The 72089-nt window shown below is 37.7% G+C and overlaps 1 protein-coding gene across 1 annotated transcript; it reads right to left on the reverse strand.

Annotated features, from left to right (window-relative positions):
* Window positions 1-8788: 8788 nt before the first annotated feature.
* LOC103698061 (ubiquitin fusion degradation protein 1 homolog) lies at window positions 8789-25592 on the reverse strand. The gene is made up of 10 exons (XM_008780018.4): window positions 25506-25592; window positions 24757-24795; window positions 21909-21986; window positions 17866-17890; window positions 17734-17766; window positions 17430-17551; window positions 17181-17311; window positions 16798-17021; window positions 9324-9577; window positions 8789-9055 (listed from the first exon to the last, which is right to left on the reverse strand). Exons 2-10 carry the CDS (start codon window positions 24757-24759, stop codon window positions 8966-8968), a joined length of 960 nt encoding a protein of 319 aa, XP_008778240.3. The 5' UTR covers window positions 24760-24795; window positions 25506-25592; the 3' UTR covers window positions 8789-8965.
* Window positions 25593-72089: the final 46497 nt, after the last annotated feature.

Consider the following 72089-nt stretch of genomic DNA (forward strand, 5'->3'; position numbering starts at 1 on the left):
TCTGCCACCAAAATCTGCTAAATGATTAATTCTGCTACCATATATAGTTTAGTGCTAGAATGATTTCTTTTGTCGAACATATAAAATTCTCTGGATCGTTTCTCTATAATGGCATGTCTTGGACTTCGACAATCCTCTTAACGTTCAAATCCCAAATCCAGAATAATTCCACCAACTCGAGATATGTACCGCCTGCTTTATTTATTTATTTTTTATTAAACGCATGCATGCATGCAATGGACATTCCAACCTTACAGCTATTATTGTATTCGCTCGTACGACAACAATATTCTTTTCTTTAAGTATCTTATCCCTCTTCTCTCTACCAATCATCAGTATTGTGATCGAAATATCGCTGTCATACTATGAGAATTATTGATCAATTGATCAAATTCCCATGGCCATCTGTTTTTGCTTACCGGATGCGTTGAAGCATTATTGTCCTTTGTCCACCTCCGCATTCATCGTCAGGAGGTCACCATGAAGCGATATCAAATTATTGATCCACTAAAAAAAATTAAATTATTGATGATTAGCCAATCTAGTTGCAAAGCCTCCATACCATGATGCAAGCTTCCACCATCTTGGCTTTGATGTCGATCCGGAGACTTTTCTCTCACTCTGAGAAGGACTACAGTTGGGTCGACATCTATCGCCTGTTGAGGAAGTGTAGTGCATTTCAGACTGTACATTTATATCGAGAGATGAACAGAGCAGCTGATTGAGTCGGCTCTTTTACTGTCCATTATTTCAGAGAAATCCTTTAGACTCGATTTGCATATGTTCCTCCACTGTTGTGCTGTCTTCTTTTTCTTGACTCTGATGACAGTGCTTACACGAGATGAGCATGAGCAGCAGATGTAACAAAGAAAAGAAAAAACTACTGCAATGGAAAGTTGACCGCGCTTTTCATGTTCTAGTTCCTCTTGCAATCGCCAATGGAGGTAAAGAAAAATAATAGTTTGATAGCGGAAAGGAGTTGGCTGGGTGGAAGGAGTAATCTCTTTATTTATTTTAAAGTACCAAAATTGTAATTTGGTTTTCTAAGAAATGAATAACCAATTCAAGTTTCAATCCAAGTACGATAAAGAAGTAAAAATATCAAAATCTTTATTATCCTGTAATCCTTGATGTATAATGAGAATATCCTTACCTGAAATTATTTTTGAGCCAAATTCTAAGAGCACCCACAAATTCTATTATATTAATGAATTTGGAATAAATAGTGTATATATATGTAAATAGATAAAAGTTCTTTGGTGGCATGACTTTAGCCTCGCTTCGTTGCCACTCTGCAGTATGCCTCGACTAGCTAAAAAGAAATAAGATTTTTCTTTTTTTCTTGAATAAAGCCTTATTCTAATGGTAGTGGATGATGGATACAAATATTAAGGCCCTATTTGGGAGAGCTGTTGGCAGTAAAACTGTTGAAAGTAGAGCTGTCTGAAGTAGAGCTTTTATAAAAAGCTGTTTGCTGTTTGGTAACTACATTTCTAAAGTGCTGTGGCACTTTAACATGTGTTTGGTAAATAAACTGAGAAAGTAATTTTGTATGATAAAATTACCATAAAGGACATTGCATAGTATTATACAACAGAGCATAATAAAATATAACATATATTAATACATAATATACGATATAGTATAATATTACTGTAATGTAAAATAATGTTATCATAATATAGTAATATGACATTGCATAGCATATCATAATAGTAATATAATTATTAGAGTAAATTAATTTTCTATAATATAACATAATATTAAATTATTTAAAATAACATATTAATGTATTATGATATAATGTAATATAATATAATATTTATAGTATTATACAATAATAAAGGTATAAAATAATATAATTATTAGTATAAATTAATTTCTCATAATATAACATAATATTAAATTATTTAACATAACATATTAATGTATTATGATATAATATATTATAATATTATATTTATAGGATAATACAATAATAAAGATATAAAATATTATAATTATTAGTGTAAATAATTAATAATGTTGAAATATATTTATTTATTATCTTATTTATTCATTCATTCATTCATTCATTCATTTATATAAATATTTATTTATTTATTTATTCTTTTTTTATTTTTTAAATTTTCTTTTCTTCTCTTTTTTTCTTTCCTTTTCTTCTTTTTTTTCCTTTTCTTTTTCTTTTCTTTTTTTCTTCTCTTCTCCTCCTTCCTTCCTCTCCCCCGTTCTCCTTTCTTCTCCTCCCGCACAGCTAGCGGCGCCGGAAGGAGGCCAGGCCGCCACGACCGCGGGAGGGGGCCGGGCCATGGCTGGCGGCGGCCGCGGGAGAGGGCCGGGACGTGGCCGGCAGCGGCCGTGGCTGGCCCACTGGGAAGTCCTCTCCTCCCGCAAGGCCGACAGCGCCGGGCCGAGCCGTGGTGGACGCGGGAGGGGGGCGGGTCGTGACCGCCAGCGGCCGCAGGAAGGGGGAGGGCACCCCCTTCTTCTTCCTGTTCTTCGGCCCCTCCCCACCGTGGGACCTCCTTCTTCGGCACCGCCCCTTTCCGTGACGGGGACATCATGGCCGGCGGCGGCTGCGGGAAAGGGATGACCACCCGTCTTCCTCTTCTTCGGCGCCTCCCCGCCATGGAGGCGGGGGAGAGGGAGGGGGTGCAACGGCGGGGCAGAGGGAGAGGGTGCGGCGGCGGGGGAGAGGGAGTGGGGTTGGGTGGGAGAGGAAGAGACGGTGAGAGAGAGGTTTTTGGGAGGAATTTTTTTTTTTAAATGGAGGTATTTTGGTCAAAAATACAGCTTTCCGAAAAAGCTGAAAACAACATTTTCGGAAAGCTTCAAATTGGAGCTTCCTCCCAAAAGCTGTTTTCAACTTCCCGCAAAAGCTGAAACAGCTTTTCGGAAAATTTACCAAACACCATTTTTTAGCTAAAAGTATTTTTGGAGGGCCAGAAAATGCTTTTTGGCTCTCCAAAAGCTTCCCCAAATAGGGCCTAAGTTATACACAACTTGATAAAATGATAAAACTTATCAAGAGAAAGGAATGTTTGATGGGCATTTCTGATCTCAGTATTTAAGGCCTTGAGTATTTTTGAAATAATTATTATTTTTTCAGTATAAAAGCTGTTGTTAAAACTCTATTTTCTTACAGTGCTCCCTCATCCTGTAGAGTTGGACAACATTATCTAAGGGCTTTGAAGGCCAAATAATCAGCTCATACTTCCATGGTTTGCTCAATGGATCTATGGTAAGCAAAATCCCAAGTCACACAAATGAGACTTATCTCAAGGTCTGATCAGTTTCTACAAATAATAACTAATAATTATTGATGGTTGAAAATTATTCTTTGATTTAAACTGAGAACATATTTTTCGTAATGATTTCGAAACATACAATCTCCATTGCTCTTTTCTCGATAATTGAATCTATATCTACATTAATTTATATATAAAAAAGTTTTAATTCAATTAGGAATGTATCATCTATAAGAAAAAAGTGGTTATCCTTTTTTTTTTCTAGACCATCCAGTGAGGTCAAAAAATATTTCGACTAATTTATTAATTTATTATTTTAATAATAAATTTATCTGGATCAATACATAATATTTTTGTAGTATTTTTTGATTAGTTTTTATATTAGAAGGTTTGGAAATAATATTACTTACCAAACTTTTTTTTTTATTTTTTTATTAGAATTGATTTTTATTTGTATATTTTTATTCTATATTCTATCGAACTTATTTATTGCCTTGTAAACAATGAGATTGAAGGCATCATTCCAGTTGAGGACAAGAAGGTACCCCACTTGGGGGAGACAGAGCGTGCAAGATTGGAAGACCACGCGCCCACCAAATAACCGGGGTCCGGTCAGTGATTTTAGAGATGCCATCCAGCTGCAGCAACGAATGGCGTAGAAATCCAGCCATGCATGATCATGCGTAGGCAAGGACACAAACTTGCTGTGGAAAGCAACAATTCGACATGATTTCTGGTCTGAACCGATGTACAATTTAATGTTCCTATCTTGTTAGATATCTTACCTAAATCAAATCTTTTGGCCAATCCAGCTCGTATCTTCTAAAATTTTATATAAATTTTAACCTAAATCTCAGCCCATGAACATCTTGATCTGCCAAAAAAAAAAAAAATTCTATAAAAATATTTATTTTATTCCTATAGGATCAGATTGAGAGGTGTCGTATTAATATGCGTGCAGAAAATTCAGTCCAATTCTACTGAATTATCCAAATAAGCTCTTAATGATTCCTTAAAGCTTATGCATGAATTATTGGATTTATGACTATTGACATATATCGTTTGATTTTTGGCCAATCAGGTTGGAAACTTGGTACCTTGTTCAAATAAATCTTGTGCCATGGATAACCAAGTAGTTCACTTAAGATCAGAAAGAGCCAGTAGGAGGGAAGGCTATGCTAGGTCTCCAGTAAGTTCCATGAGTAATTTGCCCTTGCTTGACTCTTGATCTTCCATTTGCTTAAGTTATGCTCATCTTACAAAAATTTTAGTTATGACTTTAGGCTTGTAATATTTTTAGTAAGAAACTCAGCTAGATCAATGATCTTTCTAATATATTGCAGGTGCCAAATTTGAGCACCTGTTTAAATATCCTACATGTAACTTAATCTCAATCGATGAGTTGGATTTGGATCATGTTCATGCACAATGTGAATCCATATCAACATAAAAGCAAAGCAGCACAAAATGTTTTAAGAAAGCACAAAGAGTATAGGTGGCTTGTGGATACTTGAGAAGGAGATAATTTTGGGAAGGAAGAATACTAATTATCAAGAAGAGCAAAATTTGAAGAGATGGGGAACTGTGACAGCCACCAGGATAGATTAATATTTCATAATATTTTAAAATTTTAGAATTACAGTAACGTCTATATAAATATTTTCCCAATAATGCTAAACCTCAAGTTTAGTTTGGATTCCAAGTAGGGCCCAAATAGGCGAGGTATCCAGTCCTAGCCCAGGGATATCTGCAAACAAGCAAGTTTATGGGCTGGATTTCTTATCCCAAATGCTTTATCCAAGCCAAACTAATTGAAGATCAATAGTTCTATGGGTATCCATGAACCTGGGATATTATCCAATTTATCCCACCTGATTTAAGGAAATGGCAAGAACACCATCATTAACAAAAAGAAAAGTAGTAAAAAAGAGCTGGGGCGTGTTTATCTTTTACCAAAAAGTAAGCACAATATTCTCTGCTGTAATGAGGTGCGATATAATTATGACTTATGAGATGGGGATAAGAGCAATTTATCCAAACGCAACTGAGGCTTATCCTGGAATTAATTGGCTGCGTGGAGAATCTAAAAAGTGGCACCACTTCAAAACCATGCTTTAAGAACTTATAATCCAAGCCCTATATCTAATTATGTAAAATATAAAATTAACACCAAACAACTGCAGTATACTAATTTGGTCACCTTTTGTCTCTGAAATAATATTAAAATTCAGTGGAGAGATACGACGTATCAATTGCAGAACACAAGGAGAACTTTCAGGGGACTTAATCCCATGAGGCTTTCCATAGTCATATTATCTATGTCCCTGATTTTTTTCTTATCATAGTCCACCCTGTTATTTAGAATCCTCAAAATCTTTTAAATGACTAAATGATCACGAATCCCCTCGTTTTTTTAAACAATGTAATCTGATATGGAGAACAATTGAACGCAGTAGTCTTTCATTTTTAGGGTTCTAAACTCAGCTCTAGGTGCATAAAGATTTTTTTTGCCTGACATTTTTGGCCACCTTGAGAATTTCCTTCAATAGAGAACTTTCTTTTATTATATTTTTATTATCAATTTTTTCTTCTCCACTATTTGATGTGATGCAATTCCTCCATCCACACATAAGAGAGTACCTAGTAGTCGAATGGATTGACCTTATTGCATTGTTATTCTTCTTGCTGAACTCAAGTGGTTGCACTAGGACCATCTCATTGGTATATATCAACCAATCAAAAAGTGACACATGTCATGAAGAAGTGGAGTTTTATTTGAATGCAAATTTTTGGGCTGGTCTAGATAAGAAAAATTCGGATCTTTTCTCGAATCAAGGACTCTAGAATCCGAGTTCATCGAAAGAACAACTTTTCGTTTATAAAAGAAGGCCCAACACTTAAATAAGGTATCGGCTGGAAAATTCAATTACTGCCTATAAAAGAGTGTTGCATGACTAAGGAGCCAATCCAGTGAGCTTTTTTTGTGTGTGTGCGCGTGTGAGCAGGACAACAGATGTATTGTGAACCAACAGTGCGTTGATCGCATTGAAGCCTTTTGATCTGTCAATCGGGTTTTAGATAGCAACAGTAAGTAATGTTTGTCAATGTCTAATCTACACAAATTTAGAAGTGCATATAGATATCTTAAACTACATTGTTTGCTAATGTCAACACTATTATACATTATTGAATTATTATGACATCATGACATTTATAAATTTGAATCATGTATTCATTATTTTCTCAAATTTTAAGTATATATATGTTTCTAATACATGTGTGCATTTTAGAAATAAAGGAAAAAATATAAATACTAATGGTGCCAATGAGGCTGATAATTGGCTAACCAGATGTTAACCCAACCTAAAACATTTGGGTTTTAAATTTAAACTTAAAATATTTATCAGGTAATGTAGGTTAGGAGGTGACAGCGTGACTTCGAAGCAACATTGATGCCTTGCTATACCTTACTAGATATAATAAAGAGATAAGAAATAAGAATTAAATCCTAAAACTATAAGGATAACTTATGGATATATCTTACTACTGAAAATCTAACAATATAACAATGATGTTTTCCAGGATTTACTAGGGTCTATTCCAAAATCCACCAAATCTTGCACATAATTCACTATTTAGAAAATGAATATCTGAGTAAACATGCACTCAAGGGGCAAAAGCTTTAACTAATTGTTCTTTGAGTTCATGCTTTAGGTTTTGTACATTGATAATGACGAATGGGTGCCCCTAGAATTGGGCGAGAAGTCAAATTAGATCAAAAGATAAGACTTCTAGGACATGATCTCCTGCAATAGCAGCATTTTGGACAAAAACACATTGGATGTCAGTTATTTTGCCATCCAAAATTGGTTTGGAAACTACGATTAGATGACTTTATGATCAACTAGGATTCAAACAAGGTCCGGCGATAGGTTTTCAGTATCTAAACTAGTCGAACAGCATGGTTATTGCCATTTTTGGCTGGACTACATTGACACTAATTTAGTAGTTTAGCCATAACTTCTTTATTCAAGCTTTAATTGAGATGGCTCAATAGAATTTGACAAGAAAATCCAAACTTGGATGCAGTGGTAGTTTTTAGCTGACAAGCTCTAGGCTGCTACTAAGTTTGCAAGTGGATTAAATATTGGCCTATTTCATAAAATTTATTTCTATTGGAAACTTGTGAGTCAAGTGTCACATTTCTATACTCTCTGTAATTGGACTATAAATAGTATGTAGGTCACCCAAGGGTATGCTAATAGAGAAGAGTGTAGGCATAACCTTTAGTCCTATTTTGGAACAATTTTCGATGCATCCATAACATCTCCTCCATCCTTCAGCAGTCTCTCCACTTTTGTGACGGTTCTCTGACCCCTTGTACCAAAGGCATGGTGGAGAGATAGAATTTGATGTGAAGGACTAGGATCGCGTGGTGCTTTTTCTCTAGTAGTTCCACCATGGTTTAGTTGCTGGTCAAGTCTTCAGGTGGTGCTGTGCTAGAAAGAGCTTTGGATGCCTTTGTTGAATTGAATTTAAATATTTTAAATTTTTTCTTCAAATTCAAAATTTGAATTCAAATTCTAGATCAACGGGCTTTCTGATTTTTTTGGCTGCGTCTGCTTTGACTTGGTCAATGGCTAAGTGTTAAGCATCCACGCGCAAGCAAGGAAGCAAACATGAAAAGATCTTCAAAAAAAGCAGGTTAAGACAAGTGTCATACATCCAAAAAAGAAAAAAGTATGAGCGGCCAAGATGTAACAAGCTACAGGATCAAAAAAGTACAAGAAGACATGTCATCAATCCGTGAGAGGAAATTTTGCTTTTTTTGACGCGCCACAATGGGAAGATCAATGAAGACTTATAATTTTGCTGGTCCAAGATATATGAGGACATGTTCTTGTGCTATGGACCATGATTTGTGGAAAGCCAAGGTTTGGCTTAGAGCCAACCTATATGGGTCCCGTACAAGTTTTAAGGGTCAAACCCACCACCTGGATTTGTTTAGCTTTACAGTTAAAAAAATGGATCTCAGAGACATTTTACAAGATCAATTGGAAGGATGTCCCTCGATGAAGCGATGAAGTTATAATCCATGCCTCCATGGCAACTAGTGGTGTTAAAATAATGTTGGAACATGAAGATACACTAGATTAGACAAGCACCTTATGTCAGAGATCACAATGAAGAAATGAGTTTGATCTTATCTTCAAAGTGCACCAATTCTTCTTTAAACAGAAGCTTTATGCAGTGCAAAGTGCATAAGATTAGCAGCACAGACATATCATATTGTAGCTATGCACGCACAGCTATGAATTTTTAAGTTCGAGGGGAGAAAAAAGAGAGATAACAAAAGACATGTACAAAGCTAATGACATTATGGTAGTTTAGTGGGAGTAAGGTCTTTTTTCCAGCAGGTGGGTGCAGTTAGACTATTGGTTCGTTATTAGTTTCTTCCGACTTCCAATGGGAGTAAAGACATTTCATTTCATAGTTTCTCAACTTACATAAAACACTAGTACTCCACGATACATTAGAGCTGAGAAGAAGTGACTATGGGCATTATGGTAGATAACAATCTAAATTAACAAATTTAAGAAAGTCCAAAGGTGTATTATTTCCTTGTCAGTTACAGAGTAACATACCAGAAAATAGTTAAAATATTTTAATGCAGATAAGTTATATTAAACACGAGGAAAACAACAACAATCTGTTGTTCAACCTTTCAATGAGTATTTCTTCCCACTAAATGCCTGGAACTTGGGCTCTTCTTTCTTTCCTGGCTCTTCCGTCTTTTCTTTCAAGCCCTGCAAAGATAAGGAAACACACTGCGTTTAATAGAAGATTTGATACAAGAGTTCCTAAACTATCAACAAAGAGGTCCATTCAGATTTATTATAAAAGCAAATTGGTTTTAAGGATAGCCTGAGCATGTCTGGTGCTACACATGGTCAATAGAATTATGTTATGATTCCCATGGTGGGAAAGATGAGAGATTTGAAGCTATCCATATCTTAGAAACAGGAGCAGGGAGTTAGATCGACAATGGTACATTAATATGAACATGGTGCGCACCTGTGCTTCTTTTGAGGCACGATTTGCATTTGAACCAAAGACAAGCTTTCCCATAGTCCGATGGGATGAACTGCTCTCAAAAGTGGATGCTTTTAAGTTCTTCCCACCATCGGTCATTTCAGATTGTCTTCCCTTTGCTGGGGGAGAAACAGTTGGAGCTTGATGCTTTGAAGGTTTGCCATCCAGTCGTCTCCCGAAGCCAGTAAATGGGGTGAATTTTGGTTCAACTTCAGCTTCAGCTTGAGCATCCTGAACTGAATTTTTCAAAATAAATCCCATATCAGAAGGGAAAGGTCAATTGAATTTTAGCATGAAAAAAGCAAACACCTGTTACTGTAACTTTCCGGTTAAACATGCAAGCTGAACTACAAGAAAATTATATGTTCTAGAAGAAAAAGGCACAAAAGTAACACTAGGAAAATTGCCCGACAAGAAGGATTCAAATCAGCAATTTCCAGTATTACCAGAACATAAGGAACAAGAAAGGCCTATCTGAATGCTAGAATTCCACATCCCTCCAGAGAGGTTGGAATTATCTGTTCAGAAAGGAGATGAAGTGACGAAGTTTAATAGGTCCGTTGATCACCCAATCCTGATATTTTTTTTCGGGATAATGAAAATCATCCCTTCAGTAGATTCTGATATCCCAAAAAAATCAGAACATGAGTGATCAGTGACCTCAACCTTGTAACTTCCTTTTTCTCTCTCTAACATGGTGATACTCATCCGGAGTCAGATATTACAAGGATGGAAAATCCAAGCATCCAAACAGGCCTGGAACATCACCATGTCATGTGTCAATGTGACTGATATGCACAGAATGTGAATCATAGCTATTACATAGCACTGCAGCATGCAGAAGAAAGATTGTTCCAGATTTGCAGATGGAACTTACTAGTCACTGCAGACCATATTCTCAAGAAAAGCAAGATCTTCAGTCAGCAAGCTAAGCAACATGTTCTATTCAACCACATCAACTAAAATAACCAATAGCATGATAATTCAAAAACATGAAAGTAGTAAATCAGATCTCCATTACGGCTGGAAATGCCCACTGGCCAGATCTTGTATGTATTTGGATTGGGCCTTTAGGCCTTGTGTTTTCATTACCCAAGCCCAGTAAATTCCCATAAACATAATGAGCGAGCTAAAATAAACTTGTTTGTCATAAAAGATAGTTGACTAATGCTGGTCTGAAAAAAATGTGTCCTATAACAAAATGATAAATGCATTACTCCACTAGAAGCAAACACAATAAATGCAAGATTCAAAATGACAATTTCACGTGCATCTTCAACTCGTGGATATATCACAGCTTGGTTTAAAATATCAGTAAGTGGTGTCGCACATAACATAGGTGAGGATAACTAAGGGCTGCAGGATAAAGGGGAATCTATTATATTTAAATTTAGTTGTCAATTTTCTGTATTTTCTTTTATTTCTGGTTTATTTTTAGTTTTCAGTGGGTTAACATGACACAGTAGTTGAGATTAAAAGATCTTAGATCTTTTGACAACTTCATGTGTCTGATTCTGCTGTGGAACTCTTCATGCTGCAACATAACAATAGGTGGTTAGGAATATATTCAATGGCTTGCCGGCCATTCTGTTGAAATCTGGTTTTCCTGTATTAACTGAACTAAGAAGGTGAACTTTCTATAGTAAAGAGGAATCAAATGACTAGAATCTGGCCTAGGGTTCAGAATTTAGGGTTCAACTGGTGGATTGATATCTTAACAAAAATAAATAAAAAATTTGAAGGGACTTTTCAACAAGTGATTTGTGTAAAAGGGGTTGAAACTAGATGGAAGGCCAGTTGTGGATCAATAGACTTTAAGTTTGAGGATTACCAGTTGAAGAAAAGAAGGAAACAAAACCAGATGTGAAAAAGAAAATAACAGAGAAACACTAAATGAAAACGAAGAAAGTACCAAAGAATAAGAGTGAGGAAAGATAATAGAGAAGTGACTTTAGGACCTAAGAATCACACCTAGGGTTTGAAGATCTCGCTTCTCCTTTGCAGAATCACACCACAAGGGAACAAGAAGATGCTTTGTAGATTATCATTCTTTATTAACCAGCCATCTGGCTGATTACATAAAACTCTAATACCCTATTTATAACAAAAAAGGTATGCTAAGAATTTTTCTTTTAATCCCAATACTAACCCTCATGAGGAACACGTTCTTCCCTAATTGAGCCCTTCATATTTTTAAGATTCACCACCATGTTTACCATCAATTCTACTTTGAAATTCCAATTTTCATAGTTCACCTTTAAATAAAACATGTGTCAAAATTGAACTTTCCAATGATTTAAACATCAAGTGCTATTTCAAAACCCTAGTAGTTCTCCTTCCACGGACTGTCTTACATCAGTATCCACATCCACTGATGCAACAACAACCAACTCATACAAGCGTGCACATACAATAATTACCCAGATAGATTAAAATAAGCTTTGAGATTGTCCAAGAGAGTATGACATGTCAACCTCCAAAAAGCATGACTCATTGTGCCCATGTGGCCGTCTGTAAATTATGATAGAATCACAAGTTACCCCAAAACTCGATAAAATTAAGACCATTGTAGTGATGTTAAACTAGCAAAGTGGCATGTGCGATGCACATGGGAGAAAAAAATATTAATAAAAGAAAACATGCAAAAAAAGGCAAACTACACTTAAATATGAAAATAGAAAACCTAGAAAAGGAATAAAATGGCAAAGTACATAAAAGATAAGCAAGCATAGAACTTAATAGCGAGAATAGCAAGTTTAATTCTAATTTTTTTACATAAATATCCCTCTTAGTCTATTCCTCACCTTCAGGTTGTGGCTGATGGTCTAATTGGTAATATTGCTATAAGTGCATTGGGTTGGATCAAAGATTTGCCTAATCTTGATGCAACCCACTTAAATTTGGATCCAATAACTTATCCGATCCAATTGTCTTCTAAATTGAGATGGGTCAAACTGGGTTGACAATTTTATTTATTGGAACCAATGGAAAAAATAGGTTGGATTGTGTTTATCCAAATCCAAACACAACCCTATATTCTTGGGGGTGAGGTGGGGCAGGGGCGGCTCAATACATTCTGGGGCCTAAGACGAATCCAATGAACGAGGCCACTTTTTTTAAATAATAATTTTTTTAATAAATATAAAATACTTAAAAAAATATATAAAAATAGATAGCTATCAAGTACATATTTCAACAAAGATACATGAATCTAACAGAGATAGACAAGAAGCTTTTTCAATTTAATATAATTCTTGAATGGAAGCACATAAAAGTAATTACTCCAAATGAAGGGCCATGAAACTGATTAAATAACTAAGATAATGCTTGGCAATACTGTTTACCATGTCAAGCAAGAGCCGAATAGGAAAAGGTCATCCCACGGCACTTCATGGTCAAGGTAAAGAAAAACTGAAGGAACCTCTCTATAAGAGAAAGTAGGGTCATTATGGAAAATTCACTCCATCTAATTAATAAAAGTCCCATCCCACCATCTCCCCTTCAAGTGAGTACCCAAGCGGCAACTGCAACATCACAGCACAGCAGCCATTCAACCCCCTCCCTCCTTTTCTCTCTCTACCACCCAAGAGGGGAGAAGAAACAGAGAGGAGAAAACTAAAAGAATCTCCACCCTCCAAGAAGTCCATCTCCAATCCCCCTATCTTTCTTCCGGATGGCCTAGCTGGATCAGGAGTAATGTGAGGGAAGGAAAACCAAGACCAAAACCAAAAAAGAGAAGGGATGAAAGATAAGAGTGGCTTCAGGCGTCTATCAAGCCAACCAAATCCCTCCTCTCTCTCTCTCCCCCCACCCAAACCAAAACTATCGTCCCCAACTTCCCAAATTGCCCCTCTGCAGGCCAGGAAACTCTCCACCCCCCTTCCATCAAGGGGGAAGACTCGTAGCCAGCTCCAGATCTTAGTTTTATATGGGGCCTTTGCTTCCTTTTGGTCAGCAGCCTCCCGGGGGCCTTCCACGGTCGCCTAAGGCCTCGGGCCGGCCCTGAGGTGGGGTAAGGTTCAGGTTAGGGTAAATTTCAGGAAGTCTCTCTCTTTCTATATGTAAAGATAGAGAAATCTATCACCAATTCATTGAGAGAATAAAGAGGGAGGTAGAGAGTTTTCTTCACCAACAGATTTGGATCTTGCTAGGTTGGGGTTTGGACTAGATCTTAGGGAGACACAAATCCCAATCCATTTGCAGCCTAGTACTACAATTAGTATCCTAAATATCAAAAATGTCTTTCCTTTTTAGAAAAGGGCTTAAATCCCAATCCATTTGCAGCCTAGTACTACAATTAGTATCCTAAATATCAAAAATGTCTTTCCTTTTTAGAAAAGGGGTTTGGTTGCCCGGCAGCACCAAACGGTACACCCCTGTACCGTTCCGTGCCGGCCCCGTACCAACACAATAGAGGAAGCAAGGGAGAGGGCGAACGGGAAAGAAGACAAGAGAGAAAAGGGGGAGAGAGAAGAAGGCTGGCGACCCGCGTGGAGGAGGCGAAGGAGGGCTCCATGGTCGGGTCCCTGTTTCGTTCGAAACAAGGGTTGAACCCCATTTTTATTTTTGTGATATACCGACTTTACTTAAAAGTCGCAAAAATAAAAAAGGTCCCCTGTTTCGTTGAGCCTCCTTCGTGCGGCTCGTCGGCGTCCACCTCCATCTCTCTTCCTTCCTCTCACTCTCCTTCCCTCCCTCGCTCGCTCTCTTTTCCTCTCTTTTCTTCTCCCCCTGCAGCAACAGATTTCGTTTCTGTTGCAAGAACCATCCCGATCCATTGCCGGGGCAACTCGGTACGACCCGAACCACCCGGTTCGGAACAATTCCACCGACCCTGATGATAAGATTCCTAATCTAATTTGAATTTGAATGGAAACAAAGAGGTCTTATTACAGGCATTGGACACTTTATGATGTAAGTGCCAAGTGATGGTATGCGATGATCTCACCATAGCTGAATTTAATAACATGCATAAAGTGTTGATAGAGTGTCTGAGTGACCTTAGTGTGTATATATCAACAAAAAAAAAAACTAAGTTTCCACATAATATGCATTACTCACACTATTGAACCAAAAATCTAATCTTGTTGAACGATACTTATTAGAGCTTTTTATGATGAAGCACCCTCGTGTCTAAGTGGTACGAGATAATAATACCAAAAAAAATATTGTCCCCAGGTAATACTGTTAGTTCTCACACCATCATTTCTCTTTGTGAAAACCACGAGATCTACAAAGGCTATTGGAAACTTAAAAGGCACGTGGCAATGTAATGGTGATGCAAGTTGATTCTCAAGGGATACATTCTTTTTATAAATTTTCAAGATTCTTTCCAAATAAAAGCATTTTAGTGGTCCTTAATAAAGATTTAGTGGTTCTTGCCAAGAAGGTAGCTTACAAAGGAAGCAAGTTCTGGCTCCTAGGGGGTTATTAAGTGGTGACATAGTGGACTGAAAAGAAAGTCTATTTTTTTCCCTCCTCTTCTGATGGGTACTTGTTATAGGTAGAATCCGATATTCTTCAGAAAGGAGACATTTTAAGAATATGAAAAATAATAGCTTTCTTTCTTTTCTCATTTCAGAAAAATGATTTTAAATCTATTCTGTGAAGCTGTGTTTTGTGCATGCATTGATAAGAAGTTCTCCTCGAGGTAGATATCCAAGCTAAAAGCTGTATTATCCCACTATGATGTAATTTTACTCATTTAATCCTCTTTAACCTTCTTTCCATAAGCGTCATTTACTTGAGAGCGCTAAGCACAAACCCCACCAATAAAGTATAAAAGGAACTAAAAAATAAATGAGTACTACACCACCTCTATCAAACTCTTCAAGAAAAAATATTCTTTGAAGTCCCAGATTGTGTTTCACAACTGATATCTTAAAAAATAAAGTTACACAGTGCCAGTTAACTTAAGTTTGAAAAGTCTATTTATCAGTGTATGGAAATCCTTTTTTGTTTTGAAGGGTATCGGTGTATGTAAATCAAACAAGGAAAAAGAAAAAAGAAAAAAGATGCAAATTCTGCTTCACATGTAAAAATGCAAGGCCTGTCCTTATGTTCCTCATAGCAAGTGGTGTAAAGTACTCAGAAACCATTTGAGATAATCATCTACGCATCACTAAAAGAAAGTTTTACATTGATGAGAAGATGACTTTTACATTTTTACAAGCACAGGAAATTAAGGAAAACTACAATTTTATGATAATATTATTGCTCCCTATATAATTTACTTACGAAAGTCCTTGGATTTGTCAATCATTTGCTGACCAATGAATGCTTCACCATGCAAAATTAGTGAACCAGAATATTCATTTCTTTTCTTTGTATGGTTTGTTTTATATCAATTCTACATGAAGATTCTTTAGGGTGTCAAATCTTCCATAGTCCTACATGGCATAATAAAGACAATCCACTAGCTGACACATTTCTAGAATGTCTCTTTGAATTGGGTCTAAAAGATGGAAAAGATGTTTCACCTACTTCTTCCAAAAGTTTCAGCCTTGCCAGCTTATTGCCCAAGGATTTAGAGTCACAAGTTATAGTCTCATTTTATTTTTTTCAAGTCATGGGTTTTCTTTCCCTTTTATCTTAACTAACACCTGAGCACATGCAATGCATGCTTTAGAAAAATATAATAGAAATATTTAAGTTATAATATATGAATTATTAATAAATAAAACTAAATAACAATAAGATTTTTCTTTATATATTTGCACTTTCTGTACTTTTCTATATTTATCTACTCTCACAAATAAAGTAAATAAATAATTCCTTATACATCAAAGCCAGTATTTCTAATTTTTTCTAATATGTACTCTCATAAATTTAATTTTGGTATTTTCTCTATTTGTTTCCAACATGATTTTAAATAATTTATTTTACTTATTTATTCTCACAAAATGGCGGTAAGAAATTAACAAAGAGAGGACTTTTTTAGTATGGTCTCATTAAAAAGGAAATATTTCAGTACATTTTCCCTATTTGTCTATAGTTGGTATTTTTTATTCTCTCTTAGTTGCTTTTTATCACTTTTTTTTTGTTATGACCCTTTTGTTAATTGTTTATTGCTATAATTGCAACTAGGTAAAATTTCTAAATTCATGTCAAATCGGGATTTTAATTTTGTTTCCTTATTTGTTTATAACCAGGATTTTATATAGGCATCTAGAAAAGGGGAAGAATATTTTTGGGATCAAACAATGATAGATGGATTTGGAAGGAACTAGCAGGGATGATGATAATACAACATGTAGGCCTTGATCTAATAAGATGGAAAGTTAGATGTGTTTATAATTTATAAGTATAATCCTTTAAGCCAAAGAGTTTAAAATATGTCATGTTTTCTACAGATAAAGTGAAAATGTAAAAAATGCTCTAGTGCATTACATTCACAACAAACTATGGCTTCAAATATGAAGATTGAAAAAATAGAAACGACAACCAGAATGAGAACCTGGAAACGGTGCTTTGCCCGTAGGAAAAGAACGTTGTGGTCGTTCAGGTTCTTTATAGTCAAGTGGAGGTGCAAAATCAACTTCACAGTCTGTTTCAATGATACTGATTGCAGAAGAGGGCTTTGTTTCGACAATATCTATGTAATATTTCTTATTATTATACGCTACCATGATGCTGTCACCTGTGGTTAAGCAGGAGAAATTCCTTAGTGTTGTTTCCAAGCTGCCAATGTGATGCAAAGGATATGTTAGTATCTTTACAAATAATGAGTAATATTAGCAAACAACATTTTTTAATGCAATAAATTCATTAAAAATGACATGGGGATGAAAGCAAGAGGTGTGGGAACAAATATTAAAACAATATCAAAAAATTACTAACATGGCTTTGGGATTTGAGATATCTAAAAAGTCTTTTGTGTGAGGCTGCAGCTTGACATATGTTCCCTTAGGGAGGGTAGCATTTTTGACGCTCACAGTATCTCCCTCTTGCAAAAGTAAATTTTGCATCATCTGGAAAAAAAGAGATAAAACAAAGTATAAGGCCTTATTTGCTCATAAACTACAATCAGGAAAGTTAAAAAAAAAATAGAAGCAAATTAGTAAAAAAAATACTCTCGACAAGACCTACCCAATATGGCATGTAGATCATGCCTTCTTCTGCAATGAATTCCAGCACACCACAATGTGAAACTCGCTCGGTGGCAGCATTCCGCAGTTCAAATAACATCGGATAATCAATGTGTAAAGATGCTGCATAGTAAAACAGAAGTAGGATATGGTCACAGACTCACAGGTATAGCACATGAATTGTCCACACAAAAAAAAGGAAACCAGGACATCTTATTGAACATAATCACAAGTACTTATTATGGAAGAATATCAGGAATAATATAAGCAAAGAAAGATTAATCATACACATAGGCTTGACTCACCAAGACGATCAAGGGCAGAGGGAGGCATTATAACTGTAAAAACACAAACCATGCTGAGTCATCAAGGTTAAGGGAGTTAAAAAAAGGAATTCCAATGATGATACCAATAAATAACACTCATAGAAGGCATACTTTTATCACCACTTTCCAGCTGCGGCTGCACAGACAAAGAAACTACAATTATGACAGATTCCAGCTACAAAATATTAGCTAACATGAAATAATTGTCATGTTCCGTTAAAACCAATTGTAAACAAATTAGGTAAAATTTCTACATTTAGCCATGATGCTTCAAAAGCTGACTCCATAAAGTGAAATTTGAATATACAAGAAACCACAACCTAATGACTTCAAAAAGAGCAGTGCCATTAGTCTGTAGATTGAGAGGAGCACCGACTTGTGAAAATTATAGTGCACATGACAGTTTTATAATTTTGGATACTTGAATTTAACATTTGCAAATAATTGTTGCATTTATTAAACATGGGGAAAGAAAATCCCTTATATAAAATGCAAAGTCTCAAGGTGGGGACTGAACCGGCAACCTATGACTCTCTCCTTGTAGCTCCATGTGAGACTAATTACATACCCGTTTTTATAGTACATAGTTGTCTTCCTCCTTGATCTTCTTTAAACATGTCTAAAATGAGAGAAAAAATGAGGCTATTTGGTTGTTTTTGAGTTTTTTTTATAAAAAAAAAGAATAGATAATCATGATAACTGACATTTTGTAAAAGAAGTATTAGAAAAATAGGGAGAGATTGCTCTATGGATAAAACTCATTTTCCAATTTTTGTGACCTATTTGTTGTTACAGAACAGGTCTTATTAAAAGCTACCAAACAAATATTTCCAAAAAAAAACTCATTCATGTAGCTGATTCCGACCAGTTTGGGATTGAGATATAGTTGAGACAAGTTGCATCTCTTCAATGTTGTAGATCATTAACAATGTGGATCGCCATTTTGGAAAGCCTATGGTTGATTTTGCACTGAGTACATTGAAGCCTCAATGCACTTGAGAATAACCAAACTTGTCTACTTCATAACTGTATATGAATATGAGGTTGGTAAGTCAACAGGTCAACCCTCCCACCGAAATTGACCTATCATACCATTATTCTTTTAAAAATCAGTTGCTTTGACTGCTATAGCAATTTCAACCTGAAACCTCATTTGCTAAGCATCATAGTGGCAGATATCATGCCTGGGTATGAGGCGGCCAATATATCGAGTTGTGTTAAGGGTATAAAGCAAGTGATCTCTTCCATAGCAGGCTGATCAATTTCCAAATAGATAATTTGGACACCTCTAGTTCTGATGCTCAAGAAACAGACCACCTATAAGTAGTAGATAATGACTGATCAATAAGATAGTCAATCAGCAATTTGTCATTTTTTGTATAGACTCTAGTGGAGTCCATTATTTATTGATGATGATCTTTTTCCTTAGTGACTATATTATATGATTGTGGACAACTTTCTTCTATGGTTGATGCTCTGTGATTGTGGACATCTTTATTCTATGGATCAAGGTACACAGTACCAGAACCAGCATCCGTGCCGACAGGCCGGCATTAAGGAATGGTACACCCTCATGTTGTGCCATTCCAGCATAAACTAACAGAAAAATTAGCAAGGGAGGAAGAAAAGGAGAGAGAAAGGAGAAGAGAGAGGGAGGGAGGGAGTGGGAGAGAAAGGGAGGGAGAGCGTGGCGGAGAGAGGCGAAGGGAGGGGGTAGGGAGAAGGAAAGAGAAGAAGAAAGAGAGAGAGGGAGGCAGGGAGAGGGCAAGGGCAACAGTGAGCAGCAACCACTGAAATAGGATCAAAGGAGGGGGGAGAGAGGGCTTTCTCTCCTTCATACGTCAGAACAGGAGCGAAGCCCTTGTTTTGAAAGAAAATAGGGGCTTCGGCCCCTTTTCTATTTTTTTGATTTCTTTAAGTGAAGTCGGCAGCAGCTGCCGACTTCACTTAAAAACTTTCAAAAAAAAATAGTGAAGTCGATAGTGGTTGCTCACTTCACTTTAAAAAATTAATAAAATAAAAAAAGGGACCAAAGCTCCTGTTTTCTTTTGAAACAAGGGCTCCACCCCTGTTCCAACGCACAATGGAGAAAAGGCTTCGAAAGCCCCCTCTCCCCCTCCCTCGGCCATGTTCCAACAGTCGCCATTCACCACCGCCCTCTCCCTCTCTCTCCCCCTACCTCTCTCTCTCTCTCTCTCTCTTTTTCTCTCTTTTCTTCTCTCTCTCCCCATCCCTCGCGGTTTCTCGATATCATTGCCGGAACTGTCTCGGTCCACTGCCAGTACGGCTCAGTATGCCCCAAGCCGGACGGTTTAAAACAGTTCTACCCTCATTGCTATAGATGATATTATGTGATTGTGTACATTTTTATCTTAGAGTGACATTACCATATTTGATGGATGATAATATTTCTCGTCATATTATGGACCTTTATATTTTATGGATTTTGACATGATATCATGATGTTGGATGATGTTTTATTGCTTCACACTTAATATTTTTTTCATTATTTTGCATAAAAAATAAAGTAGTAACTTTTAATACTTAGCAAGAAAATATTAAAATGTTTTAGCAGCTCGCTTTGGGTACACAGCAACCAACCACTATAGCGCTGAACCCCCTTGACAGCCAAATGCCCGTTACCCATTTTTTAATACATTGCATGCTAGTGTCTTGGGCTTTTCTACGTCAACTGCTTAATGTTAGGCATGACAAGTACCAAAAAGAAAATAACTCTTTTAAAAATAGGCAAATATAATTTAAGAAAATAAATACAAACAATTTTAGGGCAATCCCAATGTATCCCAATGTACATCATCATTCTTTAGAAAAGAGAACTGCCAAAACCAAGAATATGGTCTATAAAATTCACTAACATGAATGTCTAAAGTAAAATGGTGAAGTGTTTTTGGACTTCATTGATGGAAAGAGAAAGCTAAGGAGTACTAGTTAGAACAAGAGCTCTAATGATTTGACTTGCACAATATGTGGTCAGCAAAACATAAAAAGGGGTTACTTGTAGTTTTTTAGGAGGCCAACACATACTTTGATTCTTTCGCTACTACTTAGTGACTTCTCTATCAACTTGCTATCAATTTCCTAATCCCTTGATATCTGATTGGCACCAATTAGGCCACTGATACTTGAATTATGGGCATCATCTAAAAATATAATAATGTCATCCTTGTAAAAGGTAATAACTAACAGAAATCCATGAAGTGATATATCGCAATGGCCCTCATTAGTCTTGTCGAAGACACTCCAAGAACTTTCCTACACGCTCAGGCAAAGCGAGAAAGCCCAGGAATGCGTCAATAGTCCCCAAGCAAGGGGACTTTGCTAAGGCAATACCTAGGCAAGCACCTGGGATGAAGTGAGAGGCATTTAAGTAGTGCCACTCTGATGTCCTGCAGTATTCTTCCTATCCCTGTTAGAGCTTCATGAGCTTTAACTTGCAAGCTATTTTGTCAGTGCTTATAAATAAAGGGCTAATTTAGAATGTTCAATGATTTTTCTTGCGTTGTATTGTTTAGAAACATCAAAGATGTTTTGTGCGGTTGTATTTTGCTATCATATTTGAATTTTGAAACTATTAAAGGATGTCCAGTGGTTATTTTTGCTGATTTTTGTTTAAAAACATGAAATGGGAAGTGGCATTTCAATGTGATGTTTTCAAATATATTAAACACCATGTAGAATGCTCAAGACAATTATGATTTTTAATGTTGAAACTTGGATAACTAAGCTTATAATGCTTGTATTGCATTCATAAACAAAAAATATATATTTCTAATGCATTTATTGAGCTTTTAATAAATTTGAGTGTTCTTTCCTCAGGTAAGCACCTATTTGGTGCCTAGTTACTCAAGTGATATCAGGGTCCTATTGCCTTAAGGGAGCTCTTTGCTTTTGACAACCTTGGCCCTCATCCTAATGAGGTGGTTCAGGATGAAATGGGCAATACTTGTACTTTAGTCAATTATTTGACAAACTAGATTATATAGGTCCTAACAATCAATCACAATGCATTAACTGAATATCATGAAAAATATTAGGGGAAAAAAGAAGGAACTTAGCAAACATAATATCTAGATTTGTCTAGTAAGTGCAAGATAAAGAGAACCATGTCTTAGTGTGAGAATAGAATTTCAAACCTTATCAATAAAAGATGCAGGGTAACAGCGGTATGTCTGCTCAAAAGAATTTCCATGATAACCAAATCCATCAAAAAACTGATACCAGAATTAAAAAAAAACAACAGAGTTAAAGACATATACTGGAAGAATTAAGCAACCACGAAGATGTGCCAATAAAAGAATGATAAATGAAAATGGAAATCAACTTCTCATCCCAAGATCATCTCAAGCCAATGCACCAAAGCACAAACTAAGCAAAAAATGAATGGAGGAGGAGAGGGGGACAATTAGTAAAGTAGTCAATAGCAACGATATGGCAAACAGCATCTAGATTATTTATGTCTGCTAAATGGATAATCTAATCACAAAGATCACTAAATTTAATGGACATCACTAGTGACAACATTTTTGAATTTAATACTATCAGAGAACACTGTTTGCCATCTATATAAGACATGTTTTTGATGGAATCAGGCATCATAAATTACTGACTTAAGAAAAGGATAAAAAGCAGGAAACGATATTAGTGTAGAAATGGCATGAAGGCCAGCATGGTTGCCCGCATTCAGTATCAGAGTCTAACCCTTGTCTATAAAACAGGACGTACCTGAGAAAATTCCTTTGCCACCCCTGAGACAGTTACAGACATACCTTATTCAACAAATTCCTATTGTAGTAGTTGCAGCTTGTGGTAGACAATTTCCACTTCTAACGTGTAGAATATCAGAATGTTTTCCTCATTATAGCCCTAACAACATGGCTAACCTATCTAGTTGGGTAACAGGATTAGAACAAAGAAAGTAAATGAAACTATTATCATATGAGAGGCTGCATCTCAAATTCTGGGTTAACTGCATTAAGAAGAACAGCATACTCTTTTATTTTTTCACTCAAGCATGTAGCAAGATAAATTTGTGCATACACATTTCTTTTTCTCTCAATGTTTATCTCTCCTCTTTCAAAATTCCCATCACTGTCCTTTTAGTTTCAAATTTTCACAGGCCAATTCTTTTTTTAAATTGTTTACTCTATTTTCTGACAGAAATATTCTAACTTCCCTGTCAATTTACACTCAGTCTTCAATGATTTTCAAGCATCTAAGCATTTATATTTCAGATCTAATGTTATAGAAGCTCGCTCAAGCTAACCATATGTAGGAAACTTAAATTGGTATAGAAAACCTTGTTTAGTATCCTCTTACGCTTCTCTTCTTGACTTTCTCACCTCATATCACACACATTATAATCATAATCAATTTATCATTGTTGAAACTACGAATAAAATCCAATGTAGATAGCACATAATATTAAGCCCTCAAGATTATTCATCAACTTCAAGTGCTTCCAACCACTTTTGATTTCAACCTAAACTTTGTAAGGGTAAATTGCAGGTAGGGTAAACATAGGTTACTCAGGTGTCATTTACAATGGTGTGCAGTGACAAAAAGATACAGGTAACCATAATCAATTCCTAGAATAGGAATCGCATGCATGGTTGAAAACACACTGTCAAGAGACATTAAAATAGTTTGGGTGCATAGGACAAATTATTATATTATCTTATATTTTGTCCTCTGGATATTCTTTATTAGGACAAATGTGGGATAGTGTCATTGTGGAGAAATGATGCAGTCCATATTACAAATATATTTTGCAGATGCAAATAGGTTGTGAATAGGCATAAAGATCACTCCCTGCAGCCCTTCAGTCAATAAATTGACCAATGGTGGGCTGAGATCATGGGACACGCCATCTACAGAGGAATGTGAGAGTCTCATCCTGCTGCAATGAATCCGTTAGGTGAACAAAAACCCAATATCATCTAACAACCTAATTCATCACTGATTGAAGTAGTTGTCATGTCTAGTTTTTACAATAGGGTTTTTAGGGGTAAGATTGAAACAAAGGTAAGCCTCTTATTTACAATACAATGGCTTTCTGTTTTCTTTATTATGCTGTTGTAGGATGCCCAGGTGAGATGGTACAGATGTCCAAAGCAACTGTTATAAGTGCCCGATTTTATTGTTGCAATGTCGTAAATAAAGAGCTCTGTAAGGACTCAAAGGTTGCTACCAAGCCAATTTAACTGAGGCTTTAAACAACCCTATGGTCAGTCATCATACAACATATTTGCCTTCAGGTCCTCCAATGCTGCATTGCTAGTCAATCTCTAAATGGCCCTGCATAAAGAGACCTAAATGCAAATTAACAGGATCACCACTCATGAAGTTTTAATTGTAGAAAGTTCATCGTAATGTTGTTTTTCACATGGTTTACAACTTAGATGCAAGCAAGGTATGCCGTACCGGCCCGAACCAGACAGTACGAGACGTACCATACCATACTGGTTTGATATCGATACTCGATACAGTTGGCGTACCGACACTCGGTATGCCAAAAAAATTTCGTACCGTACCATACCGACACTGTGCTAGTATGGCACCGGTATGAAGTCTGGTACCGAGACGGCGAACTTTGGATGCAAGCATTGTGAAGATCAAGATCATACTGTAAAATTGTAGAGGGTGGATCAGAATTTTAGATTCTTTTTTGACATATTATCACATTGCTACTAAATATAGGCATTGGCAGCATCTTTATGTAAACATATAAAACATATTATGACATTACCCATAGGGTGAGAAATGCAAACCCATTCATCTTTTGAAAAACAACAACAGATTGAAGAGGATGGAAAAGGCACAACATTTAACAAACAAATGATCATAGATGTAACAGATAGTGCTTGAATTTCAGATTCTGCATAAGATGATAATTTGGGCTCAACTAGGATAGCAATGAAATATATTGAAAACCAAAATGCTACTAAAACGTTTGATTTTGAAAGTTAAGGCCATGTTGCATACCATTTTGCTTAGATCCAAGTGCTTGACTCCTCAGACCTCCTAAAAGAAGGCAACAAAACAGAATAATGAACAACATTACTCCAGGACTAAAACTGTACAGCAAATCTCACATAAAAAACTAAGAATCAAAAGTAAGACACTAAAAATTCAAATTGTAGTATAAATCCAGACTTTCGTAAGTAACCTGTAACTGTGTTTAGGGAAGACCAATTATTTATATAGTATGATAACATGTTATATACAATCTGTACAGCTACCAAGACTCGCAAGCAGTCTAATTGTCAAATTACCTAAACCAACCAACAACTAACCCAACTCAAGCCTAATCTACAATCACAACCAAATACTTGTCTTTGCATTGCACCATAGTTGTCAAATAGTTCAGGCAACCCTCAGTGATGGACCCTCCTATAGCCTCGCAATAGCCCAGTCAATTAAGCAACCATCCAGGCAACATAATTTTTACAACATTTATCAAATAATTTTTATATCATCATATATCTCAGTTATTGATCTTTATATTACATTAAAACTTGCATATAAGCAGCATACTCCAACCAATTTTGGTTCTTTTACCATATAAAACCATATTGCTTGTAGAATCAAAACAAATCATGAACAAAAGCAAAACGATCGAGGAATAACCAATTTAGCCCGAACAAGTCATGCATAAACCGTAACGATTCTGTGTCAAACGCTAAAAACGAGCGAAAGAATTGAGAAAACCTAACAAGAAAAGAGACATCTACCGCGTGTTCTTCCTCTGGAATCGTGTTCACCGACGAAAGCCCTCGGAGAGCAGAGGTAAGAAATAGAGGCGAGAAGGCTTTTTTTTTGGCTAAAATAGAGGCGAGAATCAGAAGAAGGCGTCGGATGTACGCTCATCGGAGGGCTGAGAAGGCGTGATCGTTGGGGCGGTGGAGATGAACGGTGGATCAGCTGTCGGTGGGTTCCACCACATAGTCGATCCACGCTGCGATCCGAGTAGGCCGCGAGGTGCCACGTCATCTGACGTCGTGGGATCTGACTTGTGTGCGGATCAGCTGGATGACGTGAAACACGAGACGGTGAAGCTAGGGAATAGGGTAACGCCAAATAAAGGAGAGGGGGGAAGAAGCGAAAACCCCTCATCAATTACTGCATATATGATCCATTGATAGGAATATTGGTCCATCAAATGCTTTTTAAACATGGTGTATGCTATGATCTGTATATGCCATATAACATGTCAATAATTGGTAATGATTAATGAACCAAGGGTTACCGATCAGTTATTGATCTAATATATTATCTTTTATATGATTAATTATATATTATAATATTATTAAAACTTGCATCCTCCTCAATAAAGTATCAAAATTAGATAACCCAAGGTAACAATTAACATATGACCCAACTATAATACTATAAAATCTATTACAATTTTATTTATTTGATCTAAACTTATAGAATATAAGTTTACAACTGTCAAAAGTTATTGTTAACAAGAATAATGTTACAAGTATACAACAGTAGTAAGAGTAGAAATGTTAATAGTATTGACTACTGAAGATATACAAAAAGAACGCAAAGCATTGTTTCTTCTTTCTACCGTATAATGCAATGAAAAAAAGTCTCAAGAATAGAGATCAAAAAGTATAAAACATAGCAGCATATTTCTAACAACTATATTGAATAGAGCAAAAAAATTTACAAAAAAAGGAGAAAACTGAAAGCAGGCATGTTTTTGATTAAGAAAAAGAGGGTATGATGGAGAGCATTCAAAGATCTTTCACAGATATGGAGGGGAAAAGAAAAGAAAAAAAAAGTTCCCAACTAGTTTAGAGGCTTGGACCAATCTTGTTCATGAGGAATAGCAAAAGAACTAAAGAGGCAAAAAAAAGAAGAAAAAGAGAGGAAGGGAGACAACTTGACTCACTCAACCTCAATTAGATTAGTAGTGTGATTGACCTCGTCGGCTTGCCACCATCTACCAAGATCGAGCGAAGAGGTAGGCGAAGCGAGTTCCCTCTTGTACCTAGGTCGGATGAGGGCACAAAACATAGTAATATTGGGAAAAAAAATTATGGGACAATTCTGAACTATAGAGAAAACCCAACAACAAAAGTTTAACAATATTCCAAATAAGAATAAATCAATCAAAGGCAAACCAAATGAGTAACGCAACTAGATCGAGCAGAGCGATCCAAGAACAAAAGTCGATGGAAGAATAGATACTTGGGAGGGAACAAGAATCGAGATTGCGTCAAGACGCTATAGACAAGTCCAAAGGAATAGGAGAATATGGGTAGCATATGAGATAAGGGAATAATGATGCAGCGAGAAGTGTGGGATTAAGAATCACAAGCGCTGAATCCGAAGAACAGGATTTCAGTTCAAGGGAGAAGCTGTGAATCCCAAGCAAACTCTGTTTTGCTTATTCAAATAGAGCATGAAACAGGTTCTAAAATTCAGAAAACCAAAATAGAGTTTTCTGGTTCTTTCTTTCATTCCAATGACAGCTCAAAAATAACATCAAGAAAAAGAACTCAAGACGTTTAGCAATGCCTTATATAGGCTATGCATACCCTAACCCTTGAACCAAACAAATAGAACTCCTACTCCAACTGGGATTGAACCAAAATTCAGAATTAAAACTAATCAAACCTGACCCAACCTAAAACAGAAACAAAGCAAACATGGAAACTAATCTTGACTTAATTCAGAATCAAAACATAACAAAGACTCTAGACTTGACTCAACAAATTTCAGAGGCAAACAAATAGTGATCCAAGTCTTCCTTGGGCGTTCTCTTGATCCAGTACTCCCAGCTGCAGATTCATTCACGATCACAACCTATCCCGCATCAGGAGTTATTAACTCCAACTCCATCGCTATCTACTCCTAATTTTATGGGATCCTCCACGTCCAAACGCTCTAGCTTAGCAAGATCTCCTGTGTCCAAATGCTCCTCCATGTCCAAATGCTCCAACCCAGTGAGATCTTTCGGTTCTGCATCAAGTTTCCTTTCATTCGAACAATCATCATTGATTCTCTGTTTCAGCAATGATTGATTCCCTATTTCAGTGATGATTTTCTATCATGTATCAGTCCCCTCCACTTGAAAATAACTCGCCCTCGAGTTAATATTTGGATATAGCTGTTTCTCAATCAATTCATCCACTAGAAGTCCAGCAGTAGAGTCATCATTGTACTGACCAAGCTAGGAAGAGGATGGGTACAAAATCCGGTTTATCACCCTAAAGTCTTTCAGTACTAGTTGTGGGGTAGGGGTGTCTTCTCTTTTGTCGACCAACACCATGATCTCGTTAGTCTTCTTGAGATCTTCCACAAATTGATCTTCTGGTACAATGAGAAAAGACTTCCCCTCCACTTTAGAAGCTTCGGGGTAGATCTTTCGTTCATTAGCACTAGTAGAATCTTCTTACCTTACCATAGGAATAGGTAGATGTTGTCCCGACTTCTGTATGTAACATCTGTAGCATGCTGCCATGGACATCCAAGTAGAACATAGCATGCGTCCCTATCCACCACATCACACACTATCTCGTCTTTATAGTACCACCTAATGGACAATGGCACCTTACAAACCTTGTCCACTCTCGTTTCAGACCCTTCTTAATCCATCCAATCTTGTAAGGAGATAGATGTTTATCCATTTTCAACTTCATGCGTGGGCCAAAGCTAAAGGGATGATGTTCTCGTTACCGCCACCATCGATGATCACGTTGTACACCATATTATTGATTGTATAACGGATCTTGAAGATGCTATGGCGCTGCGATATCTCCTCCCTTTTCGGAGTGAATAATATGTGCTGAACCACAAAAGTAGCTAGAGTCCCTTGATCAGACGCCATCACCACGATGTTGTCATCCTCAAACTGCTCCTCATCTTCTTGCCCTTCATCCTCGTGAATTTCTCCTTCTTCTTCAGCTGTCTCAATCATATGCATTGATTGCTGCTTCGAACACTTATTAGATCGATGTCTGACCTCCTGATACCTGTAGCATTTGATGGGCATAGGATTTTCGTAGAGGTTGCTGCTACCTTTCGGGGCCGCTGGCTATTTGCTGAAATTTCTAGCACCTCTGGTCGTAGATGTTGGTGGCGGTTGGCCCGAATTAGCCGCCACATCAATGGCCTTCTGCTTTCGTGCCGCCTGTGCCTTAAGTTTTAAGGCTGGCCGCCACATGGTGGAGTGTGAGGAAGATGCCCGACTCGTGGGCTGAAACTGGCTCAACTTCCGTGCTGCCTGTGCCTCAAGTATTAAGGCCAAACTTGTGGCTTCAGATAGGCTCCACACTAGATGTAGATCCACTAATCCTGGATGGTCGGCTTGAATCCTCTGATGTACCTTACCATCTGCTGATTTTTCATCTTTGATAGATTGTTACGGGCATTGAGACGGTTAAATTCATCGATGTACTTGGTCACCGTTCGAGGGCCCTATTGGCAATTTTGATACTGATGATATAGCGTCTGCTCGTAGTCGGGCGGGAGGAATTGACCTCGCAGATACTGCTTCATCTTATGCCAGGTGGTGATCTGTATCTTTTCTTGCGGCATACGATTATGTTGCAATTGCTCCCACCATGTAAATGCTCCACCCATTAACTTGTATGCAACAAGCCTCACCTTCTTCTGATCCAGGACCTCTATGTAATGGAAAAACTTCTCGACCTCAGCCACCCAATTCAAGAAACCTTCGATGTGTAGATTGCTACTGAATGATTGGCCTTCGGTTTCGTTCAATCCTTTCGGGCCTATGACCCACGGAATTTGCGTTGTTCCTTTATTGCAGCCCGTTGAACTCGCCGAAGGCCAATCATTCGTCTTCTTCGTTGGATGACTCCAAGTAGACATGCTACCTACGTTGATGGGGAGGATTACGCGCTGGCACTGGTTGGCCACGAGGAAAGTTCTTGCCTGCCTGAACCCGATTCTGATTGGGTTCCCTAGTGTTATCTGCAACTCGTTGAGCGTCTGTTGGATGTTTCGCACGACGTCTTCAAGGTTGCAAACCACCGCCCTAAGGGTCGGCATCCCATGATCTCCGTCGATGGGATGGATACTCCCAATGCTGTCGTTTGCCATCGCCACAACAAAAGCCTGCTCTGATACCAATTGATATGGCAGGAAGTGCAGGATTGAGATTCACCAATGCTGAATCCGAAGAATAGGATTTCAGGTCAAGGGAGAAGCTGTGAATCCCAAGCAAACTCTGTTTGCTAATTCAAACAGAGCATGAAATAGGTTCCGAAATTCAGATAACCAAAACAAAGTTTTCTGATTATTTCTTTCATTCCATGACGGCTCAAAAATAACATCAAGAAGAAGAACTCAAGACCTTTAGCAATGCCTTATATAGGCTATGCATACCCTAGCCCTTGAACCAAACAAATAGGACTCCTACTCCAACTAGGATTGAACCAGAATTCAAAATTAAAACTAATCAAACCTGACCCAACCTAAAACGAAAACAAAGCAAACATGGGAACTAATCCTGACTTAATTCAGAATCAAAAACAAAGACTCTAGACTTGATTCAACGAATTTCAGAGGCAAACAAACTGTGATCCAACTCTTCCTTGGGCATTCTCTTGATCCAACGCTCCTAGTTGCGGTTTTATTCACAATTACAAGCTGTCCAACATTAGGAGTTATTAACTCCAACTCCATCGCTATCTACTCCTGTTTTTATGGGATCCTCCACGTCCAAATGCTCCAACCTAGCGAGATCTCTCACATCCAAATGCTCTAGCCCAGCGAGATCTTCCAGTTCTGCATTAAGTTTCCTTCCATTCGAACAATCAGCATTGATTCTCTGTTTTAGCGATGATTGATTCCCAGTTTCAGCATGATTTCCTATCATGTATCAAATAAGGTGGTGGGAAACGAGCCGGCTAGGCCGGGCCATGCCCCTATAATTGCATTTTAACTATAAGCATCTTCAATCTCTCTCAAACCATCAAACTAATAAATTGGAAATGTTTGTCAAACGTATATAATAATACATATGATCTTCAATTTTCATTTAATCATTCACAAGAACATGAAAGAAAAATCATTGTAACGGATTTGGGGCTTAGTTTTGCGGTTTGGTTCGAGCTTAATTTCCAGGTCTGGTTTGAACTCAAGCTTAGGCTCATCCAAATATTTACCCGAATCTAAATGTTGGTGGACGCTAATTTTAAGCTTTAACCCAATTCTAATTGACTTGGGCCTTGCCTATAGCCCATCCCAAAGTCGGCCCAACCCACGGGTCTGTGGCTAGCGTAAGCCCACTTCCAATCCTATGGTTAGTTGCAGAACAACCTTGCCGTGCACGAAAATGGAACATGGAATTGAAGTCTATACCATGTGGCAGAATATCCTTCCACATAGTATAAATTGGTGAAATAGATTTATGTCACGAAATACTGTGAAGTTCAATGTTGCATCTTATTTCTTTTACTTATTTCCTGCACTTGTTCTTCACATAATAAGCCTACCCTTTCAATAGTAGAAGCGATATATCTTCCAAAAATTATTTCGCTGCAAAAAACCCACTAAGGAACTTTCTAAACCAATTTATGCATGTAGGCGGGAGAAGCCTAGACACGTGTGTAGGATACATAGTCATGAAATATATGCGAAGAATGTTTATACTTCAGTCATGATGTAGAAGGATCACTAAACTCGATGTAATTCATCATGGCCATTATTAGTGGGATTGGATAGGGTTCAAGAGCCAACATCGAAAAACCAAAATGCAAGCCAAACTTTAAGAAACTATATTTTGCTCATACGACGTCCGATCAAGATAATTATTTTCTAAATTGAATAACTTTTCGAAATCCACGATGTAGCGCTAATCTCCTAGGAGATTAAAAATGGCTAAAATTCCATCATTTGGGCTCCAAAATAGGTCAATAAAAAAAAAATTCTTTTGAAAAAGAATTTGATTGAACGATCTCCTAATCTAGGAAGAATTAGACAGAACAATAGAAGATAAAGTTAATGTAGGAGTTGAGATCTCCCTCTTATAGGATTTTAACTTTTTTGTATTTATTTCTACTAGTTATGTCTATTTTGGAAAGCTAGTTTTATTCGAACTAGGAGAAAAATTCGATCCAAATTGTGCAAAAAAAGGAACTCACTATATAAATAGAGAACATGTACCTTAATTTTGAAATCGTTAATTGATCATCAATGAAAGAAAAAAAAGATCTAAACTCTACTTTCTTTTTTTTTTTTTTTTCTAAAATTTTTTTGAGAGATTCGAATTGAGCAGATTGAGGAAATTCTTCCTTCTCTCCAATCAAATCAAATTATTATCAAAACTTTTATTCTCTATATTTATGGGAGCCTTAGTTTGTAGTCCAAATATACAAGCAATACAAGCAATGAGTAACGAAATGATAGGACGTCTTACATAACTAGATGAGAAAATTATCTAACTCGCCAAGATTATATCTCGATTAGTAATATCTTTAGCACGAGCACTAGCAACTTCTATAGCAAATTAAGCTGCCTTCTACGTATGAAGATTATGATCTATCAAACGGACAAGAAAAAGAAGAAGTGGGCTGAAGAAGCTGTCTTAGTTGGTGCAGACATGGAAGTTGTTTTTTCAACGTCTAGAGACGAGAGCTGGTTTCATGCCTTGCAAAGGTGTGATGACTGATGATTGCGCCATGGATGCATCGTTATAACGATGTGGGTGTGTCGTTATATCTACCTCCATATGGGCGTTTAGCCACTATGATCTCATCTCCGTCAGGGTTGACATGTCAGCAAATGAATATTTTACTTGGTAGACTTTATTCTATATTCTTGATTTGTTACTGTAGACATGTGCGTGCTATATATACTTATTGACTTGTACTTAATCTGTACCTCTTTCAGTGTAGGTTGTGTTTGCTTGCATTATGGGGGTATGGTACATATGTGTTTTCATGTGTTAGGATCGACATGGGTTCACATGTTAGTGTTTTAATCTTTTCAATGGTTGATTGTGTTGGGAATTGTGTCCCAAAGCCAATTTTTATTGTAAGAATAATGTATATGTTTTATTTAATGAATAATAAAATCTATTCTGGCATTCTTTTCATCACAAGTGTTGCATCTTCAAATAGGAACTCCTGTGTATTGTGATGAAGTCCTTAGGACTAATTTAGTGGGTAAAGGAGGTTTTATCATTTAGTCCTTAAATTGGTTCGCGACCGATTGACAAGCTATTAATTGGACAATAGCTATGTCAAGTATAGGTCGTTGTATGCCATTTAGTTGGTTGTCCTCTTAACCAAGGAGTGTGGAGACACTGGTATGGCATATAGGTGAGATGTAGGAGTACATCGTCGCTGAACAGTGACTCACCTGTTGAGCACTTCACTGTCAGGAGTTAGCTCACAAAGCATATGGGCATAAGTATCCCTTAGACCTGAGACTATCACAGTGACTTGCAAGCAACTCACTGTACTTTGGCACTGAACGATCTGAATTTCTAATTCAGATATTGAAAAGTTGCTGGGTGCAGTCAAGTACTCGCGAAGTCTGTGTATGAGTCAAGAAGGGATTGACCGCTCCAGATTATAGGAGTTGATGTTTCGCTGTGTTTCAATTTAGTAAAACCTTGGCCAGGGTAAACCAAGTGATTGGTCACTTGAATTTAATTAATTGAAATACAATATGGATGACCGGACCAAAGTGTGACAGTTCACTTTAGGTCATCTTGAGCATCGTTGGTCAAAAGGATGAATTATGCGGTAACCATATGAATGGGTTCTTGAATGTTGCTTTGCATATTCGACCTATCCGGACGTCGGATATCATTGCTAGATGGTCACCTCGATTAGTGCATGAAGTGGTTCATGTACTACCGGCTTAGTGTTCGAACCTATCGGAGTCACGCACATAAGTCAAGTTAAGTAGGAAGGACTTGATCCAATTTAATTGAGAATTAAATTGTGGGTCATGTGAGATTTGGTTTTGTCTATGTTCAGCTAGCACTGAACATGAGGTACATACTGAATTTTATGGATGTGTATTTGATTATGTCTGTATTCTGGCTTAATCAAGTTTCAATTAATGTAATTGAAATTGATTTGGGCTCATTTGTTGAGTATGGTTTTGAATTGGATTCAAATAAATGTAATTGGGCTTAATGATGATTTTATTAGAATTTATTCCATATTTATTCTAGTCCAAGTGTGACTCGGATTGATCTGAAAATTGAACTAATTGGAGTTAACATGAATCAGATTCATGTGGAATTTTTTCGGATCCAAAATCTTTCAAATTGGTCTTCAATTTGGTTTAGAACTAATAATGGACCCAAGCCCATTTTAATTCAGCCCATTTGAATTAACCCATTTAAGAAAAGTCAATTTGAATTGGGAATTTACTTAGATGCCCTCCTGAATTAATTGACTCGTTTCTGTGTTTCTTCTTCGGTCCATATAAGCCTGTGAACCACTTTTTCTGCTGAAACATTCTCCCGTGAACCACGTTTTTTCCCTTCTTCCGAACACATAAATTGACCGCTTGATCTTCCTCATCCTGCAACCATTTGAAGATCCGAAGAGACGTGTCTCTTCGGTTTTGAAACCTCTTTAATATAGGACTGATTTAATTGAAATCAAACGGTTCAAAAAATTCAATAAAATCATGAAACGTTTGGCGTTCACTCTTCCCTTTTGGCGTTTTCTCTTCCCTGGTTCAGCCTTGTCTTTGCCTATAAATAGGCTAGCTTTCTCTTCATTCTGAGCTAGAGATTTTATCTGGGGAGAGGGGAGATTCATGATCTTTTGAGTAGCCTGTAAAAGAGAGAAAAAGGAAACGGGAAGAAAGAGGAAAAGAAAGAAAAAAAAGGGAAGAAAGAATTTTTGAAATTCTTTTCTTCTAGGGGTTTATTTGCAAAAGGGTTTTTGCACTATACAGACATCATCCTACCTTCCTGTATTTCTTGGCGTGCGTGTGAAGTAGAGGGTCCGTACATCCGGGCCTCGCATAGCACCAGATCCATCAGTACCAGATCCGGCACCAGATCCAGTTCCAGATCCAGTTCCCGATCTAGTACCAGATCTAGCATCTGATCCAGTATCTGATCCAGCACTTGGCCCTGTACCAGATTCTGTTCCTGAGTACCTTGACCATCTTCTGCTGCGGGATCGAGGTATGGTAAACATAATATAGTTATGTTATTTATTTATACCTGTTATAAATAAATAGATAAAATTTTAAAACTGATTTTCTGACCTGGCATCCGATTTTATCGGATTTTGCGGGATATATTTCCTTCAATTGGTATCAGAGCCAGGTTGGCCGATGGAATTGGCCTATAATATCTAGAATTATGCATGATTTAATTTTTAAATTTAGATTAGATCTAGATTTATTGATAAAATATCAATCTTGTGCTGAATTATAAGGTTGTCCTGCTATAAGGTTAACCCCTTATAGTGAAAAGGTTGTCCTAGCACAAAATTGAGATTAATTTGTATCATAAAATAAATAGTTTATTTTTGTGAAATTATGCATAATTGATGTTTATGAAATTTCAGTTTTAAATTTATTATGACCACAAAGTTTAAATATAAATTGTTTATATTTGGAATAAATTGACACCTTGAATCCATGATCATAATACATTTAATAAAGAATTAAATGTTGAATTTAAAATTTGAAATTTGAATTTCAAATAAAGATTTAAAATTCAAAATTTGAAATTCGAATTAAAATTTAAATTTGAACATGGGTTTTGGGGCATGGGTTAGCACAATCAGATTAGTTGATTAGGTTAGACCTAATGTTAGAATTGACTTGGAATCAATAGTTGTATTAGACTAAATTCATTTTTCTAATTTGATCAAACTCAATAGTTTAGTTGATCATGTCCAAACACTTCAATTGGATCTGATTGTGGCTCAGTGGTCGAGCCTGAGTTCTCAATGACTATCTAAATCAACTTGACATACCATTTGGTGTCTAAGGCAAGTTGGATCTACGGTTATTAATTGGGGCTACCTCTTTCCTGGCCAACTCTGTTGGTGTCTAGGAAAGACGGTTAATGGCGGAACCCTCCCGTGATCTCTCTTACCTGGCCAATGTGGTCGTTCAAGTTTTGATTTAGATATCTTGAGACTTGGTACTCACCCATGTCAATAAGGAAATCAGTATGACTGATTTAGATGTCCATAGACCAATGAAATTCTATGTCCTCTATATGACTCAGTGCAGTCAGTGGGAGGATATAGAATTATCGGTCTCTCTAAAATTCTCTAAATTATTAGGTCCTTAAAATGATATAGTTATATAGATAACTAGGTCATAGCCTCCCATTAAAATGGATGATAATTGGTCCAGTATTTCAGTTGGACATGCAGGACGCTTCCGTCTGGTGTTCATCTGAATATTGGAATTATCCTTCATTATATGATAGCTCTTTGAGCTATCTGATTGTGATTAGGTTGGCCGAGCTTTCCTCGGGCCTGATCATACATTAGGTAGTGTCATCGAGTTAGTTCATTAATGGTTGGATCTGACCAGGATTTTCAGTGGAGGCCTCCGCCTACTGATTACCACCTGGGGCAAAATAAAATACTAGAAATTATTTAGAGAAATAATTGGTAATGTACCTACCCTTAGATGCATATGGGTTGGCCGAGCTTTCCTCGGGCCTGTATACAGTCCATGTGGATTCTAGTACCCGCTAAGGAATTAAAGTAATTCCTCGAATTAAAGGTAGAGGCTAAAAATTTGACTAAAATAGTGGGAAGAAATCTTTAGACTGAAGTCCAAGTCTTTAGAATTAAAATAAATCATATACTAATTAGCTCTGGTTTTTTCCTTTCAGATATGGCTAACTCTTTGTCCCTCCGAACACTCTTAGACAACGATAAACTTAATGGACCTAACTTCGATAGCTGGTATCGGAAGTTGAAAATTGTATTAGAGCACGAGCGGATCCTATATGTGATATTGGATCCAGCACCTGAGGAACCTGCAGCAAATGCACCACGTGCAATCAGAGACGCTTATCAGAAGTGGCTTAATGATCGCACTACCGTACGCTGCATCATGAGGGCTTCGATGAATGATGAATTTAGTCGTAAATTCGAAGAAGCACAGCCTGTGGAAATATTTCAAATGTTGAAAGAGTCTTTCGGGACACCTGATGATGTCGAATGACATAAGACCTCCTGTGCGATTTTCAATGCCCGCATGAGTGAAGGGGAATCAATCACAGAACATGTATTGTACATGGTCGAGAAAATTGATCTCCTGAGTAAACTTGGTTTTCCTTTGCACGAGCAATTGGGCAAGGATGCTATTTTGAACTCACTTCCCAAATCCTACCTGACCTTCCTTAGTCATTATAGAATGACTAAACCTGCAGTATCCTATCATGGATTGCTAGGTTTACTGCAGACCTATGAGAAGGATCACCAACTCTTTAAGGGGTCGGTGAATGTGGTGGGTGGAACTTCTGCAGGTCGTTCTTCCTTTAAGAAAGGAAAGAAAAGGAAGGTAAATAAAGTTCGTGCTGGGGCTTCTAAGCCCAAACAGACTATGAAGCAGAAATCTGATCAGAGTAAGGCAGAATGCTTCTTCTGCAAGAAGCAGGGTCACTGGAAGCGGAACTGTCCGGCTTATTTAGCGTCCCTTGATCCAAATAGGCCAAAGAAGAAAATGCAGCAAACAGTTGCTGCACAAGGTAATTATATGATAACACCTTGTAATTTTTCTGTTTATGATTCTACTACCTGGGTATTGGATACCGGAAGTCCAATTAATATTTGCAATTCTTTGCAGGGACTTCAAGTAAGTAGAAGATTCAAGAACGGCGATCGATTCCTAAATGTTGATGATGGAAGATCTGTTCCAGTCCTAGCTTTAGGAGTCATTGAGTTGTTTTTTGAGTCTGGAGTAGTTATGTTAGATGATTGTCACTTTTGTCCAGCATTCTTGATGAATGTCATCTCTGTAGGCTTTTTGGCCAAGAATGGTTATACCTTTTATATAAATGAAAGATTTTGTGATATCATTTTGAATGATACTAAAATTTTCAGTGGACAAATGAAATATGGCATTTATACTCTATCATTGCCTGTGAATGTAATGTACACATCTAATAAACACCCTAAATTAGATAAAGTCAATGAAACCTATTTATGGCATTGCCGGCTTGGTCATATAAACAAAAACAGGATAAACAGGTTAGCCCAACAAGGCATTTTAGAAATCAATGATTGTGAATCATTGCCAACTTGTGAATCCTGTCTTCTGGGTAAAATGACCAAGTCACCTTTTTCAGAAAAGGGTGAACGAGCCAGCGATGTTCTTGGCCTCATACATACTGATGTATGTGGACCTATGAACGTAAGTGCCAAAGGTGGTTATGCCTACTTCATAACCTTCACAGATGACCTATCCAGGTTTGGGTATGTCTATCTGATGAAGCATAAGTCGGAATCATTTGAAATGTTCAAACGATTTCGTAATGAAGTAGAAAAACAGACTGGAAAGAGTATTAAGATCCTTCGGTCAGACCGAGGAGGAGAATACCTTTCCGGTGATTTCTTGACTTATCTAGAGGAGAATGGGATTCTCTCACAATGGACCCCTCCAGGAACACCTCAGCACAATGGTGTATCCGAAAGGAGGAATCGAACTCTGTTAGACATGGTTCGATCCATGATGGGGTTTACTAGTCTGCCTCTATCTTTTTGGGGTTATGCTTTAGAGTCTGCATGTATAATACTAAATAAGGTTCCAAGTAAGTCTGTTGAGAAGACTCCATATGAGATATGGACTGGGCGTAAGCCGACACTTTCATACCTTAGGATTTGGGGATGTCCGGCTTATGTTAAACGTTCTCAAACTGACAAACTGAGTCCTAGGTCCGATAAGTGTTATTTTGTAGGGTACCCCAAGCAAACTAGGGGTTATTACTTTTACCTTCCTAATGAACAAAAGGTGTTCGTAGGACTTAAGGCAACATTTTTGGAAAAGGAATTCCTTGGTGAAGGAATTGTTGCCTCTAAGGTTGAACTTAGTGAAGTTCAGCAGGTGGAAGATTTAACACAATCTACTGAACCCACAGAATCGGTTTTGATTAGATCAAACCCGGAGCCCAATGTAGAAGCACCATTAAGGCGATCCGGTAGAGTACCGCATCAAGTGGATAGATACTACGGTTTCTTGGTCCATGACGCGGATCCTATTGAGCTCGATGAGAACAATGAGGATCCGATCACCTATATGGATGCTATGCAGAGGTCCGACTCTGAGTTGTGGCTTAATGCCATGAAATCCGAAATGGAGTCCATGGAAATCAATAGTGTATGGACACTAGTTGATCCACCCGAAAGGATAAAACCCATAGGGTGCAAATGGATTTTCAAAAGAAAGAGAGGCGCAGATGGAAAGGTGGAGACCTATAAAGCCCATCTGGTTGCCAAGGGATATCGTCAACGTTATGGTATCGATTATGACGAAACTTTTTCCCCTGTGGCAATGCTAAAATCTATTCGGATCATGCTAGCTATAGCAGCATATATGGATTATGAAATCTGGCAAATGGATGTGAAAACAGCTTTTCTAAATGGAGAGCTGGAAGAAGAGGTGTATATGATACAACCTGAGGGTTTCACATCCATAGACGAGTCCAAAGTATACAAGCTATAAAAGTCCATTTATGGACTTAAGCAAGCTTCTCGAAGTTGGAACATACGTTTCGATAAAACTATCAAAACATATGGCTTCGTTAAGAACGAAGAAGAACCTTGTGTCTACAAGTGGGTTAACGGTTCAGTGATCACATTTCTTGTGTTGTATGTGGATGACATTCTCTTAATTGGGAATGACATTCCTGCATTACAAAATGTGAAACTCTGGCTGTCATCACAGTTCTCCATGAAGGATCTGGGAGAAGCATCCTACATCCTAGGGATGAAAATCTATAGAGATAGATCTAAGAGGTTGCTTGGATTGTCCCAATCCACGTACATCGACACTATGTTGAAGCGGTTCAACATGGAGCATTCCAAGAAGGGCTATCTTCCGATAGGCCAAGGAATTTCTCTCTCTAAGAAAGATTGTCCGACAACTTTCGAAGAAAGAGAGCGTATGAGTAGAATCCCATATGCTTCTGCAGTAGGTTCTATTATGTACGCCATGATATGTACAAGACCGGATGTTGCTTACTCACTAGCAGTAGCGAGTAGGTATCAGTCTGATCCGGGTGAGAACCATTGGAAGGTGGTGAAAACCATCCTTAAGTATTTAAGAAATACTAAGGACCAATGTTAATCTATGGAGAATCTGACTTAAAACTTGTGGGGTTTACGGACTCTAGTTTTCAGTCAGACCATGATGACAGTAAGAGTATGTCAGGATTTGTGTTTACCCTGAATGGAGGAGCAGTCTGCTGGAAAAGTTTCAAGCAGCATTCAGTAGCCGATTCTGTATGCGAAGCAGAGTATGTTGCTGCATCAGATGCGGCAAAGAAAGCTGTTTGGATCAAGAAGTTTGTAAATCAACTTGGTGTTGCTCCCTCAATCAACGGTCCAGTTCTTTTGTATTGTGACAATACTGGAGCCATTGCACAAGCAAAGGAGCCAAAGTCCCACCATAGAACCAAGCACATTCTGCGTCGCTACCACCTTGTACGAGAAATCGTGGAACGAGGTGACGTCAATCTTCAAAAGATCGATGGAAAGGAGAACCTAGCTGACCCATTCACTAAAGCCCTTTCTGTAAAGGAGTTCGATTATCACAAATCAAAGATGGGTATTAGATACTGTACAAATTGGCTTTAGTTCAAGTGGGAGTTGTTGGGAATTGTGTCCCAAAGCCAATTTTTATTGTAAGAATAATGTATATATTTTATTTAATGAATAATAAAATCTATTCTGGCATTCTTTTCATCACAAGTGTTGCATCTTCAAATAGGAACTCCTGTGTATTGTGATGAAGTCCTTAGGACTAATTTAGTGAGTAAAGGAGGTTTTATCATTTAGTCCTTAAATTGGTTCGCGACTGATTGACAAGCTATTAATTGGACAATAGCTATGTCAAGTATAGGTCGTTGTATGTCATTTAGTTGGTTGTCCTCTTAACCAAGGAGTGTGGAGACACTGGTATGGCATATAGGTGAGATGTAGGAGTACATCGTCGCTGAACAGTGACTCACCTGTTGAGCACTTCACTGTCAGGAGTTAGCTCACAAAGCATATGGGCATAAGTATCCCTTAGACCTGAGACTATCACGGTGACTTGCAAGCAACTCACTGTACTTTGGCACTGAACGATCTGAATTTCTAATTCAGATATTGAAAAGTTGCTGGGTGCAGTCAAGTACTCGCGAAGTCTGTGTATGAGTCAAGAAGGGATTGACCGCACCAGATTATAGGAGTTGATGTTTCGCTGTGTTTCAATTTAGTAAAACCTTGGCCAGGGTAAACCAAGTGATTGGTCACTTGAATTTAATTAATTGAAATACAATATGGATGACCGGACCAAAGTGTGACAGTTCACTTTAGGTCATCTTGAGCATCGTTGGTCAAAAGGATGAATTATGCGGTAACCATATGAATGGGTTCTTGAATGTTGCTTTGCATATTCGACCTATCCGGACGTCGGGTATCATTGCTAGATGGTCACCTCGATTAGTGCATGAAGTGGTTCATGTACTACCGGCTTAGTGTTCGAACCTATCGGAGTCACGCACATAAGTCAAGTTAAGTAGGAAGGACTTGATCCAATTTAATTGAGAATTAAATTGTAGGTCATGTGAGATTTGGTTTTGTCTATGTTCAGCTAGCACTGAACATGAGGTACATACTGAATTTCATGGATGTGTATTTGATTATGTCTGTATTCTGGCTTAATCAAGTTTCAATTAATGTAATTGAAATTGATTTGGGCTCATTTGTTGAGTATGGTTTTGAATTGGATTCAAATAAATGTAATTGGGCTTAATGATGATTTTATTAGAATTTATTCCATATTTATTCTAGTCCAAGTGTGACTCGGATTGATCTGAAAATGGAACTAATTGGAGTTAACATGAATCAGATTCATGTGGAATTTTTTCGGATCCAAAATCTTTCAAATTGGTCTTCAATTTGGTTTAGAACCAATAATGGACCCAAGCCCATTTTAATTCAGCCCATTTGAATTAACCCATTTAAGAAAAGTCAATTTGAATTGGGAATTTACTTAGATGCCCTCCTGAATTAATTGACTCATTTCTGTGTTTCTTCTTCGGTCCACATAAGCCTGTGAACCACTTTTTCTGCTGAAACATTCTCCCGTGAACCACGTTTTTCCCTTCTTCCGAACACATAAATTGACCGCTTGATCTTCCTCATCCTGCAACCATTTGAAGATCCGAAGAGACGTATCTCTTCGGTTTTGAAACCTCTTTAATATAGGACTGATTTAATTGAAATCAAACGGTTCAAAAAATTCAATAAAATCATGAAACGTTTGGCGTTCACTTTTCCCTTTTGGCGTTTTCTCTTCCCTGGTTCAGCCTTGTCTTTGCCTATAAATAGGCTAGCTTTCTCTTCATTCTGAGCTAGAGATTTTATCTGGGGAGAGGGGAGATTCATGATCTTTTGAGTAGCCTGTAAAAGAGAGAAAAAGGAAACGGGAAGAAAGAGGAAAAGAAAGAAAAAAAAGGGAAGAAAGAATTTTTGAAATTTTTTTCTTCTAGGGGTTTATTTGCAAAAGGGTTTTTGCACTATACAGACATCATCCTACCTTCCTGCATTTCTTGGCGTGCGTGTGAAGTAGAGGGTCCGTACATCCGGGCCTCGCATAGCACCAGATCCATCAGTACCAGATCTGGCACCAGATCCAGTTCCAGATCCAGTTCCCGATCCAGTACCAGATCTAGCATCTGATCCAGTATCTGATCCAGCACTTGGCCCTGTACCAGATTCTATTCCTGAGTACCTTGACCATCTTCTGCTGCGGGATCGAGGTATGGTAAACATAATATAGTTATGTTATTTATTTATACCTGTTATAAATAAATAGATAAAATTTTAAAACTGATTTTCTAACCTGGCATCCGATTTTATCGGATTTTGCGGGATATTTTTCCTTCAGATTGTTAATTGAACCATTTGCTGTCCATGTCATGATAATGATGATGACTCGTTGGCCCGAGCTCATGCCTGAGCCCGAACGAAATTCGAAATAGAGCCCTAATTTAGGCTCGAATTTAGGCCCGATTCAATTTATTTTTATATATTATTTTTAAAAAAATAATAAATAAAAAAAATAAATTAAAATGGGTTTAACTGAAAATAATGTAGCATATATCATTTACTTGTGTTATAGGAGAGAGTCCAATTTTTAGCTAGTTTATTTATTTATGAAGTAATATTATAAAATTATTAAACTTCAATAACATTCGGGCCAAATCTATTTTTGGCCCAAACGGATAATTCAGATTGGCAAAATCAAGTTCAGGGTCGGGCTTGGGCTCGGGCCTAGATTATTAAAAAAAATTTGGGCCAAGTTTAGATAGGGGCATGGCTCAGTCCACTTGTAGCCTATTCTCAAGAGATGATCGGCCAAGACTACATATTGGATATATTGGTTGTTCATGTTTTAATGTGATAAATTTTTATACCTAGCACGTTTTCAATTTTTGATAGAAGGGCAATTTTATCGAGATCCATTTCGATTGAAGAGATTCTATCTCCCAATCGTGGCGTCAATCATAGACGGCTGCGATTGGAAAACAAAGCCCTTTCTAATTTCTACCGATCTACTCAACTTATTATACCAACCAACTTTCATAGCAGGGTATCCCTTCAAATATACTCCAGCAAAATATCATAAATTTTTGATCTCCTAAAATAAATCCCATACTATCTAAGATATCAGGATAGTTACTTCTTATTTCTATGTTTATTTATTCTGTAATCAAACAACACTTAGATCTGTCCGAATCTCATCAGTTGTGTCAGACATTGTTGCCCAGTAGATACAACCCAAGAGGCGGGGTGAATTGGGTCTTTTAAAACTTTTGACCTACTTCTATAAGTTTTCGATTAATTATGCTAAGTTGTATAGATGCACAGTGAAAGTTAAACTTAGCACCAGTTTGATGTATAGAATGTGACTTGATTGAATATGCTTGCTACTAAAGAATTCGCGGATAATAGTTAAGCAAGCAATTTATCTAAGTGAGTGAGAGTATAAGTTAGACAATGACAAAAAGCATTACAAACACAATAAACATATAGTGGTTCGGTGCACCCCAGCACCTACATCCACTCCCCAAGACCTCTTGGAAATTTCACTATAATCCTACAGATTACAGCCGGTTGTTTTACAAGCTCACAACCCAACTTGTTGTTTTACGAGCGCACAACGAACTCGGTCGGTTTTCCCAGGCTCACCGACTAGAACCACCCCGATTGTTTTTTCGGGATCACAATCAAACCCTTACACCGTTGGTTTCAACCTAGGCTCACCAACAAACCTCTCACCGTTGGTTTTCCCTTTGGCTCACCAACAAACCTTAACCCCTTGATTCAATCCCTTGATTGAATCAAGTTACAAGATATTAAAAACAAAGTTTAAAACAAATCAAAGCTTCTTAAACAAGCAAATATAACAATATAAACAAAATAGTGTAAAGAGAAGCCCTCAACCGAGTTTTGAAGATGAAGGAGCTCGGCTTCTTCTTTACTTGACCCTCTTCTGATTTGGCACGAAGTAGAGGATCACCGAGGCAGCACACGAAAGGAGAGGAAGCTTTGGGATTCACTTGGATGCTCTTCTTCTCTCTATTTTACTTTGAATGGCCCTTTTTGTGCTTATGGGAGATTTCCCTTGTAATCTCTTTCCTAAATGTTTTCTCCCACTTCCATAAGTTCTCCCCTAGCTCTCTTCTTGTTTTTATAGCTTTAGATGGCGTAGAAACAAGAATATAGCCGTTAGAGACAAAAATAGAGCCGTTGGACATAGTCTGCACTTCCTGACAATATTACCGTTGGGATCGGAGTCGACTCGCGCGATCAGGAGTCGACTCGTGCTTTACTGGAGACGACTCGGCCACTGTTCCAAATTTGAATTATTGTGCATCCTCGACTGGGAGTCGACTCGACTTAACCCGGAGTCGACTCGCCAACATCTGGAGCTGACTTGGCATTTTCGGAGTCGGCTCATCCCATGAATTCAGAGGACATATTTTCTGATTTTCTTCCTCGAGTCGACTCGGATTCTCTTGGAGTCGACTCGGCTCTCAGAGCCCGAAAACTGATCCTCTGTATTTTGGGTCGCGCTGCCTTGGAGTCGACTCGAACTGTCTTGGAGTCGACTCGCCTCTCAGAGACGAAAATACCGTCTTCTGTCTTTGGGGTTGCGCTGCCTCGGAGTCGACTCGGATTTTGCGGGAGTCGACTCGGCTCTCAGATTTCGAAACACAGCTCTCTGACTTTTCCCTTGTGTAACACTGAGAGTCGACTCTCGCTTTCTTTGGAGTCGACCTGCCAACCATCGGAGTCGACTCGCGTTCCACAGGAGTCGACTCGAATCTCAGGGTCGAAAATCGCTCTCTGACTTTTCTGCCTGTTACACCCTGGAGTCGACTCGTTCTACTCTGGAGTCGACTCGAAGACTATTCTTTTGAATTTTCCTTGGAATTTGCTCCTCCAATTTGAATCCTTTGAACTTGAAACTTGGGCCAATAAATTGCAGCTTTCTTCCAACTTTTCTTGAGAGCTTTGGAGGCCTTCTTGTGTTCTTTTAACTTGCTATGTTCCTTGCAAAATAACTATCTTTCTCCTTGCAACACAAACATTAGTATTTATACTTCAAGGTTTTGTGATCATCAAAATCAATCTTTGGGTCATCAGACATGGAATCTACTATTCAAAAGCAACCATAAGCCATCTGTCGGAAGCGAGGCACGTCGAGATTCGAGCGATAACGTGGTCCAATGCTATTGTGGAGGTGCCAAGATGTGGAAACCGAAACTGGAATCAAGCACAGTCGAAGCAGGGGTCATGAGGGCATACTTAGCTTATCACATTTGGCTAGATAGAAATGCCCGCATGTTTAAGGGTAAGAGATCATCGTCCAGTACAGTGGTGGGTAGGGCCTCCCGCCATACGACGGAGATCATCATGACTACCTCGTTGTTCACCTCTGGAATGAGCAAGAACATTTGGGATATTCGCTCTGCTGTCACAACGTCCAGATTTACCTTCTTCTCTTGGATACTTCCATCTCTTGGTCATCTCAAAGTAAACTTCGATGGTAGCTGGTCGATGGATGAAACACATGGAGAAGTGGGCTTTGTGATTATAGATCATTTGGGTAGGCTGACTGCAGTTGGAGGGCGATGCACCACCGGCCGAGCCGTTATTGAGGTAGAGCTGCAGGCTTTCTGGGAGGGCATATCCTATGCGAGGAGAGTCCTTGGAGCCGATAGGATATTCCTATATAAATGGGGACTCTGTCACGATAGTTGACTGGATACGAAGAGTGGATCCGGATGGAAACGAGCACCTGCTGCTTCGCGAGATCCGTAGCTTAGCTATGAAGAGATTTCTTTCAGGTAGCACCACTACAGGAAAAAGTACCTATCCCGGCGCTTTGTTGGACCTTTAGCGACGCTTTTTAGCGTCGGCTAAAGTACCACCGACGCAATGCCCCTCGTCGCCAAAGCGTCGGACATACCAGAGTGGAAATAGTTTTTGTCGACGCAGGGAGAAAGCGTCGGCAAAAACCAGGATTTACCGACGCGTATTAGCGTCGGTGATAGCCCATCGAAAAAGTTCCCTACGGGTTAGCTCCTGGTTTTTCCCGACGCTTTATAGCGTCGCCAGTTTGCAACGCTTTAAAGCGTCGGCATTTGCCGACGCTAACATAATTGTTTGAAGCGTCGGCATAAGCTTGCGGGTGCGGGCACTGTGTCCTTTGCCGACGCTTAAAAGCGTCGGAAATTGCTTTTTTTGGAAAAAAATAAAAAACCAATTCATATTGTAAAACACAAATTACAAAACATACATTATAACAATATGAACCTGTATTACATTGATACATACATTATAACAATATGAACCTGTATTGCATTGATACATTAATACAAACACTCAGATTATTTGAATTGTGAATATTGTAATATCTGATTAAAAATTTGCTTAATAAGTTTCAAATTACAATGTACTCTGAAAAATAAGAAACATATACATATCAAACTCATAAAAGATAATCTAGAATGCATCAGGGACGGGATTCAGCTCCATCATCATCTCTACAAGCGTTTGAAGTATCAGGAATCTACCAAAAAAAAAACCGTAGAAGTTAGGAATAATGTGATACATTAACTCATATATCATAATTGATAATATATAAAGTATTCAAATATATATAGTTATTTACCTGAGAAGGGAGAAATCGTTGTAACATGGATGAAATATTCGTAAGCTGAGACTGCAAATTTGCTTGGTTTTGCTTCAGCTCTTCAATAGTTGCTTGAAGATGACGAACTTCTGCAGTGTTACTAGATTCTCTGGCATTTCTTGTATATGTGCCCACTAAAGACAACTGAGTGGGGGTAACTCCAACGCCGTAACCCCTCACTCGACCATAATGCTCTGGGCCCATCAATTCAGCGAGCACTTGAGCTTCAATATTATGGGTCGCGTCGGATGATGATGACCCTCCGACGCGCTCCGAAATAAGATTTGTTGCCCTATCCTATATCTCTCAAAAAAAAATTCAAATTAATGTATGCCAATAATAAAACCAAAAAAAATACAGCACAAACCAAAGATGAATACATACAACTATATCTCTTGACTCCTCCCGGACAAAGCTGCCATCTCGGTGGGTGTGAGTCATCTTATAAAACTCCGCCCTACCAGGCTCCCTCCCATTATCATCCATCTACAACAAAAAGTATATTTCAAGAGTATACATGCTATAAGATAGAATAATTTAAGATAAATTTAAATTATTTCAAGAAAGCTTACGAATTCAGCTCTACGCCTCGCACAACTCATGGAGCCTGAAGTGTGAGGAACAGTCTGTGATGCTCGAGCAGCTCTACCAATATTGGAATATGTCTTCCCCGAAAAACAATAAAAAATGTAATGCATAAAATGTATAAATTTCTAATCTATAATAATAGTAAATACAATCTAAGGTATTTAAAAAATATACACAACCTGAGCTCTCTCGGAAAACCAGTAGTGGACAAGCTCCCTCCACTGATGAGAGATTACATCTGGAGGGCAAACATGGGCCACCTCCTCTTCAGTCATGCCCTCGTGCTTCCAATCCGCCTTTAGCTTCGCCTTATATTCTTTCCATTTGCGGTTGACGGACTTCAGCACCCAATCATGGCTATTTGCAGGAAGGACAAACTTTGTCTACATCAAAGTCAAAAATGTTATATCAATGTTAAATCAAAAAATAATTGAAGATAGTAAGCAAATTCAATTCTTTACCTCAACAACTCTAAGAAGCTCAACCTTATACGAAGGAAGCATTTCGTTCCATTTCGTATAGTTGAGCGGACACAATTGTCCCTTCCGCGCAACTGATCCTAAAAAAGTGGATAAAATGCTTGCTGCATTCTTGATGGGCTGCCCCAGTTCGTTGCAATGGACGACAATCTTCTCATCCTCAGGTAGGGTCCATACGTCTCGTGCTCGAGTGGGCCCTCGTGTTCTCCTCACTCTCCCTAGTCCATCTATAAAATAAGAAGTCCATTAGGATTGAGATTGTGATTGATAAGGATTTCCCCAAGAAACACAGACTCAGAAGAAACATTTGCAACAACTTCAAACAACACAATAACCAACTTTAGACAGCTCAGAGGGGCAAACAAAAAAAACCTTCATCAACTAACATTGACCATGGAACTGTACTAAAGATCTCCAGGTGATCTGAAATTTTGACTGCAAACATTTAAGACTGGAAACAGTTTTAACTAAAATGACCTGCACTGTAAGTTCTCACAGACACATGGAAACTTCATCTGCTGATGAAAATTAGTGGCGTTAACCAAGGAACAGGACAAGGAATTACTCATTCAGGTTAAAGCAATTCATATCAACTATATGATGAGAAATATTTGAAATTCAAGACAAAATGACATCTTGAAAGTAGAAACAGCACTCTACTGAGTACTAACAGTTAGGCTGCTAGGAAACTCTCCTATCATTAACAATATCATCCACCCCTCTTCCTCCCTTAAGCTTCTGTGCATTCATAAACGCACACATCTGCCCCTCCTCCTCGGTGGCCACTCACCAAAGATTCTTACAAAGAATCTTCATAATTATAGAATTTTTAATTTATTCAAAACCTATTTTAGTGTGACATGATATGTTTACTGTTATGCAACAATGGTAATTAATCTTAAAAGAAACATGTTGAATACTTCAAATGAACTGATGCAACAAGAGGTTCAACCATATAATGACTAATGAATCCAAAATCGAGTATAAGCAACTAATCAAGTATTAGTGAATTTGGTTGGCTGTAGCTAAGAAAGATAGAGTACCATAATAAAGATATCTAACCCACTCAACTAACAGGCCTAATATATTGACAACTCCATGATATTGTGTATACTAGTTCCCCTTGCCATCGAGGTTCTTGCAAGGTGGTCGGTCAACATATAAGATCTGCCAAAGTGTTTTGGTACTAAGTGGAAGGCCAGGTGACCACCTAAGCTCGGGTTGCTGCCTCCACAGCCTAGGTGGCTACTTTTCAAAATAATGAAAGGAAAAGTGATCAAGTACTGGACTATCTATGATTACATTGAAGCAGATGCCCATGAAGAAATATATGAAGTCCTGATCATTTTCCTCCCAGTTTGAAATCCGTGTTTTGATTTAGAAATACATAACTGATATCAAAAGTACCATCATCAATATCTATGATTACCTTTTTCCCATCAAATAAGGTCGGCACCAGAGATAACATTGAGAAGGCTCCATTAAAGAACTAAACAAAGTTTTATGACTGGTATCATATCAAAAGGATATAAAACACTGACATGTATCAGACTACGATCTTAGATATTTAGCAACAGAAATTAGAAATACCCAGGACATCCACGTCATCCATGTCTGGACAATCTGCAGGTGGCGCGTGCGCAGACTGGGACCCGGACTGAGTATGAGGCTTATCGGGCTGCTGGGAACGATCAGAAGTAGATCCCACGGATGTGTGCTGAAACTCAATATCTCTGAAACGTTTTCCTCGCGGCATGTTGTAATCTAGTATGCATAAAAAAGAATCAATATTAGTTAATTAAAAGTATAGAAATAATTTATAAAAGTAATTTAATGCAAAGTAATTTATAAAAGTATCAATATTCCGATCGTAGAATATAATAAAAGATGTGATTAGTATTGCAGACTTTGACTCAAGTATCTTTTCCTTCTGGAGGCTGTCAAGCAAATGTGCCTAATGAATACACAACCATAACATAATCTCATGTCTAAACATAATTCTGAAAATTTATATTGCATTAGCATATGTAAGATATCCTACAACAATTTAAGAAGTAACAACTAAACAGGACAATAAATGTTAGAAGAGAGAGAAGCTCTATAATGAGAATTCAAATCCAACATACAAGTTGTGTGCATCTGTCCGGTCAAATAAATGAAAAGAAGCAGCATCCATAAATTTCTGATGGCACGTATATGCTAAGCAAGTTGAGAAAAGGTTACTTTGAGAATTAAATGAGTATCAGCATACAAAGATTCCACATAATACGTTTATGAGCATGGAGCAACCATTCCAGTTCTACTGCTATAAATCAATTGGCATAACTTTTTGCAACAACTTCCCCTCGCTTCTCCATCTCATGTTCAATTCTTCTTTTTTCTGCCCATGCTGCTCCCACAAGTTTAGGATTCAATTTTCGTGACTTCCCTAACTTCTTATCCATGTGTAACCCTTTGTATGTGAGACTTTTTTCATGTTCTCCACTTGTTTCAAACCAGGGAGGTGGAGCACCAGTTTGCACATTTGCTTGACAGCCTCCAGAAGGAAAAGATACTTGAGTCAAAGTCTGCAGTACTAATTACAGGAAAAAATATTCTTAACACCATTGTTAATACATGCCTATAGTTACAAAAATTTCATCTACTTTACCTTTTGGGGGCGTTTGGTATGGGATAAACATCCCAAGATTAAAAATAATATAGATGGATATGATGAGATCACCTCGTTTGATTATACTATGATGATCTCACATGGCAGTGATTCCAAATTATCTCTATTTTTCAAATTGTCGCCCAACCTAGCGATGGAATATTCATCCTTGGGATTGGGTATCTAAGATCACAGGCATGATCTTAAGTTGAAATTTATGAATAAGAATCTCTTAATTCAGTGAAAAATGGGTATACTAATATACCATTAATATATTATATCAATATTATAAAAGTTATAATAATTAATATTATAGTAATTAATATCTTTGATCAATGCATCTGTGATTAGGCAAAGCACCATATTGCTTTTGTCAGAAAGCGTCTAATCTTGTTTTGCCAGTGAATTGGCACTACTTGTTTCCTTTAGCTGGGGCTACAAGGAGTGAGACTTTTCTTGCTTATGAAAGACTTTGGCTGGAAAAATGGAACGTAGATCAAACCTTTTCTGGACAAAGTGCAAAGACCAGTTTCAGCCATCCCACAGCATGCTAAGATAAAGCCCTACAGCTTTAAGTTGTGTTTAAATAGAGAGACCAGTTTGTGGGTCAAAAGTTTGTGCTTTTGTTTGGGGTCAAAGCTATAGTACCCTACCACCCCTTCTCAAAGCCAACAGTTTAGGGCAGTTCCAGGTTTCCACCCTTCAAGAAAACAAAAGAAAAAATTAAAAAAAAAATCAGAAAGTGGCTGGAATTCTTGACAATAAGTGTTATTCTCCATCATTATCCCAAGTTTCAAAAATCTGCCACCACTGCTAGAATTGGAAGGCATGTAGAGGCACATGCAATGATGCATTCCAAGATCCACAACCATTACACCAACCCCTTCTTAATCATTAAAAATCCAGCACCATCAATTATCCCCTGGTCCTCTCAATCCCTCCTATAGAAATCCATGCACTGGAGCTTTTTCAGCTATACACACAGTCATAGGCCCCTTCAAACCAGTTCTCACACACAAAAAAAGAGAGAATTTCAGGAACTAGTTGGAGATCAATACTTCCACCTCCTAACTTTTAAAGACAGAGCTACACCATTGGTATATTATTAACTTCAAACATTTTTTAAAGCCCACCAGTGCTCCGAAGACAGACAACACGCAAGGAAAAAGGAACTATGCATAAAAAGAAAAGAAGCAAAGGAACTAGCTAACCATACTATAGACATGACCTAATCTTAAGATCTAGACAAATTCTTTAAAACCAAAAATTAGACAGAGTCTGCCATCAGATTTGTGGCATGTCAAATGGACTCATGAACAAGAAGAAGAATCATCTTGCACATGACATAAAAAAGCAACCCTTAAAAGGAAAAGAAGAAACAACCAGAAATTTAAATAAGAAGAAACCGGATCTTTCTTGTTCATACCAATACGAAATTAGGCTATCATAAAGTTGTGAGACGTATAAAAATGAATTAGAAATGAAATAATGCAGGAAAGCTTTGCAGAGGCCTGTTACTGGCTGCAGACACCAAATGTACAAAAATGAATGGGTTATTGCAGGTTGGTAATTTCTAATTTGTTGAAAGAAAATGTTGTCGAGTGTCATTAATTTTTGAAGGAAAAGGATCACTTACCTCAGACGACGGCGAGGTCGACGGCGGCGGAGTAGCTAGGTCTCGGGATGGAGGTCAAATGTTGGCACGCAGCTAGGGCATCGACCGAGAGAGGATGCGGAGAGGGGGCCGGGCGAGCGTTAAAAACAAGAAGAAAACAAAGAGGAGGAGGAGGAGGAGGAGGAGGAGAAAGAGAAGGAGAAGGGGAGGCTTACCTCAGACGGCGGCGAGGTCGACGGCGGCGGAGAAGCGAATCTTCGATCGATTGCCGATCGGGGCTAGGGATGGGGCTCAACCGAGAGAGTATGAGGAGAGGGGGCCGAGCGAGCGTTAAAAACAAAGAGGAGGAGGAGGAGGAGGTCGACGGCGCGTAGCTAGGGCATCGACTGATAGAAAATGAGGAGAGGGGGCCTGGCGACGGTTGGGGTTTTATGTTTTATAACGACGCTTAAAAGCGTCGTTGTTTCTCAAAGTTGTAACGACGTCGTTGTTGTTGCAGATTTACCGACGCTAGATCAAAGCGTCGGCAAAGGTTGGCGCTGAGCCAAACTTTCCCGACGCTTTCTCCTAGCGTCGGGAAAACATAGTCGGCAAAACTCATATTTCCTGTAGTGCACACGTTTATCATAAGACGGACAGTGCGGTAGATTAGATCGTCTTTTTTATGGCCAGGCATTCGGATGGATTGGTTTGGACGAGGGTCGGAGATATATCTCTCCCTCTATATCATCTTTTTTTCTTTTGATTTGGCAGATCGTACTTACATGCAAACTATATAAATGCGGCTTTTAACCGAAAAAAAAAAAAGAAGAAAAAAAACAAATGGAATCAAGACACGTCCCTTTAAGCGATGCGCGGCTCTAACTTTGGCTATTCCTTTTTATTTTGTTTTACGTAAGCAGCTACTCGCTGTCCTATAAATCCCATGCAAGATTCCCATAAACCGTATTATTCTCTTACAGCAGACAGCCAGGGAAACTGTTATAACTATTATAATGACCTTTTTATATCTCGCAATATGTGTTTTGAATATTTAGTTTATCTTCCATAATGATATTCGGAGTCCCAGATCATTCCTACGAGAGCTTCTATCCAGGCACAGGAGTACATCTACATAGCATCTCCGAATGGATTTCTGATAGCATGAAAAAATAATGGCTCTTTTCCGCGTGCTCCATGCTCCAATAGGTGATATGCTTTTCTTGGGAGCCATCATTCCTTTATTTCCTCAAAGCTAACTCTGATGGCAGCATCCAAGAGAGAAATGACTTTGGTGGAGTAAGTTTTGTAATTAAAAGTATGAGTGGTGTATTGGTTGCAGTACGTGGCATCAAACTGTTTGATACCACGGTGCCGATAGTAAAATTGCATGCTCCATTGCAAGGATTGACATACGTTACCTAAACTCTTTAACATTTTCTCATATCATACTTGAGAGGGACTTTTTGATAGCTGTTAAGTGGCTCTCTCATTTACTATTTTTAGAAACTAATTCCTATCCCCTAATACAGGATCGCTAAATAATAAGACCTATCCTACTAACGTATGAATTAACACATATCTGCAAAGAAACTAATAGTGCTGCAAATAGGATAGCAACATATCTGACCAATCACATTGGAAATATATTGTAGATTGGGATGACAAATATTCTTTTTGAATTTCTGGATATTTTGTATTTTGATTTCTACAGTTGTATTTACACTAAACGAGTATAACAAAGACTGATTTACCAAAAAATTTAGTTCTAATCACAATTATTCTAATGACCATTACAAAAGTATAACTAAATGATGATGACGATGATTACGACGATGATGATATTATTATCTAAATTATTGCTCACATTTTTTTTTCAGTTGATACAATTTTTTGAAATAATAATTTAATAAAAAGTTGAATTTTGAAAGTGTTTTTTTTCTTGAAAAAATAGTAAAACAATGGTTATTCTCATTATAAGAACCATTATAATAGGATAACTATCAAATAACAATCATGATTTACACACCCTTTATTAATATGTGTGCCATAATTGGCGGATTGTGTCTGAAATTATTATAATAGCCTCTATTTTAAACCATGTACTCATCCTTATTGTTGTTATTTTTCTTTATTTATCTTTGTATTGGAACCTCGTAGCGCACATTCTTTACTTTCACTCATTTTGCTTTCTTTTTTTTTTACCAACTTATTTATGCATTTCATCACCATCTCACGTGTCAATCAATCATTTGTTAGGAAAAAAAACTACGGGTCCAAAGAAGTATACAATATTTGGTAGTAGCGTCACCCTCTCATCCATAAAAAGAAATGGTCGCCTTGTCTCTCATGCACGCTACGTCTTCTCTCCAATACCTAAACTCTTCACTTTTATTCAATGTTATGAGAGTTCTACTCGACGAAGAGAATACGGACATTCACCTAACCATAATCATTTGGATGGCACTATGACTCAAGGTGGAATTGCCTTCCATTCCCTCATATGTCAAGCCCCTTCATAGTTAGGTTCTGTGTCTTATCTTTCTATTTCCTCTTAATATGATTCTCTTTTTTAAAAGAAAAATATATTTTGATCCCTCTTCCACTCTAGATTTATCAGTATATGAACTCCTAATGGTGGATATATGGGCTTTAGATCGATCTGACCCAGCAGCCATGCCACGTTCATGCCATTCACATATTCTTTGTTAAGCCATGTCATCCCTTCTCTCACTATGCAAGCCTTACAATGGCTCATTTTATGTACCCACCGTGCATGAACAAAATTTGGATGCCACAGGGTGACCTAAAAGAGTGACAACATACATCCCAGTAAATATGTGGCTACATGATAGAGGATCATGAGATGATGTAATGCTAGCATCAAGTAGTGGCTCATGACACCAAAACCCACTTGAGGGGAGTTGCTGTTGGGAATCGGCTTGACCCTGGCATTGAGGTGCTGGAATCACTAGAGATTTAGGCTTGTCTATCGTCTGAATCAGAGAGATCAAATGAGATCATTTCACCCTCTGCAGCGATGGCCTGGTGGCCGCTGCGCTCAATCGACGATGATCCTGATGCCGAGCACCCGCTAATTAGTATTAGATGGTAGAGAAATGGCCTCGATCAGTGCTCCGATGCTAGCTCCGACTTAAAATAGCAAAAATAAAGAAATCCACTGGAGCATACCCTAGCGAATACGATTCTTGGACAATAAGAGGAGGCCTGAGAGAGGTAGAAAGGTAACATAAAAGAGTCGTTAGAAAACTTATTTGGAAGGCCCCCGGGAATGCAACATGTAGGCAAGGGCCAAAGCCTACCACCGAGTAATTCGAGGCTATACGCTGGTTAATAAAGTTACAAACCACATACCTCACCCGTGAATTACACCTGCACTTCTCGATTATCGGAATTTGCTCGAGTGTCGCGTTTGTTATGAAACAGTTATCGATCATAGCCAAGTTGTTGCCACTTTTTGAAATGTAGAGGACTCTCCACATACTTTTTGGATCATTCACATAGTTTTGAATGGTCGATCTATAACTAAATCGCGAGTTTTCATTAGTTGGTTTGCCTCATCAGCTGATGCCGGTTTTGATCTATATCAAGGGGCAAAGAGATTTCCATCATCTAGCAATATAGTCGAGGGTGGTCCATCTTTATATGAACCACGAGGCCCGACAAGGCATACGTTTGCTAGGATGGTTGGCCGCTGCCAGTAGATGTCGTGCAAAAGCCTCAAAAAAACTCTTACACATGATATCGATGATTGCTTGATAATATAGATCAATAAAAAAATGCAGTTAAGTAAAGAACAATCAACCACAAGAAAGAGAAACAGATTTACATGGTTCGGTGATAGCCTACTCCACGGGCAGCAAAGATCAATCACCCTTTTTCTTTTCCTTTTCACATACTACAAAAGTAGAGACGTAGTTCCAATACATGTAAAAAACAGATCCTAAAAAATAGGAACTCAAAAAACTGAAATCCCAACGCAACCGGGATCGTGCAAATCTAGCCAACGACCTAACAAATCTCCACCTTGGCGAGATTTGCAGGCCACATACTCTCCAAATGCAAATAACCCCCATGCCATTCAAACAAGCTAAATAAATCATGCTGCCTCCAAATGCGCCCGTAGGCGCCACGCACCCGAAGGTGCTCAAACATGCAAAATGTTGATCAAGTCCAAACAATGTTGGAACTTGACCCCAATTACAACCTTGGTCAGCATATCTGCAGGATTATCTGCGGTCCTAATCTTCTGAAGGAGAATGTCACCCTCATCCACAATTTCTCATACAAAATGGAAACGGACGTCGATATGCTTAGTTCGAGTATGATGAACCTAGTTCTTTGCTAAGTGAATTGCACTTTGACTGTCACAGTAGATAACAACGTGCTCCTGAATAATGCCCAAGTCCTCAATCAACCCATTTAGCTAAATAGCCTCTGTTACCGCCATATACTCCGTCTCAATAGTCGACAGTGCAACGGTAGAATGTAATATCGACCTCCAACTAACCGGTCCCCCAGCAAGTGTAAAAAAAATATCTTGTAGTAGACCGGCGTTTATCCAAATCACCGGCATAATCCGAATCCACATATCCAACCACATGCTGACCAAAGCTATCATCCCTCTCAAACATCAAACCAGTATCCACGGTACCCAGGATGTATCGTAAGATCCATTTCACTGCTTGCCAATGCTCTTTTCCAGGATCATGCATGTACCTACTCACCATACGGACAGCCTATGAAATATCAGGTCTCGTACACACCATGGCATACATTAAGCTACCAACCATGCTCGCATCCGGAACCTAATCCATATACTCACGTTCCTCATCTATACACGGAGACATCAAAGCGCTAAGCTTGAAGTGAGGAGCTAAAGGTGTACTTACAGATTTTGTGTTTCCATCCATATCAAAACACTGTAGCACTTTCTTTAAATACTGTTTCTGTGATAACCAAACTCTACCTTTCACCCTGTCTCTTTTAATTTCCATGCCAAGTATTTTCTTCACTTTCCCAAGATCCTTCATTTCAAACTCATTTCTCAACTGAGTCTTCAACTTGTCTATCTCCACCTTGCTTTTAGATGCAATAAGCATATCATCTACATATAAAAGCAAATATATGAAGGATCCGTCACATAGCTTATGAAAATAAACACAATGATCATAATGGCTTCTTGTATACTTCTGCTTTATCATAAATCGATCAAATCGCTTGTACCACTGCCTTGGAGACTGTTTCAAACCATAAAGCGACTTTCTCAGTTTGCAAAACCAATTCTCTTTTCCAACTACCTTAAACCCATTTGGTTGTAGCATATATATCTCCTCTTCCAAATCACCATGCAAGAAAGCAGTTTTGACATCGAGTTGTGCTAACTCAAGATCGAATTGTGCAACCAAAGCTAGCAAAATGTGAATTGAAGAGTGCTTAACAACTGGAGAAAATACCTCATTGTAATCTATCCCTTCCTTTTGCGCGTAGCCTTTAGCTACCAACCTAGCCTTGAATCTCACACTGTCCATCCCTAGAGAACCTTCCTTCTTGGTGTATACCCACGTGCAACCAATTGCTTTCTTTTCCTTTTGAGGTTGTACCAACTCCCAAGTCTGATTCTTGTGAAGAGACTGCATCTCCTCATCCATTGCCTTCTTCCATTCTAAGCTTTCTGAATTTCTCATAGCTTCTTTGTAAGTAGCCGGAATATCATCATCAATAATTGGAAGTGCATATGCTACCATGTCAGTAAACCATGCAGGTTTTCGACTCTCTCTCCTTGGTCTACTGGCTGCAATAGAGTCTGGCTGCTGCGGAGAATCCACAATTGGGGCTTTAACCTCGTTTATACTAGAGTCCTCACCATTTAAATCCCCTGGGAGACTATCATCTGTTACAACAGATTTCACTGAGATCATTGGAGCCTCAAACTCCACCTGCTGTGAAGCACTTTTTGTTGTGCTATCTTCCTGAGAGCCCTTTTGTATCTTCTGTCTAAACATAACAGACTCATTAAAAGTTACATTCCTGCTAAGAATAACCTTCTTCAATTCAGGACACCAAAGCCTATAACCTTTCACACCTGTGCTAAAGCCCAAGAATAAAGCTTTCTTGGCTCTGGGATCCAATTTACCTTCTTTGACATGAAAATAGGTAGGACAACCAAATATATGCAAAGAATCATAATCTGTAGCAGGAGTTCCAGACCACACCTCCATGGGAGTTTTCCCCTCATTTGCAGCTGCAAGCAACCTATTGACGAGATGGCATGCATATGTCACTGCCTCAGCCCAAAACACTTTGCCCAACCCAACATTGGACAACATACATTGTACCTTCTCTAGTAAAGTATGATTCATGCGTTCTGCCACCCCATTCTGTTGCAGCGTCTCTCTTACTGTGAAATGTCAACTATCCCCTCATCCTGACATACTTGCATGAATGGATCTGACTTATACTCAACACCATTGTCTGACCTAAGCCTTTTGATCTTTTTGCCAGTCTGAGTCTCAATCATTTTCTTCCACTTTAGGAATACATCAAGGACTTCATTTTTATGTTGCAGAGTGTACACCCAAACTCGCCTTAAGAAGTCATCAACAAAAGAGACAAACCAATGCTTACCTCCCAAAGATGCAACTTTGGTAGGTCCCCATACATCTGTGTGAACATAATCAAGAGTCCCTTGAGTACGATGAACAGCGGTGCCAAACTTGACTCTAGTCTGCTTGCCCAGAATGCAATGTTCACAAAATCCAACTTTACAGGTCTTGATACCTTTTAACAGGCCTTGCTTCACCAATCCTTGCATATCCTTCTCCCCTGCATGCCTTAAGCGCATGTGCCACAATCTGGTATCGTCAGAAACAATCTTATCTATTCTTTCAATAATTGTTGCTGCTCCACCTATAACTGTACTTTCCTGTAAGAAATACAAATTACTCTGACGAATACCTTTCATTACTACAAGTGCACCCAAAACAACCTTTAGAGCTCCACCTTCCATAATAATCTTGAGGCCCTTGGATTCTAAAACACCCAATGAGATGAGATTTTTCCTCAAGTCTGGTACATACCGAACATCCATCAACATTCTAATTGTTCCATCATGCAACTTCAAACGGATTTTACCTATTCCTTTCGTTTTACAAGCATTATCATTACCCATAAAAACTGCTCCACCATCCAACTCCTCAAAGCTGGAAAACCAGTCCCTGTTGGGACACATATGATAAGTGCAACCTGAGTCCAAAATCCATTCATCTGAATGGCATACCAATGATGAACCAGTTAGTGCAAATTCAGAATCATCATCGTCACCACGAGCAACATTCACATTTGAATTCTTCTTGTCCTTATTTTGCAAAAGTGGACAATCCTTTTTCCAATGCCCTTTATTTCGACAATAGGCACACTCATCTTTTGCGGGAATTTTTCTATTAGATGATACTCCTCTCGTCTTGGAATGAGACTTACCCCACTTACCAGATTTCCTGTTATCTGACCTGCCCCTTGCAATCAAAACTTCTGATGTTGAGCCTCCATAGGCTTGTTTGTCCTTCTTCCGATACTCATTATTTATCAAGGCATTAGACACATCATCAAATTTAATTTCATCTTTCCCATATAGTAAAGTGGTAATCAAATGCTCATAAGTATCAGGTAACGAATTTAACAGTAGCAGTGCTTTGTCCTCATCTTTAATTTCAACATCAAGATTCTGTAAATCAGCAAGAATTTTATTATAATTATTTAAATGCTCAGACATCGAAATACCTTCTTTATACTGGAAACAGAAAAGTATCTTCTTCAGATAGAGACGATTTTCCATGCTCTTGGTCATGTGCTTGTCTTCCAGTTTCTTCCACTACTCCTTAGCCAAAGTCTCTTTCATAACAAAATACTTCTGATCTTTAGCAAGACAAAGCTTGATAGTGCCACAAGCTTGACGATTGATCTTCTCCCAAACATTCTTTTCCATCTCTGCAGGTTTATCCTCAAGGGCAATATCCAACTCTTGTTGAGTCAAAACATCCAAAACTTTGCATTGCCACATGCCGAAGTTATTTGTTCCATCGAATTTTCTACTTCAAATTTAGCATTTGAGACCATAGTCTTTACTGCTGATGCCGATTTAGAAGATGATTCATTTGACATCTTTTCCTCCAAATATCAAATCCACAAACAATCACCAATCACAAAAAAAAAAAAAACAACTCCAATGCCTAGGTCGAAACCCAAGCTCTGATACCAAATTGTCGTGCAAAAGCCTCAAAAAAACTCTTACACATGATATTGATGATTGCTTGATAATATAGATCAATAAAAAAATGCAGTTAAGTAAAGAACAATCAACCACAAAAAACAGAAACAGATTTACGTGGTTCGGCGATAGCCTACTCCACGGGCAGCAAAGATCAATCACCCTTTTTCTTTTCCTTTTGCCATACTACAAAAGTAGAGAAGTGGTTCCAATACGTGTAAAAAACAGATCCTAAAAATAGGAACTCAAAAAACTGAAATTCCAACACAACCGAGATCGTACAAATCCAGCCAACGACCTAACAGTAGATACATTGCATGGACAAACTGTTGATGTAGTGGGGGTTGAGTGAGGTATGAAGATGAGGGGGGCAAAGATGGTCTTGGTTAATAAATTAGATGCAGATAATGATGTGCTGATGCAAAACTTGGAAAAAAATCATAAAAAATTTAATGCTAGCCCGTAAGTAATTCATGTTCTTGCGGAAGCTTGAGACTGACACTGCCCAAAAACCATCCAGGAACTCCAGACAAGCTGGCGAAATCTCCTACGTACCAACGAAAGATGCCAATTAAGCGAATGCTGGATTGCTTGACAACCATGCTTTGTTGCACCCTCGAGAAAGACCGAAATGCCAGACTCTACCTCTTACCTGGCTAACCATTTTGGAAAGACTCTTTGGCTAGGAGAGGAGGACTTATCCGGAGTGCTCTGAGAATTATTATTTTGTGAATTTTTGGGGTGTATCCATACTCGCCATGTATGATACATCATCCACTTTAGCAAAAAAAAAATTCTTCATCAAAATATTTTTAAAATTAATTTTGAGAAATATAATTTTTTAAAAAAATTAGCATATATGATTTATATTTATTATATTTATTAAAAAATATTTATAAATTTTGATGGGTTAAGAGTAATTTTGAAAAAAAAATAATTTTTTAATCTACGAATTTTTTCTCATAAAATATAAAAACTTTATTTGTATAATTTTTAAAAAAATCAATCAAATATTTTTTTATTTTTTTAAATCAAACGAGTCCGAAGTGTTTAAACGGTGCATCACTCAGCTAAAAAGCTGACTAGTTGCTACAAGGGTAAGTGGAAACCAAGCATTTATGAAATGGTGACAGTACTACTAAGGCAATGTCGCTTTTTATATTATCCGGCATTTTGAGAAGGTCATCTAGACAAGCTTAGCATGTATTCTTTATTCATTATTTTATTTACTTTCACTTGATATGGTAGATTGTATTCACGTTAGAATTATATAAAATAAAATAATATTTTGATAAAAAAATATATTAAAAACAAGCTCCGAGAAGACGCTATCGGAGTCAGACGTTGACCAGGTGCACCACTCTTCGTAGTCACATCACTGGGTACATGGGGCAGGAGGAAGAGAAAAAAAGTCCAAAACCCGTCCAATTCAACAACCCTTGCATATTTATTTATAATATAGTATAATTATAAATAGCTATATCCAAGAAGGACGACCATTAAACAAAAAGCCTACAAGAACATGCCATATCATATATAATGCATATTGTTTGATTGCCATCTATTTTTTGATGGCGACCATCTAAAAATATACTATAATATTCTGAAGTGCACGAGCTGCACCGTAAAAGATCTTGATTGTTCATACATACATATTTCTCTATTGTAAACACCATCTCTAAGATGGTCAATCTTTCCGTTTTCACAAAAATAAATAAATAAAAGCTTTCGACACCTGTGTCGGTGCACCTAAAAAATTACTCAAGTTTTACTTGAATATGTCAGAATGAAAGGTCAATTACCATTATGAGCTAGAAATTAACTCGAAGTATTTTAGGGATATTCATTACATGTATTTATAGCAGGAGAAAAATATTTGCTGCTACTCAATCTTTGAGTTTGAAGAAAGTAAGAAGAATGACTAAGTAGGATGGTTGTGTAATCAGGGGGAAGTGGTGCAAGTTACTTTCTAGAGGTTGGAACTAGTCTAGCAAGATAAGGGGTTGGTGCGTTCTGAAAGTTAAGTTTCACCTAATTGAAATGCAAATGGCAAATGCATAAGATTTAGTTATCTAGAATATATGATGAATCAGAATTCAAATTGCAGTGTCTAAATATTGCCCGAATCCATCAAGCCCCCTCCTAACTTGGAAGGAAATTTGGGGTTTCTAATAAAATAGTAAAATAAATAATACATAAAATTTATAAATTTTAGATGGATCAAAAATAAAATTTTGAACTTATGTAACTATATAGGATCTCACGAATTCATTCAATTTGACCATATCTTGGATCCAAGGACATATAATTTAAGCTGTAAAAAACTACCCTCACACCAGTTTGCTTCTACGGTATGTTTTTTTTTTTTTTTTTTTGATTTCTCCATGGCTCTCCATTTCCACTACCTAGCTGACGGTACTCATGAATTAGAAAATGCTGGTCATAGAAGAACAATCATATGTTTGAGTTCAAGATTTTTGTTTTTTTTTAATGAGAGAGAGAGAGAAAATAGGATATCCAGTAGATTGGATTTAAAGTCAGAACCGATCAACTAAAATCAAAAGACAAAGGTTCAATACCGATAATTGAATGTAATCTGCTCCTTGTAAACCGTATATAACCTAAAAATCTTAAAAAAATAATAGTTTAAATAATATAATGTTTAATTTTTAAGTGCATGAAACATAATCTAGCAGTCTCTAAATTAAAAAATTTTTGGTATACAAGCCATTCACATTTAGCAGATCATATTTGATGGCTCAAATCATAAATCTCGGCATCTTATCTTTCGATTTAATTTGCCTAACCAGATCTGATCTTGAAATCCGGCCGACTAGTGTGCATATATATACATGCATATTCCAAGACTCAACCCCATCATCGGGCATCTTGAAATCAGAATATTTAGCAATTAAAAAATTTATGGGTACTTTCGCTTGGTAACTTATTTTTGTGTAGAGATCACAGACGAATCTGATAATGCATTCAAGCTTCTTCCTTTACTTCTTTTATTATCGTTTGATGGTTGGAATGGGCGAGAGATTGGACCAACACATTTAAAAAGGTCAAGTATAATTTTGTTTCAACTCGGAGTATAATTTTGTCCATCAAAAAGGTCTAACTTCAACATCTTGATTCCTAACTTTGAGAGATGCCATGCTTTCTTTCCATTCCATCATTGGTTAGCACCTTAAAATTATTGAAATAGGGTGAGAAAAAAAGAATGACAATACAAGTTTTGTTAAGTTTTGAGGCATGCAGAGGGATGATTTCTTTAAGATGTTAATTGTCTCACTCAATATTGGAATTTGGTTACAGGCTCTGGCAATACACCGTGAGGATGCCGCAAAGCCTTCTGTGGTTTACAGTAGCAATCATGGGACAAACTCCATGAACTTCTGCTGAAACTTCTAACTCTTTTGGAGAAAATTTAAATAAAAATTTTTGTACTCAAAAGCAATCAATATGTTTATCATAGTAATTTCCGCAACCCTGGAATTTTCCTTCATTCAGAGAATCCTAAAGTTGTGTAACCGTACAAAACTAACAGTTTATATTAAATAAAACAAATAAGATAAAATACCAACGGTTCCATTGTAGAGCAATGAATTGCATGCTTATAAAATTGCACTGCTGAGTTTGGGTACTCTTTAAATTTTACATATTTTACAAGGTTAAAGAAGAAATTTTCCAAGGGCAGGCTTAAGTTCTCTCGAGATTACAGCCTGTTTAGACAGCCCAAAAATGATGACAATTGTAAATGGTGGCTAAAGAGAAGCCTACATTGCGATTAAGTACAGTATTAATTTCCAAGTGCATAGCAATGCATATTTCTTAGGCTTGCGTAAGCATCAGGAACAAAAACTATCACAAGTTTCCAAGAAGTTTAATTTGGACAGATGCAAATGTAAGCATCTACGAGAATTATGAAGTTTTTTTTGTTTAATATCATACTTCATCTAAGCTTTGTCATGCAACAATAGCTGCATGTTGATTTTCTTATGGGGAAGGCTAATGGCACCATTGTTCGTTCAATTCATTCGGCACATATAAAGATAATGTTGAAAGTCTCCCACCCCAAATAATCCTTAATAATTAGGTGCGAGTTGAGTCAAAATATTTGGTAGAAAGTATTGGTCTTATCCCAACAAAAATGAATTCGTTAAAAAAATAATAATAATAAGCTGCAAAACTTATTCCCGCATCTTTGTCAATACATAATGACCGGACATATCAAACATTCGACTGATAGAGAACACAACGAACATACAATACTTTAGGCTTGATTTATCTTTACTAAATCGGACACTAATATATGCTAGGTTGTTAAAGAAAGATTCCAAATTCTTTTATTGATATAATTGATTATATCAAGATAAAGCAATAAAAGCAGATATTTTATCATGTTATATTCATGAGTCTCAAGTATGTATATATACAAGTCAAAACCTTGGACCAACATTTGGGCTGAAAAAACCATTTTTCCATCTAGCATATATTCTCGCATTCAGCTTCACATAGCTGATGTATTTGGATTTCCCTGCATGACTCTTCATCTGCTAGTGAATAGCAAATGGAGATTTTATTATCTAATATTTGCCCATATTGTGTTCACAATATCTCCAGAGTGGTTGGCCACATAGCATCTGACTTTCATTGTTGCCGTTTAGATTTACATGCAAAATAGTCGACGTATACACCTAGACTTGCACCATGGTTTTTTTTATACATCGCGGATGCATGACTAAGATCCATCCCATTACCTAACACAGTAGGTAAATTTGGGTAGGTATTGGATAAGCCTAACGCTTCAAATAGTCTAGAGAGTTCTAGTCAAATATCATCCATGACATACCGTGAAAGACGAGGTGCATTAATGTGTTTCTCGTTTGTGCATTGGCCCTATATTTCAAATGTTCCACACATGATAGTGGCAACACCTAACCAAGTACTGGCTTTTAGAAAGCTTGCAAGGTTAATATGTGCCTGATGCAGAACGGCTACAGGAAAGGAAGGAGAGAAAGAAGAATAAGAGACGAGGAGGAGAAGAAAGAAGAGAAAAAGAGGTCTCATATTTATAGGGTTACAAATAACAAATAGATCCCTATAAATAAAATAATTCGATAAAAGAGCCCAAAAATAACAATATGCAAATAAATCCAATCAATATAAAATCAAATTAATCTAGCCACAACAAAATGGCTGGATCATTCTCCTGCAACGATCGTGGCCCTGCGTAACAGGCAATCCGATACTGATGTTCCGCACCAATATGTTTTGTCGCCCATTTTAATTCTTAGCCTTTGTTTTGGCACATGCATTCACAAAAATAAGATGGAACCATGCATGAAGAACTGTCTGTTAAATAAAATAAGAAGACTAATCTGGAAAGTGGCTGGAAAAGAACTTATCCTTGCGGGAAAATGCGGCTGAGGACGCAAGCCATGATGTGGGTTGTGTTGATTTTTTCGACCGCTGGCGCTCGGCATCTTATTGACAGGAGCCCCCCGTGAAGACTTACGTGCGGACTCGCCCGTCGAAAACACCACGTTTAAACCATCATCATGCCCATTCATGACGAGAGCACATCATGTGACACGCCTCTTCATGTAGTCGATGCATGATGCATGATGCCCATTTTTGGTCCATAGGAGTTGGAGTAACCAAGTCGCGTAGTAAGGGAGATGGGCAACTTAGCTTGTTACATGAAAGGGTTATTCATGCTTCAGCCAAGCTGGAGTTGAGCTTGAGATTTAAAGTAAGCCAAAGTCAAGCTCGATCCATTTGATCATGTTTGATGGAGCTTGCCATCAAGCAGAGCTAAAACTTCTGTTTATGTAGAATTCTTTTGTTTATGAATTGAGCTTTAAATGAAGAACGCCTTTGGTCACAAATGAGTCTGATTAAACTTGTTAGCAAGCCCAAAGCCATTTATGGGCACTTTGCTTCGTTAACCTGATGCGTTTTAACTTTACTCCCACTTGAAAATAGTGCTGTTTTCAACCATGTATTTGTAGGTTGGCATGGTCCACAAAGGAGGCAGGTCATCTAAATGATGTGCATGCATGCCCCAGTTGCAAGCATAAATTTCAGTTAGATCAAATTTACCGCTCAAGCTGGTTAGATCCAGTTCAACCCAAAGCAACAATTAAGTGCGGAAGCATGTGTATTGTGCTTCTTTTTGTCCATCCTTGTGCATGTTGCTTCTCAGTTGAACTCGTCTGAGTGGGTAGACCTAGTCAGCCAATAATCACTCCACTTGTAAATGGTGATGCATCAATTTGAATTTATGGATGCGTTGATCTATGGGCGTGGGTGCCGCACTAAGTCTTACCAATAACTACATATGGTAAGGACAGGTAGCCAGTGGAAGAATATAGAGGTGCCATGACAAATTATTGAATAGAAGACCCAAATTAGGCCCAATAAGAAGATTTTTATTTCGATTACTATGAAAGCATCGGATTAAGATACTTTTAATTTTATTTGAATATTGACATATTTTAGATCAAATTGATGGGGTTTTTTGCATGACATTGTACAACAGTTATAACAGTTACCAGTTGTGCTACTATTGTTGTCTAATTGATGTCCATGGAATATGGAACATCTAATTGAACAAATAACTTCGTACTTCCTACTAAAAAAATAGTACTTTAACTCACTATAAAACGACGACAATTAATTAGAGAAATTAGTAATACTACCGAATTTTCATGGGGTTTTTGGTTGTTCAGATGTACACCATGTTTTGATTATATTAAATAGAATGGTCATTTAATTATCTTATAAATGAATTATAACTTTCTAAATGGCATAAGTGTAACCACCATAGATTTCTTGGTTAGAGCTAGCGGCACCATGTTTTGTGCTCCTCCTCCCAATTGGTAAGAAGGTACTTGCAAAAACAGCTACTATGCAATTACTAGAAAAATAAAGGAATAAAAACCTCTTATGATATTGCCATCATGTAGAGGGTAAACCTTGAAATCTTTAATTTAATCAAAAATACATTTCCATGTGCAGTAACTAGGGTAAGTGTTGATATATAAATAATAGCACAAGTTGTTTCTTAAAAATGGTAAGTAAATTTGTTGAATCATAGGGTGTACTTAGGATCATGTTACTGGAGAGGTGGGTGGGGAAAGGAGTCTTCTTGGGCACAATTACCAAATCAAAGACAAATTGTAAATAGCTTGAAAAAAAGATTACAGAAATAATGATGAATCAAAAAACTAATACTTAACCATTATTAATTTTTTTCTCAACTATTACATTATTACAGGAGAAACAACCTCCCTACCTGCTTATCTATATTAATATAATAACAATTCTCATGAGTTTTCTATTGGTCATCCACCATATCTTCATATAAGATTTCTTACATGATTATGACAAAAGAGGGGACAAAAAGGCAGATGGTTTCAAAAAAACAATTTGGATGTTTCCCTTGTTTGTTGGACAAATTGACTCTTAAATGCATCACATGAATTGTTCAAGATTTAGAAGACAATGAATATTCTAGACTGACGATTTATAAATAATAAGATTTATTATTTATTTTTTATTTATTATTGCTTTATCTGTATAAGAAGTGCATCGCACGTGAGGAAGACAACCATTACATTCTATTTATTTTCGACTACTGTTTGTTGGTTTACCATTTGTTCTTCCATTTATCACCTAATTAACTACTTTGCCTTAAGTGTTGATGTATGGCAGAAGGCTCATAAATGCACTACTTTGTATGTATGGGCATAGTATTTCACTTCATATTAAATATGAACCTAAAAGTAATAATAAGTCATTAATACTTAAATCAGAATAATAACAAATATATAATTTCTTATATTTTTTAATACAAGAATGGCGAATTGTTAGGTTTTAGACTATAATCCTATTAGCCCTACATCTCCTAATCTCTTATCATGCAATATTGTTTAGAAGATAAAATACTAGAAACTTAGTCATTTGAAGAAGAAAAAGTAGAAGGTGCCCAATTACTATGTTGCTAAAGATGTACTCAAATGGTGAGAGGTTAGAGGGTATTTGAGGAGGCTACCCCTTATGTCCAACCGTACATTTGTCAAAAATTGACTTTAGGGATGACAATCGATAAGGTATAGAATCGGGTAGGTTATATTCATATATGTCGTACAATTAGGAATCATATACCATACGTGCCTCATATCCATTTTTGAGGCAAGATGGGATGGGTAGAGTTAAACAGGGCAGGTTGATGGTCAGGTTGAGTAAAGAATAAAAACATTTCTAATATAAATCATAAATAAATGGAAATAAAAGTAACCTCAGTATTTTAGATAAATTAAGCAAAATAAGAGTATAAAATATAGAAATAATAAATCAAAATTTCAATAATAATAGAAACACAACAAATAAAATATTGTGTTTAGAAGCAAATGTCCCATAAATTAAGTAAAGCAATGAACTCAAAAAATGAACAACTAAGTATCATAATATGTAGCCTTTTATATGTACAATCTTTCTCACTATCGATTATGTTATTTTCTTCTTTATTATCACATAAAGTCAAAGGATGGTTTGAAATCTGGTACCTTATGGTGGTGTAGATGAACCTAAACAAATACGACAAAAGGTGGGGAAGAAATTACTGGAGTTATATGTTGCCCAGTAGATACAACCCAAGAGGGGGGGGTGAATTGGGTCTTATAAAACTTTTAAGCTACTTCTAACACTTTTCAATTAATTATGCTAAGTTGTATAGTTGCACAGTGGAATTTAAACTTAGCAATAGGTTGATTTATCGAATGAGACTTGATTAAGTAAATTTAATATGCTTGCAACTAAAGGATGCGCGGATAAGAGTTAAGCATGCAATTTATCTAGGTAAGTAAGTGAGCAAGATAGACAATGACAAAAAGCATCACAAACACAACAAACATATAGTGGTTCGGTGCACCCCAGCACCTACATCCACTCCCCAAGACCTCTTGGGAATTTCACTATAATCCTACAGATTACAGCCGGTTGTTTTACAAGCTCACAACCCAACTTGTTGTTTTACGAGGTCACAACGAACTCGGTCGGTTTTTCCCAGGCTCACCGACTAGAACCACCCGATTGTTTTCACGGGCTCACAATCCAACCCAGTTGGTTTTCCCAGAGGCTCACCAACCACAACCTTACAACGATTGTTTTCCGGGTTCACAATCAACCCAGTTGGTTTTCCCTAAAGGCTCACCAACCAAACCTTACAACGTTGGTTTTTCCCTTTGGCTCACCAACAAACCTTAACCCCTTGATTCAATCCCTTGATTGAATCAAGTTACAAGATATTAAAATAAAGGTTTAAAAACAAATCAAAGCTTCTTAAACAAGCAATATAACAATATAACCAAATAGGGTAAAGAGAAGCCCTCAAACGAGTTTTGAAGATGAAGGAGCTCGGCTTCTTCTTTACTTGACCCTCTTCTGATTTGGCACGAAGTAGAGGATCACCGAGGCAGCACACGGATGGAGAGGAAGCTTTGGGATTCGCTTGGATGCTCTTCTTCTCTCTATTTCACTTCGGATGGCCCTTTTGTGCTTATGGAAGATTTCTCTTGTAATCTCTTTGAGATCTCTTCTCTAAATGTTCTTTCCCACTTCCATACCTTCTCCCCTAGCTCTCCTCTTGTTTTTATAGCTTTTGATGGCGTGGAAACAAGAATCTAGCCGTTAGAGACAAAAATAGAGCCGTTGGACACAGTCTGCACTTCCTGACAATATTACCGTTGGGATCGGAGTCGACTCGCGCGATCAGGAGTCGACTCGCCTGTTGCAGGAGTCGACTCGTGTTTTACTGGAGACGACTCGGCCACTGTTCCAAATTTGAATTAATGTGCTTGCTTTGTCCTAGAGTCGACTCGGACCAAACTGGAGTCGACTCGCCAATAGCTGGAGACGACTCGGGCGCTTAGGGGTCGGCTCATTCTCAGGAATCCAGAGGACATATTTTCTGATTTTCTTCCTCGAGTCGACTCGGATTCTCTTGGAGTCGACTCGGCTCTCAGAGCCCGAAAACTGATCCTCTGTATTTTGGGGTCGCGCTGCCTTGGAGTCGACTCGAACTGTCTTGGAGTCGACTCGCCTCTCAGAGACGAAAATACCGTCTTCTGTCTTTGGGTTGCGCTGTCTTGGAGTCGACTCAGACTTTGCGGGAGTCGACTCGGCTCTCAGTGTCTGAAATTGGCTCTCTGACTTTTTCGTGTTCCTCTGAGAGTCGACTCTCACTTTCTTTGGAGTCGACTTGCCAACCATCGGAGTCGACTCGCGTTCCACTGGAGTCGACTCGAATCTCAGACCCGAAAACTCCTCTCTGACTTTTCTGCCTGTGACTCCTAGGAGTCGACTCATACTACCCTGGAGTCGACTGCATCGGATCGGAGTCGACTCGCGCTCTTCAGGAGTCGACTCGTTGACAGGTTCTGAGATGAATCTTTCTGTCCGTCTGTCTGTTGCTCCTTGGAGTCGACTCGGAACTGTAGGAGTCGACTCGAGTGCCTTTCCTTTGAATTTTTCTTAAAACTTGCTCTTCTAAATTGAATCCTTTGAACTTGAGACTTGGGCCAATAAATTGTAGCTTTCTTCCAACTTTTCTTGAGAGCTTTGGAGGCCTTCTTGTGTTCTTCCAACTTGCTATGTTCCTTGCAAAATAAATATCTTTCTCCTTGCAACACAAACATTAGTATTTATACTTCAAGGTTTTGTGATCATCAAAATCAATCTTTAAATCAATCTTTGGGTCATCAGTCTCCCCCTTTTTGATGATGACAAAACTTGGAGTATATGCAATATAAAATATATTGTGTTCTAGAAGTAATACATAGCTAAGTTGCATGAAGTAGAAAACATATATATTTAAAAACATACTTCATGATAATGCTTTAGATTTAATCAGCTTAACACAATCAACATATTTCAATTTAAGCTGAGTTGGTGTTCAATGCAAAACACAAAGCATTATGAGCATATACTTAGATATTTCTCCCCTTTTTGACAACATCAAAAAGAGAGTGAAACATTAAGCACAAAGATAAGAATACTCAAATATTTCTTTTCCTTATTGTACTCTGATTTGCATGTCAAATTATTGCAAGGATATGAATCATAAAACTCAAGGCAATAATATTAGAATCAGATTAATGAGCATAGATCAGAGCCAATTAAGATAATTTCAGAGCAGAACACACATCGAATGTGATTTCAAGAAGTTTTCTAATTTGATACCACAGATAGTTTTCTAATCAAGTATAGGTGGAATCTTCCTTAGGTTAATACAAGAAGTACCAC

The sequence above is a fragment of the Phoenix dactylifera genome, chromosome 18 (genome assembly GCF_009389715.1).
Source record: "Phoenix dactylifera cultivar Barhee BC4 chromosome 18, palm_55x_up_171113_PBpolish2nd_filt_p, whole genome shotgun sequence".
NCBI classification, from domain to species: Eukaryota; Viridiplantae; Streptophyta; class Magnoliopsida; order Arecales; family Arecaceae; genus Phoenix; species Phoenix dactylifera.

Coding starts and splice junctions, on each gene's coding strand:
- LOC103698061 (XM_008780018.4), bottom strand. Junction 17,552..17,733: donor CTCTGCCCTTGATCGTCTTG/GTGAGTCAAGCC, acceptor TTTACTATGCAG/CATCTTTACACATTGATTAT. Junction 9,056..9,323: donor GTGCCTCAAAAGAAGCACAG/GTGCGCACCATG, acceptor TTATCTTTGCAG/GGCTTGAAAGAAAAGACGGA.